The 72,089-nt window shown below is 37.5% G+C and overlaps 2 non-coding genes across 2 annotated transcripts; both read left to right on the forward strand.

Moving 5' to 3' along the window:
* The first annotated feature begins 6,561 nt into the window (after positions 1-6,561).
* On the forward strand, positions 6,562-6,668 carry LOC141683084 (small nucleolar RNA R71). The gene has a single exon (XR_012560108.1). It is a non-coding gene; the product is annotated as a small nucleolar RNA R71 (small nucleolar RNA).
* A 30,275-nt stretch (positions 6,669-36,943) lies between these two features.
* On the forward strand, positions 36,944-37,050 carry LOC141679710 (small nucleolar RNA R71). Its single transcript, XR_012558166.1, has one exon. It is a non-coding gene; the product is annotated as a small nucleolar RNA R71 (small nucleolar RNA).
* The last annotated feature ends 35,039 nt before the right edge of the window (positions 37,051-72,089 follow it).

Genomic DNA, 72,089 nt, shown 5'->3' on the forward strand with positions numbered 1-72,089 from the left:
AACTACTACCCCCAAACTTAAAATATTCACTGTCCTCAGTGAAGGTAATAGCAAGGAATCAGGCATACCTACTCAGAATCAGAATCATCACCCTCAACGGGTGGAGTGTTAGGTGTGTCCGGAGGTGGATACACGGAATCCTTACCAAAGACTGGCCACTGGATGTCAACTCCCGTAGCTCCAAATGCAATCCCAAGTGCCTGGGTGAGATCGCGTGCAAATTGATTGTGGATGTCATGCATCGCATCCATCCTCCGTGCAAGACGCCTATACTGCGTCCAACTCAAACCAGCTCCCATATCTGCTCCTGCTGCTGCTACTGCTGCGATGGTCCCCCTTCATCTCCTAACTGAGATCTCCATGCAGTCCTGCTCACCTGACCAGCAGCTGGCCTCCCACCAGGTAGGTGGTCAAAAGAATATCCAAGCCTCTTCAGATCGGGCATGCCTCCATCCCATTCCTGTATCGTTGCCAAAGTGGTGTTATCGATCGGAGCACTCAGAATCTATAACTGCTCATGTGCGGGCCAATGCACACCAACTGCCACACATAACTTCATCACCATAGACGCATACAGAATAGACCCCGTAGTGCTTCCCCTCAAAAGCCTCAAAATACCATGTAGATAACCATCCCCAAATCAATGTAATCTCCCTGCAGAATGCCCCACAACAGCCGTGCACGCTCAACAGTAACCTCATGCACATGTGAAGATGGCATGATATTAGCGCATATTAAAGTTTTCCAGGAACGGGCAAACCTGTTCATACCGGATTCTGGAAACATAGAATACTCGGCGGTTGTGCCCCTCTTGATCTTCCAGTGTGTGTCGCTGGCACCGAGTAGTAACAATGAGATCCAGATCAAAGTCCTCTGGAGTCTTATCATTTCAGGTATCCTGCCCCACCTTCCTCGCAGGCTGCTCAATCACTGTCCTTATAGCCTCAGCACTATACTCAACAGTCCTCCCTCTCACCACCGTAAAACCATTCTTCTCCTCCTTGGCATTAGCGTAGAACTCCCGCACAACACTCATGGGCACAGCCACGGGAGCCTCACAAAAAGGAACCCAGCCCATCTCCAAAATCATCTCCAACAACTTACCATCGTTCCCAGATGGCAGAAAACCTCTCTCCTTAGCAATTGGCTTCGCGAGAAGCCTCGTATACTTCTCCCCAGTCTCAGGAGTAGAAAACCTGGGCCTCACACCACTCGCAAGTAGAAGAATCGGTGGTGTTGCTTCCAACTTGAGTTCTCTGTCTTTTGGGTGTCATAGGGATTGAATAAAAGTGAGTAAAAGCTTAAGTGTTTAGAGCGAATATGTGTTTGAGAGTTTGTGAATTGGTGGAGAAGATGTATGTAAGTGTATGTATTTATAGGTGGGGAGGGGTGTGAATTTGATAAGGAATAGAAGTGGGATTGATTATGGGAATCGTGGGAATAATGGGATTGATTGGGAGAGGGAATTATGGGATGTGGTAGAGTAAAAATCGGGTTAAATTGATTTTGGAATTAAAATCCCGATTTTCTCTAATAAAACTGCTGTATTTTTTTTAACAGGGGTTGGCGCGGCCGCGCGCTGAGACGGCGCGGCCGCGCTTAACTTCTGGAAAACCGGCACGGCCGCGCGCTTGAACAGCGCGACCGCACATGGCTACGGGGAAAACGGCGCGGCCGCGCCCAACTTCTGTAGTTGGCCCTGAAATATTTTCTTTTTCTGATTTTTTTGTGATTTTTTTCTTTCTTCTTGCTTCCTCTACATACTAATGTATAATATACTTGGGTTGCCTCCCAAGAAGTGCTTCTTTTACGTCGCTAGCTCGACGTAGAATCTCGAGATCAAGTGGAAAATAAAACGGCACTAACCACCTCGCGGTTTGTCATATCACCATAATAATGCTTCAACCGTTGACCATTTACCTTGAATGCTTGGCGGGGATCATTCTCAAAAATTCCCACCGCTCCATGTGGAAACACAGTTTTGACAATAAAAGGACCTGACCATCTTGACTTCAACTTTCCAGGAAAAAGACGGAGACGAGAGTTGAATAAAAGCACTTATTGCCCTGACACAAATTTCTTGAGCACTAGACCCCGATCATGCCATATTTTAACTTTCTCCTTGTACATTTTGTTGTTCTCGTAAGCTTGAAGTCGAAATTCGTCAAGTTCGTTCAATTGAAGCATCTTTTTCTTTCCAGCTGCATCCAAGTCCAGATTCAATTTCTTCAAAGCCCAATAAGCTTTATGCTCGAGCTCCACCGGCAAATGACACCCCTTACCATAAACCAACTGAAATGGCGACATTCCCAATGGAGTTTTATATGATGTTCTATATGCCCAAACAGCTTCATCAAGCTTCAAAGACCAATCATTCTTTGATGGACATACCACTTTCTCTAAAATACGCTTTATCTCTCTGTTAGATACCTCCGCTTGACCATTCGTCTGAGGATGATAAGCCATAGAGTGTGATGATTCATATTATACCTTTTCATCATAGCAGTAAACTTGCGATTGCAAAAATGCGACCCCTCATCACTGATTATGACTCTTGGAGTTCCAAACCTTGTGAATATCTGCTTGTAAAGAAAATTAAGCACCACTTTCGCATCGTTCATTGGCAACGCCTTAACTTCAACCCATTTTGACACATAATCAACCGCCAACAGGATATACTGATTGTTGCAAGATGAGATAAATGGCCCCATGAAGTCAATTCCCCAAACATCGAAGACCTCAACCTCGAGAAGCACATTAAGAGGCATCTCATCCTTCTTAGACATATTACCCACTCATTGACATCGATCACATTTCAAAACGAACTGATGAGCATCTTTAAATAATGTTGGCCAAAAGAAACTTGCTTGAAGAACCCGAGCTGCTGTCTTTTCTCCACCATAGTGTCCTCCATAAGCCGTTGAGTGGCAATCTCACAAGATCCCCCCCCCCCGTTTCGCTGTAAGGAATACATCTTCTGATGATTTGGTCAGCTCCTTATCTAAAAAGAAATGGCTCATCCCACATATACCACTTCACTTCATGTAGAAACTTCTTCCTTTGAGCATAATATAGGTCGGGAGGCATGATGTTACTAACAAGGTAGTTCACAATGTCTGCAAACCACGAATCTTCTTCTTGTACTCCAAACAGCTGCTCGTCGGGAAAAGACTCATTTATCAATATCTTATCCAATGAAGTAGCATTAGAATTCTCTAAACGCGAGAGATGACCAGCAACTTGATTTTCAGTTCCCTTTCTGTCCTTGATCTGTAGTTTAAATTCTTGGAGGAAAAGAACCCATCGAATCAATCTAGGCTTAGAGTCCTTCTTCGAGACAAGATATCAAATGGCAGCGTGATCCGTGAAAACTATCACCTTAGTTCTAAGTAGATAAGATTGAAATTTTTCAAAACCATAGACAATAGCTAAAAGCTCTTTCTCCTTAGTAGTGTAATTCAGTTGAGCACCATTGAGAGTCTTACTAGCATAGTAGACCACATGAAATATGTTGTTCTTCCTCTGCCCAAGAACTGCTTCAACTGGATAATCACTTGCATCGCACATCATCTCAAAAGGCTCATTCCAATCAGGTGTGGCTATGACAGGTGCCGTGATTAGACTCTTTTTAAATGTCTCAACTGCTGCAAGGCACTCGTCATCAAATTTGAAAGGGACATCTTTCTCTGGTAAACTACACAATGGCTTTGAAATTTTTGAGAAGTCCTTGATGAAACGCCTGTAGAAACCCGCGTGACCAAGAAAACTGTGAATTCCCTTGACAGAAATAGGTGGGGGAAAATTCTCAATGACCCCTACCTTGGACTTATCCACCTCAAGACCCTTACTAGAAACTTTGTGCCCAAGAATGATACCCTGACGCTTCATGAAGTGACATTTCTCCCAATTGAGAACCAGATTGGTCTCAACACACCTCTTGAGGACGTGTCCGAGATTTTACAAGCATTCATCAAAAGAATCGCTGAAGACTGAGAAGTCGTCCATGAACACTTCCACATTCTGGCCAATCATGTCAGAAAAGATGGCGATCATCCATCGTTGAAATGTGGTCGGTGCATCACACAGACCAAAAGAAACTGGTCTGAAGGCGAAAGTACCAAATGGATAAGTGAAAGTGGTTTTCTCTTGATCTTCTGGAGCGATACAAATCTGATTATAACCCAAATACCCATCCAGAAGACAATAGTACTCATGACCAGCCAACCCGTCAAACATCTGATCAATGAAGGGTAAGGGAAAGTGATCCTTCCTAGTGGCCTTGTTTAGCTTCCTATTGTCCATACAGACTCTCCACCCCGTGACTATTCTTGTAGGAATAAGCTCATTCTTCTCATTTTCTACCACAGTAATACCACCTTTCTTTGGTACACATTGAACCGGGCTTACCCATGAACTGTCAGAGATAGTATAAATGATCCCTGCATCTAGCCACTTCAGAATTTCCTTCTTTACTACTTCCTTCATGATTGGATTAAGTCTTCTTTGCTGCTCAACTGTAGGCTTGCTACCTTCTTCTAGCAGAATTTTATGCATTCAGTAAGAAGGGCTGATTCCCTTGATATCTTCTATAGTCCATCCAATTGCCGATTTGAACTCTCTCAGAATTCTCAAAAGCTTTTCCTCGTCATTACCTGAAAAGTCAGATGCAATAATGATAGGCAGAGTAGATGCATCTCCTAAAAAAGCATACCTCAAATGTTCAGGTAAAGGCTTAAGCTCAAGAGTAGGAGCTTCCTCAATAGAAGGCTTGAGGCGTTTAGGAGCTTTGCTCAATTCTTCCATTCCAAGAGATTCAAAAGGCATATAGATCTTTCTCTTCCAGGGAAAAGCATTCAAATATTGCAATTGCTCATCATCTTCGTCATCTTCGCTATTCGAATTTCGCAACAAGGCTTTTTCTAAGGCATCAGACCTTAGCAATTGATCAATTTCCGATGTGACCACCGAATCGACCAACTCGACTTTTAAGCACTCCTCATTATCAGTAGGAAATTTCATAGCATTGAACACATTGAAAGTTACATCAAGATCCAAGACTCGCATTTTAAGCTCACCCTTCTGCACATCAATCAAGGTTCGGCCAGTTGCCAAGAAAGGCCTTCCCAAGATTATGGGAATCTTTTTATCCTTCTCGAAATCAAGAATGACGAAATCAGCAGGGAAGGTGAGTTTATCCACCTTGACCAAGACATCCTACACAATACCTCTCAGATATGTAATAGAACGGTCGGCCAATTGCGAGGTCATGTAAGTTGGTTTGGGATCAGGTAAGTCCAATTGCTTGAAGATTGACAAAGGCATCAAATTGATGCTAGCTCCCAAGTCACATAAGCATCTGTCAAAAGAAAATTTCCCAATAGTACATGAAATAGTAAAGCTTTCTGGATCCTTAAGCTTCGGAGGCAACTTCTGCTGCAACACAACACTGCATTCCTCCGTGAGAGCGACAGTCTCTAAATCATCTAGCTTCACTTTCCGAGAGAGAATACATTTCATAAACTTTGCATAACTAGGCATCTGCTCGAGAGCCTCAATGAAAGGTATGTTGATATGAAGTTTCTTGAACACCTCCAGAAACTTCTCGAATTGCTTGTCCAGCTTTTTCTTCTACAGCCCCTTAGGAAAATACGGTGGAGGATAGATATGTTTCTCCCCTGTATTACCCTCAGGCAGAGTATGCTCAACAGTAGTCTTCCTTGGTTCCACTTCTTCATCCTGTTGCTCTACTTCTTTCTCAGCTCCAGCTTTTTCAGCCAACTCTTGAGTTTGTTCGGGATTAGCAACCTTTCCAGACCTCAAAGTGATTGCCTTTACCTGCTCCTTAGCTTCCTTCTTTCCTGGCACTTCAGTATCACTAGGTAGTGTACCAGGCTGATGATTTAGCAAGGCATTGGCAATTTGCCCAATTTGATTTTCCAAGGTCTTGTTGGAAACCACTTGGCTCGTGTACATAAGCTTCAACTCCTCTAATTCAGATTTTTCATTAGCTGGTTGCAGCTGGAGTTGTTGTTTTGGTGCATACTATGGTTGCTGAAAACCAGGGGGGTTCTACTGCTTAGCTGATGATAAGGCTGTTGAACCACATTCTGAGCATTGCTCCAACTGAAATTAGGATGATTGCGGTTATTTGGATGATAGGTGGCTGGCACAGGTTGCTGCGATCGCTGGAAGTTGCTCACGAACTGAGCTGATTTATTCAAAATTACGCACTGATCAGTCTTATGGGCACCGGCACAAAGCTCACAGACACTAGTGATTTGATTAACTCAATAATTAGCCAAAGTGTCCACCTTCATTGTCAAAGCCTTAAGTTGGGCAGCGATAGCAGTTGCTGCGTCCAACTTTAGAATTCCTGTAACTTGTCCCTGAGTCAGACTCTGGGAAGGATTCTGGTACTTATTAGCAGGCATCAGTTCAATAAGTTCATAAGCTTCATCATAGCTCTTAGCCCACAAGGCTCCTCCTGATGCTGCATCAAGCATGGGCCTAGAAGTAGGTCCCAATCCATTGTAGAAATAGTTGATAATCATCCAATCAGGCATGCCATGATGTGGGCACTTCCTTAGCATCTCCTTATATCGATCCCAAGCCTCACACAGAGATTCTCCAGTTTGCTGCACAAACTGGGTAAGAGCATTCATTATTGCTGCAGTCTTTGCCATGGGAAAAAAATTAGTGAGAAACTTTTGAGCAAGATCTTCCCAAGTTGTGATAGACCCTGCCGGTAGAGAGTATAACCAGCACTTAGATTTGTCCCTCAAAGAGAATGGGAAGAGTCGCAGCTTGATAACATCTTCAGCCACACCATTGAACTTGAAAGTGTCGCAGATCTCGATGAAATCCCTGATGTGCATGTTGGGGTCTTCGGTAGGAGAACCCCCAAACTGAACTGAGTTCTGTATCATCTGGATCGTGCTTGACTTGATCTCAAAAATGTTATCCGTGATGGCTGGTCTAATGATGCTAGACTGAATGTCATTAATCTTAGGCTTATAGTAGTCCATCAAAACCTTCGGATTTTCTGCTTGATCACCCATAGCTACTACAATTGGCTCTTCAACTTTCTCTTCTTCTTCCCTACGAACTATCACAAGTTCTTCCTCGACTTTATCCAGTGTTCTCTTACGAGTACGCGAACGCGTATGTATACACCCTCGCTAGATCACCTGAAATAAAACAAGGAAATAATTAAGTAACAATGTCCGGGTCAATGAACTTTAACGACCACTGATGGAAAGCACATAAACTAGTAATTAACACTGCAGTCCCCGGCAGCGGTGCCAAAAACTTGTTAGTCGCTAAACAGGTGCTAATATTACACGCAAGTATACAAGTTCGCAAGTAGTATAAGATATAAATCAGATTTGATCCCATAGAGACTGTATTGGTTAACTATCTAAATTACGCACCTAAGCAATAATGTATGGTTATTATTCAATGCTAAGACGATAACAAAGTGAGAATGTTTATAACTAAGAATTACGCTAACTATTATAACTATGAGAATAAAATAGACTGAGTTAATATTTATGACAGACATGGGATTCTAACTTCATTAAGTACTCTATTCAATAGTCTTATTATTCTCAACCTTAGCATGCAATGGTGATGACACTAATCAGACAACACGAAACTGATAAACGTCAACTTTTGTTGTATGAGTACCATTCTACCAGACATCCACAAAAGAGATAGAAGCTGAATAGGCACCAATTATATTGAGACCCTATATGTCTATAGAATTTGACAACATAATGGTTTACGCACAAGTTATCTATCTTGATTACATAGGGCAAGTAAGATGGATAAAATTACCGACAAATCATGCATAACAATACATGAACCTATGCTAGCATGGCAAGTTCTAAATCCTTAAATTCACTTTCGCTTCATTAAGAATTAATACACTATCTTATAAGTTCGCGACGCTCATAAGATGAATAAGCACAACCATAACTAGGATATCATACAATCACCACACACTAAGGCATCAAATAAATTAACTAAAGAAATCCATAAATAAATCCGCTAAAACCCCACGATAATGATTAGCCCATAATCGAACTTATCGCCAACGTGGGTTCCAATGAAAACATGATATAGCAAACGTAGACTTTATACCAATAAATAAACTAAAGTACACACAAGAATATAGGTTCAAACAAACAAGAAACAAGCATCCAAATTACAACTCAAAAGAAAGATTCATAGAAATAAACTAGATCGTCTTCGCCTTTGTTGAATTGTGCCAAAAGATCTCTTGTCATCTTCTCCCTCCTTGATGTCTTCAAAACTCTGAATTATGAATATATCTTGAAAAATGACCTCAGTTATGTTTATATAGCAGTCCATGCACCCCAGGAGTCCAGAATTCGAATTGCACAAGAATCAGGATTTTTAACTCCCGACCCAGCGCGGCCGCGCGCTTCACCAGCGCGGGCGCGCTGAATTTCTGTTCCCTGGCGTGGCCGCTCGCAACATCAGCGCGGGCACGCTGACCTTCTGCCAAAAAACTTTATTTTTTCCTTCTTTATTCCTTGCAGCTTCGAGCCAATCTTTCAAGCTTTTATTCCAACACATCCTAAATATCATATTAGCATCAAAACAATGCTAATTCACTTGATTCTCAAAATAATGCCTGAAATGCAAAAACACTTGAAAACACGTTAAAACAAAAATAACTTGATTACAAATACACCAACTCAAAGCTTATTAGAGCATAAATAAGTGTCATGAATGCCACTTAACAGTCACAGATTTAGTGTTATAGAGAAGTTATTCGAGAACTCCAGAATGACTTATAGAGAACTCAGAAAAGCTACTAGAGAACTCAGAGATATCGACAAGCCAATTTGAAGACATGAAGATTGGACATATCGATAAGTCATTTTTTCACTAGAGAACTCAGAGTTATCGACAAGTCAACATTCATTAGAGAACTATGAGTTATCGATAAGTCAAATTCCACTAGAGAACTCAGAGATATCGATAAGCCAAAATTCACTAGAGAAGTCTGAGTTATCGACAAGTCAAATTTGACTAGAGAACTCTGAGTTATCGACAAGTCAATAAGCCACTAGATAACTCAGACATATCGATAAGTCAAAGTAAAGATATGAAGACTAGAGATCTCGACAAGCCAAATTCTCTTATTGAGAACTCAAAGACCTCTACAAGTCAAATTAACTATGGAGTATTAGAGATCTCGATAAGCCATCATACTTATCGAGATGTCAAGTTCTCTATAGATCAAACTGGAGATCTCGAGGTAAAATCTCAAAGTACAAAATTGCAAACGAGTTCAATATCCAAGATTTACAATCAACAAATAATCCAGCCGGCTGGATTGACAAGTCTATAAAAAGCAGCTTGAAGAGTGTGCAAGATTAAGGGTAAAGATTTACTGACAAAGGAAGATCAAGATTAACATAGTATGCAAAGATATGCTAAGCCCGAAATGGAAGATATACTTTTCCTAAAATGGAAATGATTAGTGACAGTTTACTAAAGTGAATAGCATCTCGTATTGTACACTGTATAAACCAGCAGTTAACTAAAATATAAAGTTAACATTGGTCCTTTATTAGAGATAACAATTTAGATCAGGAACTCTTGTATTCTCTCAAGAAATAAGCTAAGCTCTTTACCAACAAAGAGCCTAAAAATTTTGTAGCAAAACATTCTTAATTTTAATATAAAATTAAGTGAGTTTTGAAAGATCTGTGTTCTTCTTGATTGCATGTTTAATTTTGCATTAACACATTTCACTACAAGATTTGATTTACTTTGTTCACAACCATAAACACTTCAAGAAAAGCATAAAACCACAAAAACACATGGATAGTGGCTTGCAACTGATATTGATAAAGTCACTTGACAATGTAATGTACAAAAACATTGTCAACTGTGACACTGCCAAGAAAATCTGGGAAAATATTGAAATACTCTGTGAGAGAACTGAGGAAGTTAGATCTAATCAAAGAAGGATACTGATTTCACAATATGAGGGTTTCATGGCCAAGCCAAAAGAAAGTATCACTGATGTGTTTGAAATGTTTAATAAGCTGATAAATAACTTGCAGCTCCATGACAAATACTATGAAGCTGAAGAAGTGAATCTGAAATTTTTGCTCACACTTCCTAACCATTTGGAACAGAAAATTTCTGCAATCAGAGAAGGGAGAGATCTAAGCAGGATAACACTGGAAGTTCTGTATGGAATCTTAAAAACATATGAATTAGAAATGATTCAAAGAAAATCATTAAGATCTGGTCAAGGGCATGTTGTAGATGGTTCAAGTGCTCTAGTTGTCAATGAAAGCCAGACCTCTAATGTTGAGCCAAGATCCCAGACATTAGTTACCTTAACAAGTGAGCAAAGAACCAATGATTTACAGGAGCAAGTTATTCTAGAATTGGAAGAAAATGAGTTCTACACCCTAGATGAACTTGATGAGCTTGATCAATCATTGGCCTATCTGGCAAGAAAGTTCTCTAACATTAGAGTAAAGAAGCCAAGATTCTTCAAGGGTAAAGGACAATCATTCAATAAAGACAACAACTGGAAAGGAAAAGGGAAGTACACATCTGGTAGTAAAAATAGTTACAAAACTGGATATGTTGACAGATCAAAGATAAGGTGCTTCAACTATGATGAACTAGGCCATTTTGCTACAGAATGAGGGAAACCCAAGAAAGCAAAGAAAGACAAAGCTTATCTTGAATTGGAAGCAAAGTATGAAGCTCTTCTGAAGAAACAGCAAAGCTTATATTGCAGAGGGAAAAAGTTAGGATGATTCTGATAATGATGAAGATGAAGAAGTTGGAAATTATGCATTAATGTCCTTGGAACAAGGAGAGTCATCCTCATCAAAATCATAGGTACCAACTCTCACCACCATTGATTTAAATGTGAGTCAATATAAGGAAACTGTAGAGAAGATGAGCACAAAAATGTTTCACATACATACAAGTATGGTTGCTGCCAATGAAGAAGTTAGCAGACTGACAAAGATAAATGAGAAGCTTGAAAGTGAGAAACAATAATCTGAATTGTTGCCGGTAGAACTTGAAGCTGTAAGACAAGAAAATGCATATCTGAAGAACAAGCTCAAATGTGCAAGTAAAATTGAAGCAGTGTTAAGGGAAAAGCTGGAAAATAATGAGGTGAAGTTAAAGTCCTTCATGAATGCATCTGAATTGGTTGGACAATAGCATGAGAAAAACAAGCCATGTGTAAATATTGTTATTGGTCTTGATTATGATTCCCTGATCAGCAAGAAGAAAAATATAGGTGACAAGGGAAAAACAACTGTGAATGAAAATGTTCCAACAATCCTTAAAAATGTTGACTCACCTATGTTCAAGACATGTGAAGTTAACTTCAGTGAAGAAGAGTTGATTATTAAGTAAGAAATTATTGATGAAGATAATGAGAAGAAAAATGCAGAACCAACTCAATCTTTCAAAGCTGAAGAAAAGCTCATGGACATCCAAGGTTCCAAGACACCTGTCAAATAAACTAAAATTGAAGATGCAAGAAAGAAAAGAAAAATAGAAATGGGAAAATTGGGATAAACAAAAGCAATAATTTTTCTTATGTTGCAGATGCTCCAAGAAAGAAATGTGAAAAATGTGACTCTGTGAATCACCTAACTCACCTTTGTAAAAAGGTTGTTAGCAAGCCAACTGAAGGAGCCTGTAAATACAATGAAGCAGATGCAAATGATCCATACTCATTCTGTGACAAGTTTGATTGCATCATTGCAACTTGAAAATGATGAAAAGTAGTCACAAACTGAGTGTAGACCTCAAAGAAACAAAAATTGGGTCTACAGCGGATAGGGAAAATGCACAACAGTCATTAAATTCTATTTTATCTGAAACAACTCATTCTACTTCTGCTAAATCAGTTAACAAGAAGAAAGTACCCAACACTACTTGGGTTGCTAAACATACTTAAAACTTATTGTGTGTAGGGCAAAATGAAGAAGGTCATATGGATCATTGACAGTGGATGTTCCAGATATATGACAGGTGATAAGGCCTTGTTATCACAGTTTAAGAAGAAGGTTGGCCCTTTGGTGACCTTTGGAGACAACATCAAGGGATTCACAATGGGATATTACAAGATTATTTCTGGAAATATTGTCATCGATGATGTAGTACTGGTAGCTGGTCTTGAAGTGAATCTTCTTAGTGTTGGTCAATTTATAGACAAAGGTTTGGAAGTTTTATTCAACAAAGAAGAATGCACTTTTATCAGCAAGAAAACTGGTGAAGCTGCTCTGAAAGAAGCAAGAAAAGGGAGCTTGTTTGTTGCAGACTTGGACTCAATAAATAAGTATGATATTTGTTGCTTCTACACCAAGGCATCAGAAGAACAAAGTAAGCTATGGCATAAAAAGTTATCTCTTTTGAATTTCAAGCCAATTAACACCTTGGTCAAAAAGGAGTTAGTAAGAGACATGTCTAATCTGGAGGTTGCTCAAATTGAAGTTTGTGAAGCTTGTTAGAAAGGAAAAATGAAAAGATCAAGTCACAAGTCAAAAACTGTGAATTTTATAAGTGCACCATTGTAACTTATTCACATGGACTTATTTGGGCCAGTAAATGTCTTATCAATTTCAAGAAATAAATATGCACTTGTGATGGTGGATGATTTCTCAAGATATACTTGGGTAGAGTTCATGTACTCTAAAGATGAGACTCCATATATCATAATTAAGCACATCAAGAAGATAGAGAAACAGGCTGAAGATCATAATTGTGTAAAAAGATTGAGAAGTGTTAATGGAATAGAATTCAAAAATGCAACATTAAGTGAATTCTACAAAAGCAAAGGCATTGTTCAAGAATTCTAAGCAGCTAAAACACCTCAATAATATGGAGTTGTTGAAAAAAAGAACAGAACATTAGTTTAAGCTGCTAGAACAATGCTGCAAGATGCCAGGTTACCAACAAGTTTCTGGGAAGAGGCTGTTAACAGTGCAGGCTACACTCAAAACAGATATCTCATTAACAAAGTTTATGGCAAATCACCTTACCCAATCATGTCTAAAAGAAAGCCTATTGTAAAGCATCTTCATGTGTTTGGAAGCAAGTATTACACTCTAAAAGACAACTCTGAATATGTGGGAAAATTTGACTCATAGGTTTTTGAAGCAATTTTTCTGGGATATTCATTGGAGAGGACTACCTACAAAGTCTATGTGATTGATTAAAAGAATATTATAGAAAGCACAAATGTGACTTTTGATGATGAAAAGTGTCCATACTTGGAACGTCTTGATGAAAATGAAGTTGAGGCCCTTGCATTTGAAACCTCAATATTGATAGTGATTCTGATGGTGATGATGAAGTCAATATACAATAGATTTCGAAAAAAGAGAGTAGTGAACAGGAAACTCATGGGAATAGAAGCTCATCTCATACATCTGAATTTGATAGCACAAACTCAGGGGGAGAAAGAGAAGAAGGATCTAGCAGTCATAACAATAATGAAGAAAATGATGAAGGCACAAGTCAACAAACTCATACAAGGAAGTGGGATAGAAGTCACACTAGAGAAGCAATCATTGGTGATCCTACTGTTGGTGTGAGGACTAGAAGTGCAACTGTTAATGAGTACCTACATGCATGTTTTTTTGTCTCAAATAGAGCCCAAGAAAACTGAAGAAGCTCTATTGGATCCTGATTGGATATCTGCAATGTAAGAGGAGCTTAATCAGTTTGAAAAAAACAAAGTTGGGGAGTTAGTTCCTGCACCAAAGAATAGAAGCATTATTGGAACAAAATGGGTATTCAGAAACAAGATGGATGAAAATGGTATAGTTACCAGAAACAAGGCAAGGTTGGTTGCAAAAGGCTACTCACAAGAAGAAGGAATTGGTTATGATGAAACTTTTGCTCCAGTTGCAAGACTTGAAGCAATAAGGATTTTTCTAGCATTTGTTGCACATTCAAATTTTAAAGTGTATCAAATGGATGTCAAGAGTGCCTTCCTAAATGGTGAGTTAGAAGAAGAGGTTTATGTGCAACAGCCACCTGGCTTTGAAGATCCAGAATTTCCAAATTTTGTGTACAAGTTACTCAAGGCTCTATATGGACTAAAGCAGGCACCTAGAGCTTGGTATGATACATTATCAGAATTCCTGCTTAAACATGGTTTTACTAGAGGTACTATAGACAAGACTTTCTTCTATAAGAAATATGATGAAGATATGATCCTAGTTCAGATCTATGTGGATGATATCATCTTTGGTTCTATAAATGAAAAGCTTTGCCAAAAAATTTCTAAGCTTATGCAAAGGGAAGATAAAATGAGTATGCTGGGGAAATTAAGTTACTTTATTGGACTTCAAGTCAGTCAAAGAAGTGATGGAATCTTCATCAGCCAAACTAAGTATATTAAAGATTTATTGAAAAAGTTTGGCATGGTTGATTGTTCACCTGCATCTACACCTATGTCTACTGCAACAAAGTTGGATGAAGATAGAAAGGGCAAAAGTGTAGACATTTCAAGCTATAGAGGGATGATTGGATCATTGATTTACTTAACTGCAAGTAGACCAGACATCATATTTACAACATGTCTATGTACAAGATTTCAAGCCAATGCAAAAGAATCACATTTTATGTAAAGAGGATTTTGAGATACTTGAAGGGGACTCCAAACTTGGGATTATGGTATCCTAAGGGAACTGGTTTTGAAGCTTTTGGCTACACAAATACAGATTTTGCTGGATGCAGGGTTGACAGGAAGAGTACTCATGGAAGATGTCAATTTCTTGGACAAAGACTTGTATCCTGGTATAGCAAGAAACAACAATTTGTATCAACTTCTACAATATAGGCTGAATACATAGCTACAGGAAGTTGTTGTGCTCAAGTGCTTTGGATTAGAAATCAACTAATGAATTATGACCTAGTGTTACATAAAATTCCTATCATGTGTGACAATACTAGTGCTATATCTATAGTAGCTAATCTAGTTAATCATTTTAGAACAAAGCACATTGATGTAAGGTACATTATATTAGAGAACATGCTACTAATGGTACGATTGAGCTCATTTTGTTCCAACAAAAAAAATAATTAGCTGACATTTTTACTAAACCTTTGGATGAAGCAACTTTTACTAGACTTGTAGGTGAAATTGGAATGCTTAATTCTTCATCCTAAGGCAAGAACTCAGCTAATGTTTTACAGCAGATTAATTTCTAATAAATCAACTTTTATTTGATTTAATTGGATATTAACTGAAATATGAATTATAAATATTTCAAAAATCTCTGCATATTTATTTTTCAAAATTCAAAATTTAACTTGGAAGTTTTTTTAAAATTCTAAGTAAACTGCTCAGTTGTTAATTTACATCTTCAAATATGTAAAATTAACACAAGGCAGAATTACAGTGATCAAAAGTATATAGAGAACTGAGTTCTCGATAAGTCTAATTGACTTATCGACAAGTCATTTTAAGACTTCTCGAATGAGTTCTCGATAAGTCAAATTACTGGCTTCTCGAGTGACTTCTCGATAAGCTTAATCATGACTTACCAATAAGTCACTGTAGAGTTCTCTACAAGTGTTAACTTACAGAGTTCTCTACAAGAGTTATTTTTAGACTTATCAATAACTCAAAACTGGAATAATTTAATCTGATAAATTATTTTGGTAAAATACTTTTGGAAAAATTATTCTGATTTTATTTTGATTTATTCAAATAAAAGTTGGAATTAATTCAGTACATTTCTGGACAAACTGGGTATTTATTTGACATCTCGATTAGTCATTTTTTAGTTCTCTATAAGAGTAATCTAAAATGACTTATCGATATGTTTTTCATTTCTTAAAATGACTTCTCGATAGACTAATTCCAAACGTCTATTTTTGAGTTCTCGACAAGTCATTTGCTTTTACTATAAATACCCAGACATCTCGATACATATACATACTTACAACTTTCGAGATCTCAAGCGACCTAGCTTTCAATCCAAAACCGATTTCTCTCTCGTTTTCACTCATTTCTCACAAATTTTTCTTACTCATTCATACTCACTAAACAACAATGGCACAAAACAATGTTAGAGCAACTATCCCAGAGAAAGGAACAAACTACCTAGCTTTTACTGATGCTAACCAAGCCCCTGGTAGTTTCAAGGGGTTTGTAAAATTTATGTCTGAATCTTACCTTGCAAGAGCTTTAACTGCTAAACCAGTGTTGTACTTAGATGTGCTGTATGAGTTTTGGACTATAGTCGTGGTAAGGATTGTGATCAATGATAACTCTGTATCTCTGGTGGTAACTTGCTCAGTTGGAGGATAATAAATTGAGTTTAATGAGCAAGATGTGAATATAGCCTTGGGACTGCCAACTGCAATCTTGGTGGAGGTACCAACTCCTGATGAACTGACTAAGTTTATGGACTTCATCAATGATGGTGGAAGAATCAACTTGTCAAGCTTGAATAGGACTAACTTAAGGAAATCTAGGATGGTCTACTGATCCTGGAAGAACTTGTAACCAGGATGACCATGCCCTTGTCTGCTATAGGTAAGGAAATCTTCTTTCCCAGATTCATTATGTCCACTTTAAATCATAAAGTAGGAGACATACATTTGTTGAATGGTATAGATAGCACTAAAATAGGCAATTGTAAACAAGTGTCTAAAATAATATTTGGTCCACTTACTACAAAGAACAAGGTAAATTTAAGTCTGAAAATCACTCCATTCATGTTAGATAGGTTTAGGACTTACCCTTACCCAATGCCTGACATGAGATCTAATGCACAATCTAGCACAGCTATGGTTCCTGAACCTGTGGAACTATAAACACAGGAACACCCACAGGGACCTTCCCAAGCTGAAACCACTTCTTCAAACCAACCATTGGTAGCTAGGAAACCAACCACCTCATCTTCTCAAAAGGATGAGGTGAGTAAAAGGAAGAGAAAGGAGGTAACCTTAACAGTTATAACTGAGAGTGGTGAGGATCAAATAGAAACTGAGTCACCCTTGGTCAAGAGATCAAAAAAGAGTAAGAAATATGAGCTGACCACTCAAACCACCTCTGTATCCTCCCAAAAGGATACAGTTGTAACAATGGGGACTAAACAGACTCTAGATTCATCCTCTCAATAGGGTGTGTCTATTGAAAAGAGCATTCGCCCCAATGCACCTTGTACATAGTCTGCACAGCCTGCACCTGAAGAAATTCAAGTGTATGGTAGGAGAAATAAGGATGGCACACGCAGTGAGGACCCATCTTTTGAAGCTCCCTTATCCATTCAGGGGGAGCTTCCAACACTCACTTCTGAGCAATAACTTCTAATTTCCAATATTTCTTCTCTACTTATAGCACTTGAATCCAATTCTCGAGTGCAAGCTAAATCAAGTGACCTGGTTCAAGAAACCTTGCTCACCACCCAGACACTACATTCAGATGGTGAGATTCTACTAGCTGGGGTAGACCTTGATGACACCATTAAAAATATAGGGGATTCATCAGTTTTTACTGAACATCCCATGGATGTCACAAATGCACCTTCATGTGCAAATCAGCCTTCACGGGCTGTTAGGTTTGAGGGTAGTACTCCTAAGGGGGGCTATCTAAATCCTCTCCAATTCTATTGGAGGTTCCTCATGTAGGAATAACTCCCCTCACAACCCTAGCAGAAATTGCATTAGCAGTTGATGCTAGGCATACAATTGCCAATGATCCTGCTATGGGGGAGGCAAGTTTATCACATTCAAGTGACAGTGCTCTGCAAGAAGTACAAGGGTTTGAGACTGGTGAACATGGCAGTAACCCGGTCAAATCCCCTCCAATTTAATTGGAGGTTCCCACTTTATGTGAGGAACAACAACTTGTCAAAACCATAGAGCAATATGTCAGTAAAACTGTGACTTCAGTCACAGGTGGTTCTGATTCACAACCTTCTACATCTCGATCTCACCTCATCTCCTAATGGATCCAAGACACTGAAAATCAACCTTCAACAATTGAAGATCTTAGAGTTGATCAACTTGGAGGCCTTGCTCAAATCTCACAACAGCTACTCACATTCAACATGTCAAATCAGGACTACCAAGCTATCATGCTTTCCTACCAGGCTGATGTTGAAGATAATCAAGAAAAAATTGTTGATGAAGCTGGTCAGGATGCTAACTGTGATGCTTGGTTGGACAAAGACTTCACCATTGAAATGGATGTTGTGTTAGCTAACTTCAGGGAGGAATACATCACAATTCTGGGAAGCAATGCCAGATCTCTCACTCCACAAGAGGTGTATGATGCCATCAATGAGGACTACAAAGCTCAAATTAAGGCTTTTCATAACTTTGGAAAAGTACTAGAAATTACATTGAATGGACATCAAGACAAAGTCATGAAAATGGTCAGGGAAAAGATGGACCAAATCATCCCCTCTAAAACTGAGATAAAAAACCAATTCAAAATCTTCTCAAAACAAATGTCAAGGTATGATCTCAGTGGGATTGATAAGAGTACAAATCAACTCAAAGAATCCTTTATAGCCTTGCATAAAGTAGTTCAAGATCACATCACTAAATCCAATGATACACGGTTGAAGTTGGATCAAATGCACACTACAAGATACATTCTTTCACCTTTGGTCGTGGATGAAATTCAGAAATTTGTGCAGTCTACTTTTGGACAATCTAATCCTCTTTCTACTACAGGCTCCTCTTCATAAGACATTCAAGCACTCAAGAATCAAGTAGCTTCTCTGGAAACCTCCAATGCATCTCTCAATGCTCAAGTTCAGGCTTTGATGTTAGGTCACACAACACTGTAGAAGGGGGTTGAATACAGTGTTTATACAATCAAATTGATTTAACACAAGTTTGTAACAAAGATCAAGTATATTAAATAAACTCTGTTACAATAAGAACTGTTGTTCTCTCTCAGTGATGAACAAATATCACTAAGAGATGTTAGGTTACAATGTATAATCTTCTTGATAATAATAACACATAGAGTGTAAACCCTAAGTCTGTGTTTATATAGTACACAGTTACAAGATAACTTCTAATTGATATGGAATATAATTTTGTCTCCTAAAATGTATCAATCAGATATCTTCTATAAGTCTTCTAGTCCTCTAACTCTTTTCATGCATATCTTCTTTTTATTTTAGTCTCGATCTTCTACTATAAATCAGCTTCCTTCCTTATATGAAAGTCTTCCCGCACTTAAGTTCTGATATGACCTTAAGTTCTGATATTAAATTCTGACTTCCGGTAAGTCCTGATTTCAGTAAGTCCTGATATGTCATGTTTATTAAGATCTGAAAACTAAACATGAATCATATTAGATATGACATCTCAAATATATCTAACAATCTCCCCCAACTTGTAAATTATGCAAAATATACAAGTTAATAGATTTGATGATGTCAAAAACATTTAAGTACAAATGTAAATAAGAGTTTAACTAGATAACTAACTACAACTTACAGTCCTTGTAGCTTTTACCAATCTTACTTAGTCAATCTGAATCCATAATGATTCTTGACAAAGCTTGATATCAGTTTTTCTTCTTTAATCCTCGGGACTTGAGATAGTGTAGTCTTGATTGGCTTCATCTCTTCATTCTGACTTCCAATCTGGTAGATTGCAGTCCTTAAAGCAGAGATATGGTTTCTTTCTAAAGTTAGTCTTATTACCCTAGGATGAGAAGAATCTTCATTGTAGCATAGACATTTCCCTTTCAGAATCACTTCAAGCTTAGCAGAATTCTTCTTTATTGGAATCTCACTTCCATCATCTTCAACAATACTAGGAATGAATTTTGTAACTCTTGAACCAAAAATTCTTGCTTTATCTTTGATGGTCTTCAATATGAAATTTGACCATCTCCTGGTAATATTAGACTTTACCTCTAAAAGGTAATGAAAGAATTGAAGTTCTTTCAGTGATTTTTTTAGCACATCTGATTCCGACATCTGATATGTCCTTCCATCTTCAAGAAATAAAATCAGATTTTCCTTGACATTGTACTTGTCATGAGCATCCAGTACCACTTGAACAGAGATAACCTTAACTTTATCAAGGTGTTTCCATGTAACATCTTCAAGAGGTTGGTCAGTTAAAAGAAATGGATCTCTAGTAAGTACTTCAACTCCTGTTTTGATCTTAGCTTCATCAGAACCTAGTCCAACTTTGTCTCTTGCTTCTCTGGCTTTCAATCCAACATTCATAAAATCAGATAACAATTGGCTTTTTTTTGGATCTGATGGCTTGACATTTTTCCATAGGAGTTTCTTTTTGTCAGCTAGATTCATCTTGTCCAAATCAACTTGAGCACTATCAGAGGTTGATGTTTTGATGACTTTATCAAAACTTGTTGTTTCTGTTGTAGCTTGAAGTTCTTCACTCTGAACAACTTGAGCCTTGTCAGAGGTTTTCTTTGATTCTTCAGAAATCTTCCTTCTTTTCAGAGTTTGAACATCTTCATCTTCAACAAGAGTGTCATCAGTAACTTGAACCATTTTGCACACTGGTTTCATCAGAATTTGAGGAATTTTCATCTCCAGTGGCTTGGTTGGTTCATCAACTTTTCCTTTCCCTTTTTCTTTGAGATCAATCTCAATCTGTGATCTAGATTTGGGCTTTGATGCCTCAGTATTTGACTTCTCCTTGATCACAATGCCTTTTACCTTAGGCCTTGGAGGTTTCTTTGCAACATAAGCTTTTGGCTTTAGATTTTTCTTTCCAGCTTTAAATCTAGCTTCTTCCTCCTTGAGATTTTCTAAATCCATTCCTGGATTATGCTTCAGAAATAATCTTCTAGAAATTTCCTCATCAAGTGTCTGAATCTTGGGATCTTTATAGTAGACTGTTGTCTACTTTCCCTTGAGCTTCAGAGTTTGCATAAACTTTTGAGAGTCTTGACTTCCACCTTGTATCAGAACATCAGGCTTTGACATCCGACTTTGCTCATCAGAACTTGATATCAGATTTTGAGTTTTAGTACATGCTATCAGATTTTGAGTTTGAGCAGCTTCAGAACTTGTCTTCTTTTGAGTAGAAGATTTTCTTGCTTCAGTAATTAGTTTCCTTGAAGAAACCTTGCTGCTCTGCCCTTTACTTTGAACTTGACCTCTACCCTTGCTAGGGTTTTCCTGGTCATCAGCTTCATCATCTTTCTTCTTCAGTATTTGATCATTAGAGCATTTGGACTTAACTATCTTCTCCCCCTTTTTGGCATCATCTGATAGTAGGAGTGAGAGAAGAAGTTCAACTGAAGATTAGATTTCATCCAATTGAGCCTGTTGAGAAGCTTGATTAGCCAGGACCTCAGAGATTTGGGCATGTTGCTTCTCTTGAGCTTTCTCAATTGCTTCTACTTTCTCAAATGTAGGTCTGATAATCCTTGTCTTGTCAAGCTTGATTTGCATATCTAGCTTGTTGAATGATTCTTGTAGTGTATCAGCCTTTACTTGAGTTTAATAGTGAAGACCTTGAAGGTTCTTGGTAGATAGAGCAGTGATCTTAAGTTGTGTCTTTATATCAGAATTTAACACAAGCTCATCAGCTTTAGCAATGTGATCTGTCAGAACTTTAGAACTTGGAATGAAATCAGAATCATTCCACTTCTTGGTCCACTCTACTCCTCTATGAGTTTCATCCCAAGGTACAGGAGCATCCTGTTCAACAAATTTCTTGACCAATGCTTCCTTTCCAAGTACAGGAGCTGGAGTATGAATAGAAACACTGTCTTCAGAACTTGAAGAAGACTCGGTATGTTTTGACAGCACTAGAGTATGTGAAGCAACTGGAGATTCAGGAATGACTTCATCTGGATTCTGAGCATCAGAATTTATCTTTAGAATATGTGGTGTTGGAGTAGATGGTATCTCAGCATCAGCATTTAAAATTGGAGAATGAGTTGGAGTTATCTGAGCTGCTGTAGGAGCTTCCAAATACAGAATAGTAGGAGTGTGCAGCATGTTGATGTCAATTTCAGGACTTAAGCCTGAATCTTCAACTGTAACATCTTCATGAAGAGGAGAAACAGGAGGTGTAACCACTGTATCCTGAACAGTGTCTTTGTCTTTAGCTGGAGGTGGCAGAGATTTAATGATAATTGGCTCTTTTGATATCAGAGATTCTTGATCTCCTTCCTCAGCTTCTTCAGTATCTTCTGATGGAGGCTTATCCAAATGCCTCTTAGCCTTCATTTTCTTCAATCTCCTTGCCAATGAAGGATTTTCTTTATCATCAGAGTTTAAAATTCTTTTCCTCTTCAAGGTATCAGAACTTTCAGCTGCAGTTGCTTTCTGAGAATCCACAGTTTCAGCTTCAACTGTCACAGGTTCTGATGCATGAACCTGTGCTTCCTCCTCACTATCAGATTCATCCCTGAAAATCATCTTTCTTCTATTTTTTGGATGTTGAGTAACATACTTTGCCCTCTTAGGTTTGGAAGATGAAGGTCTGATGGTATGTGCTGATGGTTGCTGTTGTGAGGATTGAACTGATGGTTGGAAGTAAGTTCTGATTGTGGGTTGAGTTGATTGAGGTTGAGAAGGTTTGAGGTGTTTGTGTAGTGGTGGTAGGTGCTGATGGAGGTTGGGTTGGTTGTACATCAGTATATATGGAGGTGTAGGTGTTTGGGTCAGAGTTTACCAAAAATTGTTTGACAGATGTAGGAATTTGGAGGGGTCTCAAAACAGTTTTCTTATTATTAGTAGATAATAAGTCAGTAAATGCTCTCTTAGCAAGTTTAAAAGATGAAATTAACTCACTTGCAAGTTGTGGTGCATCAGAGCAACAAAAACTGTATAATAGCTGACAGAATCTAGCAAAATAGACTGTATTTCTATCTTTTGACATCCTATTACCAATAAAACCTAGTACAGCACTAGCATAATCAAAATGAGATTGAGTAATTAAAGCATACCCAATTTGCTGACTTAGGATAGGAATTGCATCAAAATTTGAACACTTATTTGCAAAAGTCCCGGTGATGCAGTTAAAGAAGAAACTCCATTCCCTCCTTATGTTGGGTCTCTTCAACTGTCCCAGCTTAGCCAGAGTTTTCTCGTAGCCCAGATTGACCATTAGTTGTTGAAGAGCTGGCTCTTCAACTGTTGAATATGTGCAGTTTTCTGGCAGGTGGAGTGTTTGTCGAACTGTGGCCAAAGTCACCACATGGGCATCATCCCCTATTATAAATACAATACTTGAAGACCCATTGGCACCACCATCATCATAAACTCCTGACCTCCAGAACTCCAGCACTTGAGTCCATAAGATTGTGTTTGGTTGAGTCAGTGCATAACCTATTTCACTTCGAGATAAAAAGTCTTGGATGAAGTGAAGTTCTGATGGAGCTTCATCCTTAAAGAGAATAGCTGAGTAGTTGTTAGGAACAAACTTAGCTCCATTGAACATAACATCTTTTGGTGCCATTTCTGTTAAAAATCAAGTGAGAAAAAGAGTGTTTTCAAGGTGTTTGATAAAATGCTTGTATGAAAAAGAGCTTCGGAGAATATTAGTGGGTGAGAGAAAATAAGAGAGATAAGAGAATGAGAGAAGTAGGTAAAAGATTGTAAAATATTTTAACTTTCGTATTTATACAGCCCACGTGAAGTATGGAAGACAGTTTACACCTGGCAATATGTGAACAGTAAATAGTTAAAGCAAGAGTTAGTGGGCACGGGAAATAAGTAATAATTACTGTGAACATGCAGTTTTTCAAGACAAACATGTTTACCACTAACCCAAATGATTATGACTGTTTTTATCTCACCTAATTATATTCTGATTAAATATGACTGTTACAGTATTTACAACAAATAAGTCAAGTAAAAAATAATGCCATGTAAGCATCAGAGTTTCCATCAGAATTTAATATCAGAAATTGACTATTATCAGATTTTAACAGTCATCAGAACATGGCTTCTGTACTCAAAAAGTGAATGTTTGTTTCTGTGATTCTTCATACAAATACTGACTTGTTTCTTCAGAGTTTAATCATCAGAACTTCCATCAGAACTTGTCCTCAGAATTTATGCATATGACACTTAACTGTGTATCTGAAACAACTTGATCATCATAGTAATTTTTATCATTCATATGGAGTGAGAATGTGTGCATTCGCAAAATATCAGATAAAGATTAAAGTCTGATATACTTCAGTACATCTTAGAAATAAGGCATAACTAAGAAAAGTGCTTTAAATCTGTCATTAATAATGAAGTCTACTATAGGATAAATTTGTGCATTAGTCCACCTCAACTGTTTGTGCTCATTTTATGCATCTTTTAGAATTCTTTTTTACAGTGGCTTCTCAGTATAAATGAGTAGGGGTGAGTATTCGGTTATTCGGTAACCGAACCGAAATATAATTCGGTTACCGAATACCGAATAAGGGTAAAAATCAGAACCGAATAGTGAACCGAAATAATTTCGGTTATTTACCGAACCGAAATAATTATTTCGGTTAAAACCGAAAACCGAATTAAAAAACCGAATTAGGAATTTTTTTTAAAATTTTAATAATAAAATATTTAATAAATTACAACAAAGATTAATGATCGTACAACAGTTAACTTATACTCTTAGCTCCACTTTCATGCACCTGAATATTATGGTGTGGTGTCCTGATTACAATAAAAGTACTTCTAATTAGTTAGTTTATTTTTTTATTTTAACAACTAAATTGAAGATCATGAAAACTAAATACATTAAAATCTAAATTAGGCAAATAACAATTAAATATAACAAATAAAAAGAGAGAAAAAGTGAAGTTGGGAACGGAGAATTGATAATTCAAGTGAAAAAAAAGAAAGGAGCTAGGTAAAAATAAGTAATTTATAAATAAATATATTTATGTATATATTAATATATGTATATATATATATATATATTTTTATTATATTTCGGTAATTTCGGTAATTCGGGTATTTCGGTAAAAAAACCGAAAAAACCGAAATACCGAATAACATAAAAAATCAGAACCGAATTAAAAACCGAATTATTTCGGTTCGGTAACCGAACCGAATTATTTCGGTTATTTCGGTTCGGTATTCGGTTAACCGAACCGAATGCTCACCCCTATAAATGAGTCACAACTGCTATCAGAATTTATGATATTATCAGAGTATTTCTCCAGTAATCAGAGAATGTGAAAAGTCACCAAGAAAGATTTATTTGCTTTTCTAATGCATATTACTTAATACCAGCAATGCACTTGGGTCTTCCCTTCCACATATTTACTCTAGATCTCAAAGGAGTACCTGACTTTAATTTATTTTATTTTCTTTTCTTCAGATAAGAGAGGCTTATCAGCATTTAGGTTATCCTTAAGATTTACTGACATCAGAATTTGATAGATAAGAAGCAAGAATCTAGTTTGTGACTTAGTAATAAGATACACAAAGTAAGTTTGACTAAGCTCAAAATCAGAATTTGCTTGTGTTAATGAATTTTCACATAAACAACTAATTCAGACATGGGATTTCTAGTATGTTAAAGACTACTAGGTCAGCATCTAGCACAGTAATCCTCATTGGATTGAATAGTCACAGAACATTCAAATTACTATCAGAGTATATAGATCCATATCAGATAACAATCAACATTTAATGTATTTTAATTTAAGCACAGATTACATTAAGATAAGATAATATGTAAACAATGATCATAAGTCTGATGCATGAGAACAAAAAACTAAGTAGATTTAGAGAAAGAACCTGAAACCATTCCAAGTTCATTTACCAGTCTTGTAAAAGTAGCTTCACATAGTGGTTTTGTGAAGATATCTGCTAGTTGTTGATCTGTTGGAACAAAATACAATTCCACTGTACCTCCCATCACATGTTCCCTTACGAAATGGTACTTAATGCTGATGTGCTTTGTCATTGAGTGTTGAACTTGATTACATGTCATAGCAATAGCACTTTGATTATCACAGTAAATAGGTATTTTAGAAAATTCTAACCCATAATCCAGTAACTGATTCTTCATCCAAGAATCTGTGCACAACAGCTTCCTGCAGCAATATATTCTGCTTCTGCAGTTGATGTGTAAATTGATTTCTGTTTCTTGCTAAACCAAGAAACCAATCTGCCTCCATGAAATTGGAAGCTTCCACTTGTGCTTTTCCTGTCTATTTTGCATCCTGCAAAATCTGCATCTGAGTAACCTATTAGCTTAAAATCTGATACTCTAGGATACCATAATCCTAGATCAGTTGTACCCTTGAGGTACTTGAAAATTCTTTTCACAGCTATTAGATGAGGTTCTCTTGGATCAGCCTGAAATCTTGCACAAAGACAGGTAGCATACATGATATCAGGTCTACATGCAGTAAAATAAAGTAATGAGCCAATCATACCTCTGTAGTTAGTAATATCTACTGATGAACCAGTATCTTTATCTAACTTGGTTGCAGTGGCCATGGGAGTGGATGCAGTTGAACAGTCTTGCATTCCAAATTTTTTCAGTAAATTTCTGGTGTACTTGGATTGATTGATAAAAGTACCTTCTTCATTTTGCTTGACTTGAAGTCCTAGAAACTAGCTAAGTTCTCCCATCATACTCATTTGATATCTTAACTGCATTACCTTTGCAAATCTTTCACAGAGCTTGGCATTTGTAGAACCAAATATCATATCATCAATATATATTCGTACCAAAAGTAAGTCCTTTCCATGGTTGAGGTAAAACAGAGTTTTATCAATTGTACCTCTGTAAAATCCACTTTCCAAAAGGAATTGAGCAAAGTCTCATACCATGCTCTTGGAGCTTGCTTAAGGCCATAAAGTGCTTTGTCTAATCTGTAGACATGATTTAGATTTTTTTGATCTTCAAATCCTGGAGGTTGTTCAACATATACCTCTTCTTCCAATTCTCCATTGATAAAAGCACTTTTCACATCCATTTGAAAGACTTTAAACTTTTTGTGAGCAGCATAAGCCAAAAAGATTCTTATGGCTTCCAATCTAGCAACTGGTGTAAATGTTTCATCATAATCAATACCCTCATGTTGAGAGTAACCCTTAGCAACCAGCCTTGCTTTGTTCCTTGTAATTATGCCATCACTGTCAGTTTTATTTCTGAACACCCATTTTGTGCCAATAATGGATCTGTTCTTTGGTCTTGGCACTAGGGTCCAGACTTTATTTCTTTTAAATTCATTTAACTCTTCCTGCATTGCTTGCACCCAATCAGCTTCTTGAAGAGCTTCTTCCACTTTCTTTGGTTCAGTCTGAAATAGAAAAGAATGATAAAGACATTCATTTAATGTTGCAGTTCTAGTTCTGACACATGCTTCAGGATCTCTTATTATCAAGTCAGGTGTATGTGATTTAGTCCATTTCCTTGCATATGGAAGTTGTTCTCTAGAACTGGATCCTCCCCAATGATCCATACTGTCTCCATCAGCATTTTCTGATGCTCCCCCTGTAGTTATGCTCTCTGAGACTTCAGAATTTGAGTTAGATTCTTCAGGATTTGAAGAATCAGAGTTTCCAGAATTATCAGAATTTGGCTCATCATAACTTGATAAATCAGAACTTGAAGAGCCAGTGACAGGTTCTGATGCTTCTTGAGAGTCTAGAGTTGTTACCACAGTTTCAATGACATCAGAACTTAACCCGTCAGAACTTACAGGATCAGAGTTTAAGTCATCGGAATTTACAGTATCAGAGTTTAAATCTTCATTTTCAAATCTCAGCTGATCATGATCATTGAAATCTTCAAGTCCAGTAATCTTCTTATCATCAAAAGATACATTGATAGATTCCATGACAACCCTTGTTCTTAAATTGTAGACTCTAAAGGCTTTTGTGGAAAGTGGATATCCAACAAAAATTCCTTTATCAGCTTTTAGATGAAATTTTGACAGCTGTTCAGGATGAGTCTTAAGAATAAAACACTTACAACCAAATACATGAAAGTATTTCAGATTTGGCTTATTTTTCTTCACCATTGTTAGGGCGAAAACACGCGCTAATATTCACGCAAGTATACGCGTTCGCAAGTAATATAGAATACTTTCTAGTTCGTTCCCTCAGAGACTCAGACTAAATTATTGTCTAATTAAACTCACTCACCAATGTATGATTACTTCTCAATGTTAAGATAATAACACTTAAGATTGTTGATTAAATATTAACTATAATTAACTACTTAATTAACCACTTAACTAACACTTCAATTTATCAATAATAAAACACTCATGAGATCACAACTTCATTATTACTTCCTTCTATAGCCATTGTTATTACCTTTAGCATGTGACAGTGATAATATTAATCGAATAACACGAAACTGATAAAAGCCAACTTTCATTGTACTAATACCATTCTACCAAGCATCCACAATTAAGATAGAAGTTGAATAGTCATCAATTATGTTGAGTTCCTATATGTCTACAGAAATTGATAACACAACGATTTAAGCTCAAGTTATTCCTTTTTGATTACATAGGGCAAATAAAACTGTTAGAGTTACCCACTAATCATGCTCAACGTACATGAACCTATGCTAGCATGGCAAGTTCTAAATCTCAAGATCCACCGTCGCTTCACAAGAGATTAACACCCTATCTTATATGTTCGCGACGCACATAAGACGAATACGCACAACCAATACTAGATATCATGCAATCATCACACACTAAAGTATTAAACAATTAACTAAAGAATTCCATAATAAATCCGTTGGAACCCCATGATCACGATTAGCCCATAATAGAACTTATCGCCATCATGGGTTCATATGAAATCATGACAAACAAACACAAGAAAATAATAACTAAACTAATTATATTAAAACAGAGTACGTCACAAGAGTAAATAAGTCGAAGCAAGAAAACTAGCATCCAACGTTACAATGAAACAAGAATCACAAGAAAATATGCTTCCTCTTCGTTGCGGTGTGCTAAATCGGTCTTCTTCCTTATCTCCTTCGCTTCTTGCGTAAAACACAATCTAAAACATAATCCCCTTAATATTCTCTGTAAAAACGTCTCAAATCTACCTATATAATAGTCCCATAAAACTTAGATTACATAGAAGTTGGAAGCCAAACAGAAGTAGAAGTCTAAAATAATTTATCTTTTTCCCCGACCCTGCGCGGCCGCTCAGCATAGCTGCGCGGGTGCGCAGGTTGCTGCGTGGCCGCTCAGCATTGCTGCGCGGGCGCGCAGGCCTCTACTGGAAAAAATCCAGGTTTGCTCCGTTTCTTCGCCGTAATCTGCCCATTCCTTTCCTCTCGCAATGGTGAACACATGCCAAGGCTTATTCTTGATGATTCCTCCCCCGAAATACAACTAATACCCTGAAATGCATAAACACTAGAAAAACGAATCAAATACACAAAATACTTGATTTCAAGACACCAATTTAAGCCATTTTAAGACGTTCTAAGTGGTATAAAATGCCACTTATCACACCCCCAAACTTAAATCGATGCTTGTCCTCAAGCGTCACAGACTCAAAAACAAATAAAAATATGCATGAATGCAATCTATATGAAAATGCAACGATCCCCCTTACTACAATTTACCAACCAAATTGTCACATCTCAACGAATGCAGTTAGACAACTAAAGATCAATAAACTCATGCAAACGGACATACAGCCAGAAACGTGGTGTGTGCAAATGCTTAACAGATATGCTTCGGAACTAGACCAATTACTATGACTAGACTATCCTCAAGGCAATCCTACGATTATACAAAGAATAAAAATTCTAGGCACAAAGTGATATACAACACTACAAGAACTCTGGAGCTTACTACGGAATCGTGCTTTTTATTTACAACTCAAATGCTTATTTGACCGTGCAATGAGTGAGGTCCACAAAAGACTTATACAATGGTATCCATGTAACGAGCGTTAGGTTAGCGGATCCCAGACTCTAAAAGCCTTAGGTCACTAGGCACAAAGTCCCCTAAGAACTTAATAACTCGAATACCAAAGAGCCCACTCTTGATCAAGTATGCAAATTTTTTTTTTTTTAATAACTTCTGAGCAAGTGCGTTTCGCTCCATCTTGCTCAACCCTAGACTACTCGCAACATATGCGAGCCGGCTACTAGCCATTTGACGCCTAGCCACAACTAGCAACAACTTCCATATTTTTTCTCCAAAATTTTTCTTTTTCATGTCTTTATCACTAAGAACCTATAATCGAATTCTAAGCATAATAAGTAGATTGACCTTGAAAACAACAAAATCATAACAACAATCTAGCTCTTACGCATTCTTTAAGACTTAGTGGACTTACAATTGTTTCTAGCATGCATATCAACCTACACAACTTAATATCACTTTAATGCTATCACTACACTCGCATCAATATCACAATTCAGTCGATAACTTATTGCAAAAGGGATCATGGTAAATGCATGAGCTACATGACATTCAAAAAAAAAAAACTAAATGGCATAAATTATGCAACTATATGAACTAAACTATCATGAATATGCAACTAAATGACACACACACACAATATTCCTTAACTACCACCCCCAAACTAAAAATCTTCACTGTCCTCAGTGAAAGTAGTAGAAAGGAACACAGGGTATACCTACTCGGAGTCATCATCATCATCACCCTCAGTGGGTGGAGTATCAGGCGGTGGGTATGCAGAGTCCTCACCAAAAACTGGCCACTGGATATCAGTTCCAAGGCCTCGAAAAGAAGTCCCTAACGCAAGGGTGAGCTCCTGAGCAAACCTGCTCTGCGTCTCATACATGGCATCCATCCGCCGTGAAAGCCTCCTATACTGGGCATCACCCATCCCAGCACCCTCCTGAGCTCTCGAAGAACCAGCCTCACCACGCCCTGGCCTAGCCATAGTAGCACCTCATGCTGGACGCCCTCCTGGAAGACGATAACCCAGCCCATGCTCCTCAGGCTCACCACCGGTCCACTCCTGCATCCCATTCAGAGTGCCAGAATCAATCGGAGCGGCTGGCAACTGCAACTGCTCATGAGCCGGCCAGTTCACTCCCACTGCTCGGCATAGCTTCGTAACCGTGGATGCATAAGGGATGTTCATATGCTTTGCTCCCCTCAAAAACTTCAGAATTCCTTGGTAGATAAACTCACCAAGGTCCACATAGTACTCCTCATTCAGAATTCCCCACAACAGCTGTGCTCTCTCAACTGTGACCTCGTGTGCATGCGAAGAAGGCAAAATATTAGCACAAATAAATGCATTCCATGCACGGGCATACCTATTCATGGCGATCGCCGGAAAGTGACGATACTCATTATTGCCTGGACTGCGGGTCCAAACTGTGCCCGGTCGACAGAGAGTCGCACAAATCAAATCCAAGTCAAAATCCTCAACAGTCTTTTCATTCCAGTTCTCCTCCTCGGGCTTTCTCTCTCGCTGTCCAATCACACGGCGAATCAACCCAGGATGATAATCAACCGTCAGCCCACGGACCACAGAAAACCCAATCCTTTTAGCCTTCGCGTTCGCGTAGAACTCGCGAACAACGCTCATTGGTACTGCTTCGGGTGACTCACTAAAAGCTATCCACCCATTCTCTGCAATCATGGGCAACAACTCACCATCCCTCCCTGATGGTAAAAACCCCCTCTCCTTCAGAATCGGCTTCCCCAACAGCCTAGTGTACTCCTCCTCCGCAGCTCTGTCAGTTAACCGAGGCCTTGCAGCAGTACCCCTCGATGAATCAGCAGTAGGAATTGTGCTGCTGCTGTCAATAGTGCGTGCTCTCTTGGGTGCCATTGATTCATGAATAAAAGTGTGTAAGAACTGATTTTTGATGTTTGTGAGAGGGTTTAAGTGTAGGAAGTTTTGTGGGAGATATGTAGGATAGGTGTATGTATATATAGGGTGTGGATTAGATTAGGGTTTGGGAATTAAGGGATAAAATGATGGGGTAGTGGGAACAATTCGTGGGTTTATGGGCTAAAACTGTTTTTGTGTTTTTGTTTTTTTTTTTTTTTCTGAACTGTAAAAAATTTTCTGGAACTCGACCCCTGCGCGGCCGCTCAGCATAGCTGCGCGGGCGCGCAGAGGGTCTCTGGAAAAAAAAAATTTCAGCCCCTGTTTTCTGATTTTTTTGTGTTTTTGGATAGGTTATTAACTTCTAAGGGTTCCTGTAACAACAATTCATGGGTTGCCTCCCACGCAGCGCTTCTTTTTCGTCATTAGCTTGATGTTCCGTACCTTTCTCAAGTAGTCAACAAAATGGCACTAACCACCTCTCGGTTTGCCATGTCCCCATAGTAGTGCTTCAACCGCTGACCGTTAACCTTGAATACTTGGTCCGAATCATTCTCAAAAATTTCCACCGCTCCATGTGGAAACACAGTTTTGACAATAAAAGGTCCAGACCACCTTGATTTCAACTTCCCAGGAAAAAGTCGGAGCCGAGAGTTGAATAAAAGAACTTGTTGCCCTGGCACAAATAACTTAGGATGTAGCTTCCTATCGTGCCACCTCTTCACCTTTTCCTTATACATTTTGTTATTCTCGTACGCTTGAAGTCGAAATTCATCAAGTTCATTAACCTGAAGCATTCTTTTCTTACCAGCTGCATCTAAATCCAGGTTCAATTTCTTCAATGCCCAGTAGGCCTTATGCTCAAGCTCCGCCGGTAGATGACATCCCTTACCGTACACCAACTAAAACGGTGACATCCCAAGTGGAGTTTTGTATGCTGTTCTGTAAGCCCAAACAGCTTCATCGAGCTTTAAAGACCAATCCTTCCTTGACGGACAAACAACCTTCTCTAGAATACGCTTTATCTCTCTGTTAGACACTTCCGCTTGACCATTTGTTTGCGGATGATAGGCAGTAGCTACTCGATGATTCACATTATAACGCTGCATCATAGAAGTGAACTTACGGTTGCAAAAATGCGATCCTTCATCACTTATGATTACCCGAGGTGTTCCAAACCTTGTGAAAATTTGCTTATGAAGAAAATTTAGCACTGCCTTTGTATCATTTGTCGGTAAAGCTTTAACTTCGACCCATTTTGAGACATAATCGACTGCCAGCAAGATGTACTGATTATTGCAAGACGCGATAAAAGGCCCCATGAAATCGATTCCCCACACATCAAAGACCTCGACTTCAAGCATCACATTTAATGGCATCTCATCCTTCCTTGACAAATTTCCCACTCTTTGGCAACGATCACACCTTAAAACAAACTGATGAGCATCCTTGAACAAAGTAGGCCAGAAAAACCTGCTTGCAGAATACGAGCTGCCGTCTTCTCACCTCCATAGTGTCCCCCATAAACCGTGGAATGGCAGTCTCGTAATATCCCCTCCGTCTCACAGAACGGGATACATCTCCTGATGATCTGGTCAGCTCCCTGTCTAAACAAATATGGTTCATCCCACATATACCACTTCACCTCATGCAGAAACTTCTTCTTTTGAGCGGATGTCAAATTAAGAGGCATTATATTGCTGACGAGATAGTTTACAATATCTGCAAACCATGGTTCTTCCTCCTGAATTGCAAACAACTGCTCATCCGGAAAAGATTCATTGATTACCGTCCTATCTTGTGAAGTAGAATCGGGATTCTCCAACCTAGAGAGATGGTCAGCTACTTGATTCTCAGTACCTTTTCTATCTTTGATCTCTAACTTAAATTCCTGAAGTAAAAGCACCCAACGAATGAGTCTCGGCTTCGAATCCTTCTTAGAAACCAGATAGCGAATAGCTGCATGATCAGTGAATACTGTTACTTTTGTACCAAGCAGATAAGATCGAAATTTCTCAAAGCTAAAGACTATAGCCAAAAGCTCCTTCTCAGTAGTGGTGTAGTTCAATTGGGCACCATTTAAAGTCTTACTCGCATAGTTGACCACATGGAAGAGATTTTTCTTGCGCTGTCCCAGAACTGCACCTACCGCATAATCACTCGCATCACACATCATCTCAAACGGTTCTGTCCAATCTGGTGCTGTAATAACTGGTGCAGTGATCAAACTCTTCTTGAGAGTCTCGAATGCTGCCAAACATTCATCATCAAATTTGAACAGCACATCTTTCTCAAGTAAATTGCACAACGGCTTAGATATCTTTGAAAAGTCCTTGATGAATCGCCGATAAAAACCCGCATGACCAAGAAAACTACGGATTCCTTTCACAGAATTAGGTGGGGGAAGATTTTCAATGACTCCCACCTTGGCCTTGTCCACCTCCAGACCCTTGCTAGAGACCTTATGCCCAAGGATAATGCCTTCACGCACCATAAAATGACATTTCTCCCAATTAAGCACCAAATTAGTTTCCACGCATCTTTTGAGTACGGAGCGCAGATTATTCAAACATTCATCATATGAGTGTCCAAAGACGGAGAAGTCATCCATGAACACTTCGACGTTATTTCCAATCATGTCAGAGAATATAGCCATCATACATCTCTGAAAAGTGGCCGGGGTGCCACATAACCCAAACGAAACTCTGCGAAAAGCAAATGTGCCAAATGGACAAGTGAAGGTAGTCTTTTCCTGATCCTCCGGTGCATTACAAATCTGATTATACCCGGAATAACCATCCAGAAGACAAAAATACTCATGACCCGCCAATCTGTCAAGCATTTGATCAATAAATGGAAGGGGGAAGTGATCCTTCCTTGTGGCTTTGTTCAATTTTCTATAATCCATGCATACTCTCCATCCTGTAACTGTTCGAGTAGGGATGAGCTCATTCTTTTCATTTGCGACCACAGTGATACCTCCCTTCTTAGGTACACATTGTACGGGGCTCACCCACGAGCTGTCAGAAATGATGCCTGCATCTAGCCATTTCAGAATTTCTTTCTTCACCACCTCCTTCATGATGGGATTCAGTCTTCGCTGCTGTTCCACAGTTGGCTTACTACCTTCCTCTAGCAGAATTTTATGCATACAATATGAAGGTCTTATCCCCTTGATGTCTGCTATGGTCCATCTTATAGCCGATTTGAATTCTCTCAAAATCCTTAAGAGCTTGTCTTCCTCACTACATGAAAGGTCAGATGAAATAATAACAGGTAACGTAGATGAATCACCTAAAAAAGTATACCTCAAGTGTTCAGGTAATGGTTTGAGCTCCAAGGTAGGTGCTTCCTCTATTGATGGTTTGAGCTTCCCTTCAGCATTCTTAAGGTCAGAAGTACCAAGAGATTCAAATGGTATGTCCAGCTTTCGCTTCCATGGAGAAGCGTTCAGATATTGTAATTGCTCGTTGCTATCCTCATCATCGCTGTCAAAATCCCCCACTAAGGCCTTTTCCAATGCATCAGACGTTAGCATGTGATCGAGTTCCGAAGTAACCGCAGTATCAATCACATCCACTTTTAAGCACTCCTCATCTTCTGTAGGGAATTTCATTGCCTTGAATACATTGAAGGTCACATCCTGATCTTGGACCCGCATAGTAAGTTCACCTTTTTGCACATCTATCAAGGTACGGCCAGTAGCCAAGAAAGGCCTTCCCAAGATTATGGGAATCTTCTTATCTTCCTCAAAATCCAGAATAACAAAATCTGCTGGAAAGAAGAGCTTATCCACCTTGACGAGCACATCCTCAACTATGCCCCTTGGGTAAGTTATGGAACGGTCAGCCAATTGTAGCGACATGTATGTGGGTTTTGGATCAGGCAGATCCAGCTTTTTAAAGATCGACAACGGCATCAGATTAATGCTTGCTCCTAAATCACAAAGGCACTTGTCAAAAGTTAGATTGCCAATGGTGCAAGGAATGGTGAAGCTTCCTGGATCTTTCAGTTTTGGTGGTAACTTTTGTTGCAGAACAGCGCTGCATTCTTCCGTGAGAGCAACGGTTTCAAGGTCATCCAGTTTTACCTTCTTTGCAAGAATAGTCTTCATAAACTTCGCATAACTAGGCATTTGTTCCAGAGCCTCAGCGAAAGGTATATTGATGTGAAGTTTCTTGAACACCTCCAGAAACTTCCCGAACTGTCTATCCAGCTTTTGTTGCTGCAATCTCTTAGGAAAAGGTGGTGGAGGATAGAGCTGTTTCTCCCCTATATTAGCCTCAGGCAGAGTGTGTTCAACAGTAGTCTTCCTTGGTTCCGCCGCTTTCTCTTTTTGCTTAGATTCTTCATCTCTAACTTCAGCTTCGACTTCCTTTGCCTTTTCAGCATCAGCCACTTTTCCAGACCTTAAGGTAATAGCATTGACTTGCTCTTTAGCTTCCTTCCTGCCTGGTACTTCCATGTCACTGGGAAGAGTGCCAGGTTGACGATTGAGCACTGCATTGGCTAATTGACCGATTTGATTTTCCAAGGTCTTGATAGAAACCGCCTGACTCTTGCACAACAGCTTAAGTTCCTCAAAATCAGCACTAGTGGGTGCAGCTGTACTTCCCTGTTGAGGATATGATTGCCTTGTAGCATACTGCTGTGGTTGCTGGAATCCAGGTGGGTTAAACTGTTTACTCACTCCTTGCTGATACGGTGGCTGAATAGCATTCTGATTATTCCCCCAGCTGAAATTTGGATGATTTCTGTTATTAGGATGATAGGTCGCTGGCACAGGCTGTTGTTGTCGCTAATAATTATTCACATACTGAACAGATTCGTTGATAAGAGAACACTGATCTGTAGCATGAGAACCTGCACAAAGCTCACAAACCATAGCTATTTGATTCACTCCATACGTAGCCAGAGAATCAACCTTCATTGATAGCGCTTGGAGCTGGGCTGCAATAGCGGTGGCTGCATCAACTTCCAGAATACCTGCTACCTTGCCTGACGTCATCCTCTGAGTTGGGTTTTGATGCTCATTTGCAGCCATCGTCTCTATAAGATTATACGCCTCAGTATAGCTTTTAGCCCATAAGGCTCCTCCAGCTGCTGCATCGAGCATGGGCCGAGATTGGGCCCCCAAACCATTATAGAAACCAGTGATCACCATCCAATCCGGCATTCCATGATGTGGACATTTTCTCAACATTTCCTTGTAGCGTTCCCAAGCCTCGCACATAGATTCTGTAGGTTGCTGCGCAAACTGAGTAAGAGCACTCCTCATAGCAGCAGTCTTTGCCATTGGATAAAACTTCACCAGAAACTTTTGCGCAAGATCTTGCCACGTAGTGATGGACCCAGCTGGTTCAGAATGTAATCAGTCTTTAGCCTTATCCCTCAGTGAGAATGGGAAAAGCCTCAACTTGATAGCCTCATCAGTCACGCCATTATACTTAAAAGTGCTGCAGATCTCGACAAAATTCCTTATGTGCATGTTGGGGTCTTCAGTTGCCGCTCCTCCAAAAGAAACAGAATTCTGCACCATCTGAATAGTGCCCGGCTTGATTTCAAAGGTGTTAGCTTGAATAGCCGGATGAAGGATGCTTGACTGAATGTCATCAATTTTAGGCCGAGAAAAATCCATAAGAGCTGGATCAGCTTGAACAATACGATCTCCCATGTTTACTGGTTCTTTCTGCTCAGTTCCTGAATCCGAATCCTCAAAATCTAACTTCTCCGGAATATCAAGAACTTCGTCTGTCTCCTCAGCTGTATCTAAAGTCCTCTTGCGAGCACGAGAACGAGTTTGCATAAACGCTTGCTAAAGTACCTGAAACACAACCGAAAAGAGTAAGTAACTACTACGTCCTAATCACTGAGTCCTAATGACCAATGATGGTAAGTACATAAACTAAACAAATACGCCGAGTCCCCGGCAGCGGCGCCAAAAACTTGTTAGGGCGAAAACACGCGCTAATATTCACGCAAGTATACGCGTTCGCAAGTAATATAGAATACTTTCTAGTTCGTTCCCTCAGAGACTCAGACTAAATTATTGTCTAATTAAACTCACTCACCAATGTATGATTACTTCTCAATGTTAAGATAATAACACTTAAGATTGTTGATTAAATATTAACTATAATTAACTACTTAATTAACCACTTAACTAACACTTCAATTTATCAATAATAAAATACTCATGAGATCACAACTTCATTATTACTTCCTTCTATAGCCATTGTTATTACCTTTAGCATGTGACAGTGATGATATTAATCGAATAACACGAAACTGATAAAAGCCAACTTTCATTGTACTAATACCATTCTACCAAGCATCCACAATTAAGATAGAAGTTGAATAGTCATCAATTATGTTGAGTTCCTATATGTCTACAGAAATTGACAACACAACGATTTAAGCTCAAGTTATTCCTTTTTTATTACATAGGGCAAATAAAATTGTTAGAGTTACCCACTAATCATGCTCAACGTACATGAACCTATGCTAGCATGGCAAGTTCTAAATCTCAAGATCCACCGTCGCTTCACAAGAGATTAACACCCTATCTTATATGTTCGCGACGCACATAAGACGAATACGCACAACCAATACTAGATATCATGCAATCATCACACACTAAAGTATTAAACAATTAACTAAAGAATTCCATAATAAATCCGTTGCAACCCCATGATCACGATTAGCCCATAATAGAACTTATCGCCATCATGGGTTCATATGAAATCATGACAAACAAACACAAGAAAATAATAACTAAACTAATTATATTAAAACAGAGTACGTCACAAGAGTAAATAAGTCGAAGCAAGAAAACTAGCATCCAACGTTACAACGAAACAAGAATCACAAGAAAATATGCTTCCTCTTTGTTGCGGTGTGCTAAATCGGTCTTCTTCCTTATCTCCTTCGCTTCTTGCGTAAAACACAATCTAAAACATAATCCCCTTAATACTCTCTGTGAAAACGTCTCAAATCTACCTATATAATAGTCCTATAAAACTCAGATTACATAGAAGTTGGAAGCCAAACAGAAGTAGAAGTCTAAAATAATTTATCTTTTTCCCCGACCCTGCGCGGCCGCTCAGCATAGCTGCGCGGGCGCGCAGGTTGCTGCGCGGCCGCTCAGCATTGCTGCGCGGGCGCGCAGGCCTCTACTGGAAAAAATCTAGGTTTGCTCCGTTTCTTCGCCGTAATCTGCCCATTCCTTTCCTCTCGCAATGGTGAACACATGCCAAGGCTTATTCTTGATGATTCCTCCCCCGAAATGCAACTAATACCCTGAAATGCATAAACACTAGAAAAACGCATCAAATACACAAAATACTTGATTTCAAGACACCAATTTAAGCCATTTTAAGACGTTCTAAGTGGTATAAAATGCCACTAATCAACCATCTCATATGATATTTTCCCATGCTTGTTTATTAGTGTAGCATTCTGTGTAAAATAAGCAGTCTGCACAGCTTTAGCCCAAAAATAGGTTGGTAGCTTTGCTTCATCAAGCATAGTTCGTGCAACTTCAATGAGAGTCATGTATTTCTTTCTACAACTCCATTTTGCCGTAGAGTTCCAGGTACAGAAAATTCCTATTTGATTCCATGCTCTTTGCAGAACTCATCAATGATTGAATTCTTGAACTCAGTGTCATTATCACTTCTTATAATTTTAACATAATCTTTGACCAACTTATATAGCTGTTTGACATAATCAGTTAGAGACGTAGATACAATTTCATTCTTCTTGTGCAAGAAATACACCCAAGTGTACCTTGTGAACTCATCCACTATAACCATAACATATTTCTTCTTTGCAATAGACATGACATTGACTGGACCAAATAGATCAACATGCAGTAGGTGATAAGGCTCAAGAATTGAAGATTCAGTTTTGCTCTTGAAAGAAGATTTTTTTGTTTTGCCTTTTGACATGAATCACAAAGGCCATCAGGAGCAAATACTGATTTTGGCAGTCCTCTCACAAGATCTTTCTTTATAAGCTCATTTATGTTGTTAAAATTTAAATGAGAGAGTCTTTTGTGGCAATTCCAGCTTTCTTCAGTTGATGCTCTACTTAACAGACAGATTACAGAACCATCAGAACTTGTTGAAAGTCTAGCTTCATAAATGTTACCATGCCTGTAACATTTCAGAACCACTTTGCCTGTAGAATTGCTGACAACTTCACAGTGTTCTTCAAAGAAATCCAAATGATAACCTCTGTCACAGATTTGACTCACACTTAGCAGATTGTGTTTAAGTCTTGAGACAAGAGCTACTGTTTCAATAATGACATTCCCAAGATTGATATTGCCATATCCCAGAGTTTTTCCCATGTTGCCATCTCCATAAGAAACTCCTGGGCCAGCTTTCTCCACAAAGTCTGATAGCATGGCTTTATTTCCAGTCATATGTCCTGAACATCCACTGTCCAGCACTAGGATATCTTTCCTGTTGCCCTGCAATCACAAAGACCACTATTGGTTAGTTTTAAGGACCCAGACTTGCTTGGATCCTTTGGTCTTTTTAAGTTTGTTAGCATTTGCAGCGGATTTAATTTCAGAGTTTATACTAACTTGCTGTTTATCAGAGTTTATATCAGACTTTGCATCAGACTTTACACTAGAAGGAATTACAGTAACTTTCTTCAAAGAAGGTTTTATTTGATAATAATCATAATATAAACTATTAAATTCCTTACAAGTATAAATGGAATTCCATAAACTACCACAATGAAAATAAGGATTTTGTGGCTTAAACCTAACAGACTGACTCTTAACTCCTGATCTAGAAGGTAAAGAGTTTATATCTTTATTTTTCCTGCAAAAAGAAGCAAGATGGTTAGAGTTTCCACAATTATAACATTTCTTTCTAGGAGCATTAGGAACAGGCATATAATTATTGCTTTTATTCTCACCTTTCTTTCCATTCCTATTTTTCCTAGCTTCCCTTACCTTATTGACATTTCTAATCTCTTTCAGCTTATGCTTAAGCTGCTTCTTTGTCATTAAGCCTATGTTGACTTCAGCTGGTTTATCCTGTTTTAATTTGTCAGAAGTTGACTTATCTTTGACTTCTGACATAAACTCTTTCATCTTTTCAGAATCAGACTTTACAGTTTTTGCTACAAACTTAATAGGATTTACCTTTGGATTAGCAGTCTGTTTAACAATAATTGGCTCAATTTGTTCAGTTCCTTTCTCACTTTTATCATCTCCATAACCTAATCCCTCTTTCCAGTTTCCACTACTTAATAAATTCTGAGTTGTTCTGCCTGAGTTAGTCCAAGTTCTGATAATCTCTCTTTCCTTTTCTAAGTCAGCTTTTAGAGATTCATTCAATTTTAACACTTCATCTCTAACATATAAAGCATCATCTTTTTCTTTCTTAGTTTGATAAAGAAAAACTAACTCCTTTTCAAAATAATCATTTCTCTTTTTATAAGCAAGATTTTCATATGTTAATCTTTCACATGTTAAAGTCTGATCTCTATAACTAATGAACATGGTTTTAAGATATAATCTCAACTCAGTAATATCATCAGTATGAAAGGCATAAGTTGTTTGAGGTACCTTCAATTCAGCTATTTCAGGGCTGCTGTCAGCATTTGCCATGAGGGCATAATTCACCTCATGTTCAGAATCTGAAGTGTATATCCAGCTTTTTTTCTTTGTGACAAGTGCCTTCCCTTTTTCACTTTTTCCTTTCTTGCCGTCAGGATAGATGTGGCCTCTTTCACCACAATTCTAGCATTTGACATTTGAGTTGTCTCCTCTGTCAGACTTTCCTCCTTTGCCTTCAGACTTTCTGAAACTTTTCTTATCAGAACTTCCACTTTTCCTGGAAAACTTCTTGCCTTTTCTGAATTTCCTGTAGGTTATCTTTGTGATACCCTTTACCATAAGAGCACACAATTTCATCATTTCTTCATCAACATCTATTTCAGGTAAATTTCAGTTTCTGAATCATCATCATCAGAATATGATGACTCTGAATCAGACTTTATGATGAGAGCCTTTCCTTTGCCCCTTTTTGAGGCAACCATTTTAGGCGATTCCACATCAGCCTTAAGAGCAACTGTCCTTGACTTTCTTCCATTCCTCTTGCTCCTTTGATCCATCTCAAGTTCGTAAGTCTTGAGCATACAATATATTTCATCAAGAGTAGTTTCAGTAAGGTCATAGTTGTCTCTTATGGTAGTAGACTTTAAATCCCAATTTTCAGGAAGAGCTAAAAGGAATTTTAGATTTGAATCTTCAAGATCATATTCCTTATCCACCAGTGACATATCATTCAAGAGTTTGAAAAACCTGTCATATAAGTCTGTTAAAGACTCATCAACTTTTGAGTCAAAGTGTTCATACTCTTGAGTGAGTATAGTCCTCCTGTTTTTCTTGATTGCATCAGTTCCCTGACATCTTGTCTCCAAAGCATCCCATATCTCCTTTGCAGTTCTGCAATTAATTACCCTGTTTGACATGACATTATCAATGGCACTATGCATCAAATGCCTTACCCTTGCATCCTTGGCAATAGATGAGATATCTTCAGCTATGTACTCACCTTTCTCCTTTGGTATGGTCCTTGCTGGTTGATCAGCAACTACAACAGAGAGCTTGGTAGGCTAATGTGGTCCTTCATTAATTCTGTCAAGGTATTCTGGATCTATAGCTTCCAGAAACATAGCCATCTTCACTTTCCATATGGTATACTCAGAAGGTCTCAGTATGGGAACCTTAATAGTCTCATATCGACCGTGGGTTTGAATCTTTTGAGTTTCTTCAGTTTTGGTGGGCTTGGTTGGAGTTTGTGCTTCTTCAGACATGATTGTTTGGATCTTTACTGTATGTTTGTTAACAGAAGAGCTCTGATACCAATTGTTAGGTCACACAACACTGTAGAAGGGGGTTGAATACAGTGTTTATACAATTAAATCGATTTAACACAAGTATGTAACAAAGATCAAGTATATTGAATAAACTTTGTTATAATAAGAACTGTTGTTCTCTCTCAGTGATGAACAAATATCACTAAGTGTTGTTAGGTTATAATGTATAATGTAAACCCTAAGTCTGTGTTTATATAGTACACAGTTACAAGATAACTTCTAATTGATATGGAATATAATTCTGTCTCCTAAAATATATCAATCAGATATCTTCTACAAGTCTTCTAGTCCTCTAACTCTTTCCATGCATATCTTCTTTTATTTTAGTCTCGATCTTCTACTGTAAATCAGCTTCCTTCCTTATATGAAAGTCTTCCCGCACTTAAGCTCTGATATGACCTTAAGTTCTGATATCAAGTCCTGACTTCCAGTAAGTCCTAATTTCAGTAAGTCCTGATATGTCCCGTTTGTTAAGATCTGAAAACTAAACATGAATCATATCAGACATGACATCTCAAATATATCTAACATTTGACTTCACTAGTCAAAAGTCAATAGAAAGATATCAAGACCCTGGTGGACTCTCATAAGCATCTCCAGATGTAAAACTTAGCTGCTTTGGGAACCATCATGGGGAAGCTCAACATCCCTCTACCATCACTTCCTGAACAGATTAGGCCTGAAATTCCTACTCCCCTTCTCATGCCTGTCAACAAGACTAAGGGGGAGATAGAAGCTAGGCTAGCAAAATCAAGATCATCTACTAAACATGTCCAAGGTGTTGAAAAGAGATTAAATCAAGAAGTAGATATTGGTATAGAGAGGTTCATTAGGGAATTTGATGAATTGCTCAAGGCTCTAAGGGCTTCTCTCAACAATAATCATTTCACCTACAAAAAGGCCTTGGACAGGACAATAAATTCATTAAGGGTGATTTTGGTAACTAAAGACAACTTTCAGGAGAAGAGGATAGTAGTCAATATAAATTACTCTGGGGTAGATAGGTGTATGCAGGTGTCCCTCAATTATCTTATCTCAAGGAGCGCATCTGAGTTGGATATTCTGATAAACAAAGTCAAAGTTGTGATTCATGAAGACACTCAATTGCTAGCTGAATTGAAGAATGCTCAAAAGGCTGCTTTTCCAAAAGCATACCTACAGTCAATCAAGGGAGTAGCATACATCTGTCCTACTACCAAACAATTCAAACACTTCCAAATTCCTAAACAGTGTGTCATGGCCAACAAGAAGCTAATCATGATCCTGAAAACTGATTTAAAGGGAAAGAAGAGTAAGTTTGTTGAAGATGTAGAGATGATTAAGCTATTGGGGAGATATCTAAGGGATGCTGAAGCCAACTTGCCTAAAACTCAAATCAACAAGGATAATTTGGACAATGATGAGCAAAAGAAAGATGATCAAAAATCTTTTGGCTCAAATCCAAGTCAATCCAGTAAGGCAGCTGGTAGCAAGGGTGGAGAAAAGAAGAATGATGAGAAGAAGAGAGGAAGTTAGAGGAGAAGTAAAAAAGAATCATGATGGCTCAGAACCATACCAAACCCTAAAAATCCAAACACAACTAGCTCAATTTTCAGCTCAACCTTCAAAGTCAACAACCTCAATCATCAAACCTTCTCTAACCTCTAAGCCAAAGTTTCTGAACAAACAAACTGTAAACACCTTTCTTAAAACACCAATCACCTCAAACCAAACCTGTCTCAAGGAAATCACTACCTTACCTTTAGACAAGCCTTCACTCAAAATCAATTTCAAGTCTGTTGGGAAGAAACCTAGAAAAGTCAAGCCTACAAAAAAAGTAGAAGTCACTGAAAGGGCTCTCTGGAATTGTTTCAAGCAAAATGACTTTTTACCCTTGAATTGGTGCATCTTAGATGAAGATTATTTTCAAAAATTAGCTGAAGAAATAGTTAGAGTCTGGGTTGTATCCTTAAAGGAAGTCAGAATTTATTATGAAGATGGGTCCTTCACTTTCCTTGGATGTACTTTGATGGATTCTCTCTCTCCCACAGAAATCAATAGAGTGATAAACTTGCTAAAAGACAAGGATACTGATACAAGAGCATAAAGATTAGTTTTGGCTGAGTGGTTGACTGAAAGGGAAGAAACAAGAAAAATAAATGAGGCTGAATATGAGGAAAGAAAAAGGAAATATGATGAAGAGATTGAAATATTTATGAAAAGATCAGAAGAGCTCAAGGCTAAAGAAATGAGCAGAATTTCAAAAGATGGAAAGTTTTTGAACATCAAAGCTGGCAAATTCTCAAGATTTAATATTGATTTAATAGATAGTGGTTATCCAAAAGCAGACATGATCAAATTAGTTGAAGCTCTAAGTGGGACACCTATTATAGAAGAACTTGAAATTCTTGTTCAGTTCAAGGATATCCTTAGAGAAGAAACAGAAGCAAAAATAGTCTTTACCTGATGCTTGTAACTACTTTAACTTTGTAAATCTTCTAATGTATAAAAGTTTTAATTGTGTCAATTTTCATGTAACTACTTTATTTTCCATCATAGCTTGGGGTTAGTTTTGTTAACAGACATGAATTTGTGTTAAGCAATCTTCTCACAAATTGGGGGAGATTGGTGTGCAAGACATGCCTGGACAATAACAAGACTAAGTCAAATTGACAACCCTAAGTAAGTTGTATTATAATCTTAGTTTGCATTTTGTATTTGTAATATTTAAAGTCTATAAAAATGTTAAAGAACAGACTGGAGTCTTTTTTCTTTTAAACAGTATCAAGCCTAAGAATTCTATCTGGAAGAAGATCAAGAAGATCATGCCTCAGAAGAATTATATAGAAGCTTGGAGTTGAATAAATCTGTTTTGGGAAAAATGTTCTAAGTCAAGATCTCTACAAGTCACAGATTTATTGTTATAGAGAAGTCATTCGAGAACTCCAGAATGAATTATAGAGAACTCAGAAAAGCTACTAGAGAACTCAGAGATATCGACAAGCCAAATTGAAGACATGAAGATTGGAGATATCGATAAGTAATTTCTTCACTAGAGAACTGAGAGTTATCGACAAGTCAACATTCATTAGAGAACTCTGAGTTATCAATAAGTCAAATTCCACTAGATAACTCAGAGATATCGATAAGCTAAAATTCACTAGAGAACTCTGAGTTATCGACAAGTCAAATTTGACTAGAGAACTCTGAGTTATCGACAAGTCAATAAGCCACTAGAGAACTCAAAGGTATCGATAAGTCAAAGTGAAGATATGAAGACTAGAGATCTCGACAAGCCAAATTCTCTTATAGAGAACTCAAAGACCTCTACAAGTTAAATTAACTATGGAGTAGATAAGCCATCATACTTATCGAGATGTCAAGTTCTCTATAGATCAAACTGGAAATCTCGAGGTAAAATCTCAAAGTACAAAATTATAGACCAGTTCAATATCCAAGATTTACAATCAACAAATAATCCAATCGACTGGATTGACAAGTCTACAAAAAGCAGCTTGAAGGGTGTGCAAGATTAAGGGTGAAGATTAACTGACAAAGGAAGATAAAGATTAACATAGTATACAAAGATATGCTAAGCCAGAATTGGAAGATATATTTTTCCTAAAATGGAAATGATTAGTGACTGTTTAGTAAAGTGAATAGTATCTCTTATTGTACACTGCGTAAACCGGCAGTTAACTAAAATATAAAGTTAACACTGGTCCTTTGTTAGAGATAATAATTTAGATCAGGAACTCTTGTATTCTCTCAAGAAAGAAGCTATGCTATTTGCCAACAAAGAGCCTAGAAATTTTGTAGCAAAACATTCTTAATTTTAATATAAAATTAAGTGAGTTCTGTGTTCTTTATGATTGCATGTTTAATTTCTGCATTAACACATTTCACTACAAGATTTGATTTACTTTGTTCACAATGTGTTCTTTATGATTGCATGTTTAATTTCTGCATTAACACATTTCACTACAAGATTTGATTTACTTTGTTCACAACCATAAACACTTCAAGAAAAGCATAAAAACACAAAAACACATTCACCCCCTCTGTGTGTAATTCATTACCTAACACAAGATACCTACTTTTGACATATCTAACTACACATTATGGAAAAAGAAAATGGTGATGTTCATAAGGATGGCCAACCCATTATATGTTCAGATTCTCAAGAATGGCCCTTTCACCCCCATGGAAAGAGTTGAGGAACTTACAGATGGATACATGGTCATTCCAGCATCTTATACTCCTAAAGATCCTTCACAATATACTAAACCTGAAAAGGAAAAAGTCTCTCTGGATAGTGGCTTGCAACTGATTTTAATAGAGTCACTTGACAATGTGATGTACAATAACATTGTCAACTGTGACACAGCAAAACAGATCTGGGAGAAGATAGAAATTCTATGTAAAGGAACAGAGGAATTTAGGTCAAACCAAAGAAGGATTTTGGTATCTCAGTATGAGGGTTTTATGGCTAAACCAAAGGAAGGAATTACTGAAGTTTTTGAAAGGTTCAATAAATTGATAAATGACTTGCAGCTACATGATAAATATTATGAAGCTGAGGAGGTTAACCTAAAGTTCCTGCTAGCTCTTCCTGACCATCTTGAACAGAAAACTTCAGCCATTAGAGAAGGAAGAGATTTAAGCAGAATGACCTTGGAAATTCTATATGGAATCTTGAAAATTTATGAACTTGAGATGCTACAGAGAAAGTCATTGAAAGTACACCATGGACATATTGTTTATGGTTCTAGTGCTTTGATTGTACATGACAAAGAAGAAAGTGAAGATGAGCAGGATAATCAAGTTCCAGTTATACAAGCTATAGAACAAAAGAATAAAGGACCTCAGAATCAAGTTATGTTGGAGCTGGAGGAAGATGAATACTACACCCTGGATGAGCTAGATGAAATGGACCAATCCATGGCTTACTTGGCTAGGAAATATTCCAACATAAGAATCAAAAAGCCAAGGTTTTTCAAAAGCAAGGGACAATCTTCCAACAACAATAATTGGAAACCAAAAGCTCAGTATAATTCAGCTAGCAAAGGTGGCTACAAAACAGGATATGTAGACAGATCAAAGATAAGGTACTTCAATTGTGATGAGTTGGGTCACTTTTCTACTGAATGCAGAAAGCCCAAAAAGGTGAAGAAGGATAAAACTTACTTGGAACTGGAAACAAAGTATGAAGCTCTCTTGAAGAAACAGTCTGGAAAAGCCTATATTGCAAAAGGGAAAAGTTAGGATGACACTGATAATGATGATGAGGATGAAGAAGTTGGAAACTATGCACTAATGACTTTTGAGCATGGATAAGCATCCACTTCAAAATCAGAGGTACCAACTTTAACCACTATTGATTTAAATGCTAATCAATATAAGGATACTGTGGAAAAGATGAGTGTGGAGATGTTTCATATACACACTAGCATGGTAGTAGCTACTGAGGAGGTCAGTAGGCTAACAAAAGCTAATGAGAATCTTGAGAGTGAGAAGCAAAAACTTGATTTGCTTCTTGTGAAGCTTGACACAGTCAAGCAAGAAAATGAATATCTGAAAAACAAGCTAAAGTGTGCTGGTGAAATTGAAGCTGTGTTGAGGGAAAAGCTGGAAAAGAATGAAGTAAGGTTGATGTCTTTCAGGAATGCATATGAGTTGGTTGGTCAGTACCATGAGAATAACAAGCCATGTGCTAACATAACTATTGGTATTGATTATGATGCTTTGAATAGCAACAAGAAAGCTGTAGGTGATAAAGGAAAAATAACTAAAAATGAAGATGTTCCAGCTATGCTGAGAAAGATTGGTTCACCTATGTTCAAAGCATATGAAGTAGACTTCAGTGAAGAAGAGTTGATCATAAAGCAAGAAATTGCTGATGAAGATAATAAAAAGAAAAATGCAGAAAGAACTCCAACTTCCAAAGTTGAAAAGAAGCCCATAGTCAACCAAGATTCCAAGACACCTATCAAGGAAGTAAAACTGAAGATCCAAGAAATAAGAAAAAGAATAGAAATGGGAAGATTGGGATAAACAAATTCAACAACTTTGCATTTGTTGCAGATGCTACAAGGAAACAATGTCAAAAATGTGGCTCAGTGAATCATCTAACTCACCTTTGTAAAAAGGTTATTAGCAAGCCAGTAGAGGGAGCCTGCAAGTATAATGAAGCAAATAAAAATGATCCATACTCATTCTGTGACAAGTTTGACTGTATTTCTAGCAACTTGAAAGTGATGAAGAGTTGCCATAAGCTGAGAGTATACCTCAAAAAAGTGAATATCGGGTCTGTATCAAAAAGGGAGAATGCACAATAGTCCACAAACATTATTCTTTCTGAATCAACTCACTCTAATTCTGCACATTCTGTAAATAAGAAGAAAGTACCCAACACTGCTTGGGTTGCTAAACACACTTAATCCTTATTATGTGTAGGGCAAAAGGAAGAAAGTCATACAGATCATAGACAATGGATGCTCAAGACATATGACAGGTGATATGGCCCTGCTATCACAATTTGAGGAGAAGGCTGACCCATTAGTGACTGTTGGAGACAACGACAAAGGTTTCATAATGGGATATGATAAATTAATTTATGGAAATATTGTCATTGAAGATGTAGCACTGGTAGCTGGTCTTGAAGTGAATCTTCTTAGTGTTAGTAAATTTGCAGACAAAGGATTCAAGGTCTCATTTGACAAAGGAGAATGCACTTTTATCATAAAAAAGAATGGTGAAGTTACTCTGAAAGGAGCAAGGAAGGGAAGCTTATTTGTTGCAGACTTGGAATCAGTAAATAAAGACGTAATTTATTACTTCTACACCAAGGCACCTGTAGAGCAAAGCAAGATGTGGAATAAGAAACTGTCTCACTTGAATTTTAAGGAAATCAACACTCTAGTAAAAAAGGAGTTGGTGAGAGACATGCCTAATCTGAAGTTTGCTCAGAATGAAGTTTGCGAAGCTTGTCAAAAGGGAAAAATGAAAAAATCAAGTCATAAAAGTAAAATTGTGAATTCTATAAGTGCGCCTTTGCAACTTATTTACATGGACTTATTTGGACCAGTTAATGTCCTGTCAATTTCAAGAAAGAGATATGCACTTGTGATGGTGGATGACTACTCACGATATACATGGTAGAATTTATGCATTCTAAAGAAGAAACTCCACACATCATAATTGAACACATCAAGAAGATTGAGAAGCAGGCTGAAGATCAGAAATGTGTGAAGATTGAGGAGTGATAATGGAACAGAATTCAGGAATGCAATCTTAACTAAATTCTGCAAAGACAAGTGTATTGTTCAAGAATTCTGAGATGCTAGAACACCTCAACAAAATGAGGTAGTTGAGAGAAAGAACAGAACACTAGTAGAGGCTGCTAGAACAATGTTGCAAGATGCAAAATTGCCAACAAGTTTTTTGGGACGAAACTGTGAACACTGCATGCTATACTCAAAATAGATATCTCATTAACAAGAATCTTTGCAAATCACCTTACTCAATTTTGTCTAAAAGGAAACCTATTGTGAAGCATCTTCATGTGTTTGGAAGCAAGTGTTATATTTTGAAGGACAACTCTAAATATGTGAGAAAAATTGACTCTAGAGTTTTAGAGGCAATTTTTCTGGGATATTCATTCGAGAAAATGCATATAAAGTTTATATGATTGAACAGAAGAAAATTATGGAAAGCACAGATGTTACTTTTGATGATGACAAATGTCCAGGCTTGGAATGCCTTAGTGAAAATGAAGCTGAGACCCTACAATTTGAAAATCTTAAAATTCATAGTGATTCTGAGGATGATGCTGAAGTCAACACAAATCACAGAATAGATGAAGAGACAACTAAAAAAGTGAATCATAAGAATGAAAGCTCATCTCAAACACCTGAATTTAATAGCACAAACTCATATGGAGAAATTAGAGAAATTTCTGGAAGTCATGCCAATGATGAAGAATAAGCAGAAAACACAAGTCAACAAACTCACACAAGGAAATGGGATAGAATCATAATGCAGATGCAATTATTAATGATCCCAATGTTGGAGTGAGGACTAGAAGTGCAACTGTAAATGAATGTCTTTATGCATGTTTTATTTCATAATTTGAGCCAAAGAAAACTGAAGAAGCTCTACTTGATCCTGATTGGATATCTGCTATGCAAGAGGAGCTAAATAAGTTTGAAAGGAACAACGTTTGGGAATTGGTTCCTGCACCAAAGAACAGAAGTGTAAATGGAATAAAATGGGTGTACATGAACAAGATAGATGAAAATGGAATTGTCACCAGAAACAAAGAAAGGTTGGTTACAAAAGGCTACTCACAGGAGGAAGAAATTGACTATGATGAAACTTTTACTCCAGTTGCAAGATTTGAAGCAATGAGGATCTTTCTTGCATTTGCTGCACACTCAAACTTTAAAGTGTAACAAATGGATGTCAGGAGTACTTTTCTTAATGGTGAGTTGGAAGAAGAAGTTTATGTGCAACAGCCACCTGGCTTTGAAAATCCAGAATTTCCAAATTTTGTATACAAGTTACTCAAGGCTCTCTATGGACTAAAACAAGAATCTAGAGCTTGGAATGACACACTGTCAGAATTTTTGATTAAACATGGATTCACTAGAGGTACTATTGATAAAACTCTCTTCTACAAGAAGCATGGTGATGATATGATCCTAGTTCAGATCTTTGGATTAGTAAGAAACAACAATATGTGTCAATCTTTGGATTAGCAAAAGACATGTGTGTACCATAACAAGACTGAGTCAAATTGACAGCGCTAAGTAAGTTGTATGATAATCTAAGTTTGCATTTTATATTGTATTACTTGAGTCTGTAAAAGTGTCAATAGATTAGACTGGAGTATTTTCTGTAAACAGTCTCAACCCTAAAAATAAACTCTGGAAGAAGATCATGCTTAAGAGACAGTGTGAAGAAGCTTGGAGTTGAATAAATTTATTTTGAGAAAAACATTCTAAGTCAAGAAATCTACAAGTCACAGATCAAGTCATATAGAGAAGTCATTCGAGAACTCCAGAATGACTTATCGACAAGTCAAAAATAGCTTATAGAGAAGTCTCAGAGATATCGACAAGTCAAATGAAGATATGAAGATTGGAGATATCGACAAGTCATTTCTGCAATAGAGAATTCAGAGATATCGACAAGTCAAATTAAATATGTGAAGGTTGGAGATATCGACAAGTCTTTTCTACATGCAAAAATTCAGAGATCTCGACAAGCCAATTCTCTTATAGAGAACTCAGAGACTTCGATAAGTCAAAAACAACTATAGAGAAATAAGAGATCTCGATAAGCCATTATACTTATCGAGATATCGAGTTCTGTATATAACAAACTGGAGATCTCGATATAAACCTCAAGTACAAAATGCAGACTAGTTAAAGATCCAAGATTATCAATCAACAAACAAATCAATCATTGATTTGAAAAGCCTAAAAAAGCAGATTGAAGAGTACAAGATCAAAGGCAAAGATTAATTAACAAAGGAAAATAACAGACATGCACGATTTGCAAAGATATACTAAGCCAGAAATAGAAAGATTTAGATAACTTAAATTAGGGTTTAGTAAATGCTATTGCATGTTATGTAAAACATGTGTTTACTGGTCTATAAATTAAACGCTGATGCTTTGTTTTAAAGTGTAAAAAACATATATAGAACTTCTGGTAACTCTCTCAATATAGAAGCTGAGTTCTTTATCAACAAAGAACCCATAAATTTGTAGCAAGACATAATTGATTTTAATATACAATTAAGTGAGTTTTGAAGATAATGTGTTTATGTGCATGTTTTGTCATTTTGTTTAAACACTATATCTCTACAAGTTAAACTGCTTTGTTCACCATATCCAAAATAGTTTAAAAAGCCTTAAAAATAACCAAAACACATTCACCCTCCTCTGTTTTGTATTCATTACCTAACATAAGGCTAAAGAGATTATATTGCATTGTACATTATTCACGAAAGGTTTAATCGAATCACCAATTATTATTATTACTTGGGTAGGAATGATGTATTACTAGATGCCACTCATTGTTTATAATTTTATTATTGGAAGATAAAATTATTGCCAACGTAACAATAACCTAAAGGGTGACACACAAAGAACGTTTAAACAGAGTGTTATTTAAATTATGAATTTAAATATTTTTATTATTATTAATTCAAATTTAATTATTAAATTAATTAAGTTAAACTCGATTAATTATGTATTAGAATTCGAATTTAATAGTAATAAAAACTTGAAATCGGAATGGGTTTTTCGAAGCCCATTAGGTTTAGGATTAAGCCTTAATATCTCTCTCCCCTATATATAAATTATGATGTATAGTTTTAGGGTTACTGGTTATATTTTCGTTTTCAAGAAAAAACCCTAGCAGCTCTACGTTTTAGAGAGGTTAGAGAAAGAGAGAGAAAGAAAGCCACAATCTATTCGGCTAGTACCGACTCCGGTGATCGTTGGACGATCGTACGTTCGTGTGGATATCTTTGGAGAACAGATCTTTGCAAGGAGGGCTGCTATGATTTATCAAGCTCAGGACTTCCATTACTATCATACAGAAAGTTTTATTAAGGTACATGATCTTATTATCCAATCATTATACATAGATCTTACGGTAGAGATTCATTTTTTTTTGCTTTACGGAGCTTTTTCGTTGCGTTTTGTGCCCGAATCCCTAACAAATATGACGTAACAAAATAGAGTAGGCACATCAATCACATACAATGATTATATAATTTTGGAAAATATCCAAAATATACATAAAACAAATTTAAAAGACCTTAAAATGTGCTATCAACAATGCGGTTTTCCCAGGTTTACAAGTGGTTAGGCTGTGTACCAGTTCTATAACCATAAATGTGATTATCTAATTATATTATTCAGTTAACGTTGTTGTATCATTTTTACAGGGTGGTCCTCATAACCACAAAATTTACCATGAAGGTTATTACAGTTTTGTTGACAGTATTCACTAGGTACCCACCAAATCATTGCATCCTAATCCATTACTGATAGCTCCACCAGTTGTTATCTGCGAAAGCCACCCAAATTCCTCCACTACAACTCTAAAATATCTTTACTATGATACAGCCAAGCCTTTATGCCTAATAAATCTATATATATAACAAGCTCCTTATGTTCACTACATAGAAACAAGTATTTAACAAACAGAATAATGACATTCTATTCAGGTTGTTTATGAAAACAAAAACCTTACTCCCTTTTGTTACATTACTAAAAAAATCGAGGGTACTAAAAAGACACATACTATACGGATGAAGCAGTAGACTCGATGATAGAATGCAATACAAGAATCTCAGTAAAAAATGAAGATAGAACTATGATTTATGTGGAGCTCAAGCTAATACAATAGCACTCTCCTCTCCCGAACAAGGCCGTTTCTTGTTAAATATATATCTAAAAACTGAAAGATGTTAACATGCACAAATTTAGAACATTCAGATTTATGTCCATACATACATCTATGAATTGATCATAAACTTCCACTGGGCTACTAACAAATAGATTAAAGGTTGGACATCAAAACATACTTAACTTGACTACTAAAGAGATCAAAGGTTCTACATCAACAAACAATTAATGCATATTTCCCAGACAATTGTGAAACTAACAGGCAACTAGCAGAAACACCTTATTGCTGAAAGAGAGGAAAGGCACTGCAAGTAAATAGGCAGATTAACAAAACACCCTTAGAGAAGAAAGGCTGTCAGCACATTCCATCACCTTCCTTTGAAATCACTATTAACACAAACATCAACTTTGTCTCGCACTTTATATTCCCAAACACCTAAGCATTAAATGTAATAACCCCAAAATTTTTGAACTTTTTGTAACCCTTATGAATAGTGTTTTTGGTGATTATGCTGAATAAGAAAACGTTTCATGCCATACTATGTATCAGATCTTTTATTGATATTCTGAGATCTTATTAGCACTCTATATGGTATATAAGTGTATGTAAAAATCGTCAGAATCCAAATTCGAACACTTTGATTTTTCCCGAAAATCCACCAGATACAGAAAGAATTGAGTATAAGGTAACATGATTAAAAGGATCTTAATTCAAGGATTATAAGAGAGGATCATAAAAGGAATATAATGTATTGAGAAAGGTTAAGGGAACCTAAGTAATAAGATCCGGGGTATGATCCCTCAAACGATAAACGAGAACGAAAGTTCAGCGAACCGTATAACAGATCAGCGGTCATTAGGCAAGTAATTAGGAGTTAATCAAGGAGGTTAGGGATGATGATGTCATCAAACCAACAAGAAGAGGACAAGTGTGGGAAGATGACACAAGAATGATGACCTAAGCATGACAAAAAGAAGTGTGTTATTGGTTGATTGTGAACCACACAAAATGTACCATGGTAACAATCTAATTAACAAACAAAGTGGATCAACCAAGCCAAAAACAAATCATAACATCAAAAACACAAAACACTTCCATTTTTCAAGAAGAGCTCTCGGCTTCTTCCTTTTTTCAAAGAAGAAAATTCAAAATCCAAGATCCAAGCATTGTTAAATTACAAGGTAATTATCCAAGGTTCCTTATGATTAGTTATGGCTATCCTAGGAGTTTAAGCTCCAAATTCCTTCACAATCTCTTTCAATAAATCATTTAAGAAGAGAGTGAATAATGTTTTCAAGAAATTTAAATTGTTTGATCATGTGTTTTTGGTTAGATTAAGCTTTGGTAAGGACTTTCAAGGGTGATTCCAAGCTCCTTAGTTACTTTTACTCACCAAGGAAGGTATAATCTCATACCCTAGCCCTACTTTTGTATATTTAGAGTTTTTGTGTTTGGTATGGTTCATGAGAAGCATGATTCTTGTAGACTTAGAGTGTGGTTGGTTTTGTAATGAGTTTGGAGTTGTAAATCTTGGATTATTGGTTAATGAACTTAAGAATAGTTTTAGTTCATGTTTGAGAATAATATAAATTGGAGAACTTGAGGTGTTGGGGCTGTTTTAGTATTGTATGCATGGAGTTTGGTTGTATTAATGATTGTGGATTGATTGTGGATTGATTTGGAGTAGGATAAAATTTGGTAATCGCGTAAATATAGCCGTCGTAATGCCCGATTTACTTTAGACTGTTTTTGTTCTTAACATCAGGACCCGAGAACTCACTGTTAGGTTTTGACCATTGCCATGATTAGATAGTTCATGTTACGAGATTCGTTTTGATATGTGGTTCGCTTGAATCCGATGTACGGTTTAGGAGAAACAACCGTTTTAAGTAACGGTGTTTCGCGAACGAACCATTACCCCTCGCCTTACCTTGAAACATTGGTTAAGGACCTTAAATGACTAATTGGATTATGAAACAATTATGTAAAGTGGATTAGGAAGTTGGTAAGGTACTCGCGAAAGAATCGCCTTAAAACTCTTAATGGTTAATTTATTAAAAATGGTGGAGCCGAGGGTACTCGAGCGACTTAAGTGAATCGTTAAGCGCAAAAGCAAACGTTAGGGTCTAATTGGTTAAAGTATAGATTCTTAAGCGACTTTCGTTTAATTCCAACTTATATGACGTTTATAGGTTACCATACTCATCCCAGGACTTTTACCACCCCCAGTCGCTCAGACAAGTTTTCTACCCGTTACACTGTTGTTGTGATGTATATATGTATATGCATTATCTTGTGATAGATGCATGATGGTTAATTAGCAAATCTTGCGATATATTTGAGCATGGTGATATGGGATATATGCATGTCTGTTTCATAATCTTGATATCTATATGTTGATTCCAATGCTTATAGTTGCATAATATCTATGCTAGAGATAAGCAGTAGTTGCGTATACCCTTAGTATAGGGGACCCAAAGGTGGATATTTTCTAAAACCGGGAGTCGATGTTCCCGAGTATATTATATCTATTTATATATATATATATAGATATAGTTTTCAAAACTATTAATCGAATAAGGTTTATTCGATAACTTTATTTTATTTAATGAATATTTTTTTGAATATTCATTCGAGGACTTATGACTCCGTTTATTTTATTTAATGAATATTACTTTGAATATTCATTCGATGACTTATGACTCCGTTTATTTTATTTAATGAATATTATTTTGAATATTCAATCGAGGACTTACGACTCTTTTTATTCTATTTAATGAATATTATTTTGAATATTCATTCGAGGACTTATGACTCCGCTTATTTACTAAATAATATTCTTTATTTTATTAAAGAATAATGTTTCGATAATTAAACTTATTTTCGATTATTCAAATAAAGATCATACTTTCGTATAAGTATATCTTTGGTTATTTAATATTCATTTCAAGTATGAGTTTTAAAACTTCTACTTCAATTATTTTTATAAAGATTATTTTTTATGGGAATATTATTTAAATAATAATATTCAGATATTTTCTAAATATATTGGGACTGATTTATTTTATTAAATCAGCATTGCTCCAAACATTCTTAAAAATGTTTTCGAGTCTTCAAAATGATTTTTAAAAGTTAGGGCGGATCCCAAAACTCATTTTTTATATTTAAGATCCTCCTTTTGAAGGAGATTTAAATACTAGCTCAAAACCTCAGGGATCCGGCTCTGTGGTGTATTTTATATTCATAACGAGGTTGTTGTTTTGAAAAATGAATTGATTACTTACCCAACGTTTGGGAAGTAAGCCCATATAATTGAGTCGGCATAAGCGACAGGCCGGGGTACGGTCTATCAAAGTATAAGTGGCTGGGTGGTAGTCCATCAACGCGTAAGAGGTCGGGTGGCGGTCCAGTACAAGGTCCTAATGAGGCCAGGGTGATGACCGGTGGGGGATTCATCCATCTACTAGTAGAAAAGGTTACTTATTGGTGTCTTTGCCTAATCAGCAAGATATCGGGTTTATGCCAAAATTCTTTTCTTTCCAAAATTCATTGGATATTACAAACTCTGTTCATACTTTACATAACAGAGGTTTCCAGGAAATGTATAAGAGATATATATGTGGATATATATATCGGGACTTAATGAAGTACCTCGTAACTTCATTTCATTCAATAATATTTCAAAGATTTAATCTATTCAAGTCTTAACTTGTGGTCTCATCTATGGGATGAACTTTTGAAACCTATTATACTTTGAACAATGGTAGTTCAAGTAGTTTTCTAAAATGGTATAAATATAGCGAAGTAATTGGTAAATTCATCTTCCTTTAAACTTATATCCAGTAAGTAATTACCTTACACTTGATAAAGGGTTCTAGTAAGTTATCCATTTAGATACTTGCATTATCGTTTACACTATATATTATCTTGCGAGCTGTAATGCTCACTCTTGCTTCATTTCTTCATCACACAACAACAGTTAGGAAAGATGGTCAGACTCAAGCATACCCAGCGCAAGCGCGTGGGAAGCGTCCCGTGTCTTCCCGTTGATATCGTAGCTGCTATAGCTGCAGAGGTAGATCTATTTGTAGATCAGGCATTCTACTTTTGGGAATCAATTATGTATAATTATAACTTGTGGCAGATAATGGCAATTAACTGTAAACTTATCAAGTAATCATTTTGGGTTGTAATAACTTTTAAATTATGGATTCAAGGACTTGTACTTATTTCAATTTCATCTCTGAGACTATAACGTGTTGTGGTGTGTGTTAGTGTGGGGTCACAGCATGAGCTTATTTATTATTAATTAAGTTAAGTGATATTGTGGAAAGAAAGACCGTGACGACCCGGATCCCCGACCCCGGATCTGGGGGTGTTACAGAAATGGTATCAGAGCTAAGCGTTATAAACCTCAGAGATGATGCGACGATATGATAATAAACACACAAAGATAAAAAGAACTCTTTCCAAGTTTATAGTCGGACTACTTAAAGTAGCACTGACAGTTAAAACCCTTACGGGAACCCTTATAAGTATCAGGATAGTAACTTAGCTCGTTTAATGTGTAGGCACATGAGATAGAGGACCCAGAGATGTTCGAGCGTGAACATGATGCGGCATTGCTAGATGCCGAGGATCAGGAGGAGCCTGAGATGGAGGAGGATGAGGAGGACCCCTCAGAGGAGTTAGAGACAGAGGTCATTACTATTTCAGATGAGGAGGACCCGTATGAGGTCCTAGTGGCTGAGGAGCATGTCGGAGCTATGGTAGAGTACACTGGTACCCCTTTACCCTCACTCCCGGTGGTCAGAGCTCCTACCCCTCCACCACTATCTTGGAGACCCTATGATCACAGCTCAGAGACCCATACTCCCGAGCCTAGGCAGACCGAGGAGGCACCCCCAGCGGCTCCAGATTCACCACCTCTCGACCCTGCCCATAGGCAGTCTTTGTTAGCTCACGGATATGTTCAGGATGTACTGAGGACCCGAGTGGCTGTTGCTGAGGCCCGGCTGGATGAGGTCAGGAGGGAGTTGGATGCGGAGAGGGCGGGTAGGCGTGCCCGAGCTTATGAGACTAGGGCTACTATACCCCGATCCTTGAGGAGGGAGCTGACGGGGATAGAGCTCACGGCTCGTGCGAGACTCCGATCGCTCCAGGGGGACAGGCACGACAGGATCTCTAGGAGGCAGGCTGACTACATCTTCCGTCGTGCGATGGAAAGGGTGTGGGAGCTGATCCGCTCCGGTGTGTGATTCAGGACCGGTGATGGGGTAGTCTAGTCATCTAGTTAGTCAAAGCCATAGTAAGAGCCAATTTTCCGGGATAGTTGACTTGTATATAGTATCCCTTTCTCTGACTAGATAGTTAGACTCTTGTGTATTACTTTTGGGCAGATGGCTGTATAACAGTTGTACTTTTGACCAGATCAAACTATGTATTTCCCGTATTATGTATATATTTGTTTCCTTTCAGTTCAGTTCCTTAGTGACGAGATCACTGTTTTTATCGTTATTATTACTGCACTTATTAGAACTGTCATAATGTAATAGAATTGCGAGACACATTCTCCCCATTATAGAACTGTGCAAGGCACAATTTTGTGTATGATTGTGACCTAACGTTGAATTTCCCAAAAAATTATCAGTATCATACCGCCAAGAAAGATTGGAACTAGGGCGAACCCTGGATCTGAGGACCAGGGAAGCCATAACCAGGACGGTAGGAACCAAGAACACAGTGAAGATGAAGACGAAGATTATGTTGAACAGGATGACTCCCTGTATGAAGAGGAGGAGGAAACATATGATGTTGAAGGATTTGAGATAGAGGCTAAAGAAGGAGAAACTGAGGTTGAGCAACCAGTACAAAACCCAGGCATGGATCCCATGGGACAGTTCATGCAACTGCTAAGGCAGAACTTGGAACGTCAACCCAACCCACCCCCTCAAGGAAATAACAATGTTGTGACAAACTCTTTCAGGGCTTTCAAGTCCCTTAAGCCCCCTGAGTTCCACGGATCAGCCGACCCAGTTGAGGCAAGGGCATGGCTAAAGGAAATGGAGAAATCCTTTGAGATTCTGAGTACCGATGAGGCACAGAAGACTGTATTTGCTACCTACCTTCTGAAAGGAGAGGCTAACTACTGGTGGGAGGCCAAGAAAAACATGGAGAAAGATGCTATTATAACCTGGGAGAGATTCAGTCATTTGTTTTTGGGAAAGTATTTCCCGAGGTTTATGGAGAAGCAGATGGAGCTCAAGTTCTTAGAGCTAAAGTAGAATAACTTATTTGTAGCAGAGTATGAAGAAAAATTTACTGAATTATCAAGGTTTGTGCCGGAGTTTGTGAGCATAGAGGAAAAGAAAGCTAGGAGGTTTTAGCAAGGACTGAAATCGTGGATTCAGAATAGGGTGGCAATCCTTGAGCTTACTAATTATGTCACTCTGGTGCAAAAGGCAACAATTGTAGAAGCCGGAAGTGGACAGATGTAGAAGGAAAGAGAGAAGAGGGGAATAAAGAGGAAAAGTATGAGCATGGGTGGAGGTTCCGCAGGAAGGAGCTTTCCAACTAGATTTAATCGAGGAGCAGTATCCCTACCGGGAAGAAACACTGGGTTTAAGCGGCCAATGAGTATGAATGTGAGCCAGAGCGGCCAGAAGTCAAGAATGCCCTATTCCAACCAGTCTCGACCCCCATTGCCAGCCTGTAACACTTGTGGAAGAATGCATTCTAGGGAGTGTAAAGGAAAGCCGGTAATCTGCTTCAAGTTTGGTCGAGAAGGTCACTATTCGGACAAGTGCACTTCGCCAACCCCCATTACCCACCCAACCACCACTTGTCATCAGTGTGGACGCCCGGGTCATTGAAAGAGGGAATGCCCAATGAACAAACCAGCAGCTTCAGGAGCAAGCAGAGCTGCTTCCAATAAGCCACCTACTGCGAGGACTTTCAACATGACAGTCCAAGATGCTATGAAAGACTCAGATATGATAGCAGGTACCCTTTCTCTAAATTCAATCAGTGCAAATGTTTTATTTAATTCTGGAGCAACTAAATCTTTTATATCAAAGGACTTTGCGCATAAATTAAGACTTAAGACCGAACCCTTGATAGAACCCTTACAAGTGAAAATAGCCAACCATGAAATTATTCTTATTAACCAGATTCACCCCGCCTGTGAGTTAGGCATAAGGGAACAATCTTTTAGTGTTGATCTGATTCCTTTTAAATTAGGGAAATTTGATGTAATTTTGGGAATGGACTGGCTATCTAGCAATGATGCTCAGATAGACTGTAAAGAGAAGAAAGTTAAGTTGAATATCCCAGGGAAGAAAGAAGTCATATTTAGAGGAAAGAGGCAGACGCAGAAATTTTTGACCATGGCCCAGACCAATAAGATGCTACGAAAAGGAAATGAGGCTTACCTAGCCTATGTGGTGGACACACAAAAGAGGTGCCCAACTTGCAAGATATTCCGGTAGTTAACGAATTTGAAGATGTATTCCCCCAAGACCTTCCGGGATTACCACCCGATAGAGTGTTTGAATTTGCTATTGAGTTGACCCCAAGGACGGCGCCAGTTTCAAAGGCACCTTACCAGTTAGCCCCATTAGAAATGAAAGAATTAGCTACCCAATTGCAGGAACTTTTGGATAAGGGTATGATAAGACCTAGTGTGTCTCTGTGGGGAGCACCAGTATTATTTGTTAAGAAGAAAGATGGGAGCATGAGGTTGTGCATCGACTACCGAGAGTTGAACAAGCTAACCATAAAGAACAGGTACCCGTTACCTAGAATAGACGATCTGTTCGACCAGCTAAAGGATGCTGTTTATTTTTCCAAGATTGACTGGATATCACCAACTAAAGATTAAACCCGAAGATATTCCCAAGACCGCGTTCCGTACCAGGTATGGGCACTATGAGTTCTTGGTAATGTCATTTGGATTAACCAACGCCCCAACGGCTTTCATGGATTTAATGAACAGAGTATTCAAGAAGTACTTGGATAAGTGTGTGATAGTTTTTACCGATGATATTTTAATCTACTCAAGGACCGAGGTAGAACATGCAGAGTATTTGAGGATAGCTCTAGGAATACTCAAAGAGGAACAGTTATTTGCCAAATTCTCGAAGTGTGAATTCTGGCGGAATGAAGTACAGTTTTTAGGACATGTGATCAATAAAGAAGGAGTATTGGTCGACCCCTCCAAGATAGAGGCGGTCTCAAATTGAGAAAGGACAACCACACCCACAGAGGTAAGGAGTTTCATAGGATTGGCCGGCTACTATCGTAGATTTGTACAGGACTTTGCGAAGATCGCAGCCCCTTTGACATGACTTACTCGTAAGACAGAGAAGTTTGAATGGACGGAAAAATGCGAGAACAGTTTTCAAGAATTAAAGAAAAGGTTGGTAACGGCCCCGGTGTTGGCATTGCCAGACGGAAAAGGAGATTTTATGATATATAGTGACGCGTCGCACAAAGGATTAGGGTGTGTGCTTATGCAGCACGGTAAGGTTATTGCGTATGCGTCGAGACAACTGAAGGAATACGAGATTAGATATCCTACTCATGACCTTGAGCTCGCGACAATAATTTTTGCCTTAAAGATTTGGAGGCGCTACTTGTATGGAGAGAAGTGCGAGATTTTCACAGACCATAAGAGCCTCAAGTACATATTTACGCAGAAAGAGCTCAACATGCGCCAGAGGAGATGGTTAGAACTAATCAAGGACTATGATTGTGAGATTCTCTATCATCCAGGGAAAGCCAATGTGGTGGCTGACGCCCTTAGCAGGAAGGAAAGACTCAAAATGATAATGACTTCGGAGGAATTGATAAGGGATTTCGAGAGAATGGAAATAGAAGTAAAGGTAGCCGGAGCCGGAACTGAAAAGCTGTTTGAGATCTCGATGCAGCCAGAGTTATTGGAAAAGATTAGATTGTGCCAAGAGAAAGTAATGAATGAAGGCAGAGAGTCAATGACTGGAGAAGAGATCCATACTGAGAGAGATGATAAAGGGATAATGAGGTACTCCTACCAGATTTGGTTTCCGAATGTTCAGGAGCTTAAAGACGAGATTTTGTATGAAAGCCATAGTTCAAGGTATTCCATTCACCCGGGAAGCACCAAGATGTATAGGGATTTGAAGGAGTATTATTGGTGGCCCAACATGAAGAGGGACGTAGCAGAATGGGTAAGCAAATGTTTGACTTGCCAAAGAGTAAAGGCAGAGCACCAGAGACCTAGTGGACTTTTACGACCCCTGGAGATTCCCGAATGGAATGGGAACAGATAGCCATGGATTTTATTGTCGGCTTACCAAGGACGAAAGCCAATCATGATGCCATATGGGTAATTATAGACCGACTGACAAAGTCAGCTCATTTCATTCCTATCAATGAGAGATACATGGTCGATAGACTGGTGGACATTTACCTTAAGGAAATAGTGACGCGACATGGAGTCCCAGCGTCCATTGTCTCAGACCGAGACCCCAGGTTCAACTCCAGATTTTGGAGGAGCTTTCAAGAATGTGCGGGGACCAAGTTAAATATGAGTACCGCTTACCATCCCCAAACGGATGGGCGGAGTGAAAGGACCATCCAGACACTAGAGGATATGTTGAGAGTCTATGCAATAGACTTTAAAGAAAATTGGGATGATCACTTGCCGTTGATCGAGTTTTCTTATAACAATAGCTTTCATGTTAGCATCGGAATGCCGCCTTATGAGGCCCTGTACGGAAGAAGGTGTCGATCTCCCTTATACTGGGATGAAGTAGGAGAGCGGAAGATGCTTGGACCCGAAGTGGTCCAAAGGACTAAAGACATAGTGGATCTCATCAGAGGACGGCGGGTAGCAGCCCAAGACAGACAGAAAAAATATGCAGACCTAGCCCGAAAGGACAAGGAGTATGAAGTAGGGGACTTAGTACTGCTAAAAGTATCCCCTTGGAAGGGATTAATGAGGTTCGGAAGGAAAGGGAAACTAAGCCCAAGATACATTGGACCTTTTGAGATACTAAGACGGATTGGGAAGTTGGCTTACGAGCTAGCCTTACCCCCGAACCTACAACAAGTTCATAATGTGTTCCATGTGTCATTACTAAGGAAGTATCATCGGGATGCCAGACACATAGTGGAGTACGAGCATGTGGATATGCAACCAGATCTGACTTACGTGGAGAAACCAGTAAAGATTATGGATAAGAAGGAGCAGGTGCTTCGGAACAAAGTGATCAAGCTAGTCAGAGTGCTATGGCAAAATCATAATGTGGAAGAATCATCTTGGGAACTAGAGAGCGCAATGCTAGAAAAGTACCCCCATTTGTTTTCTATTTGATTCCGGGACGGAATCCTTTTAAGGAGGGGAGACTGTAATAACCCCAAAAATTTTGAACTTTTTGTAACCCTTATGAATAGTGTTTTTGCTGAATATGCTGAATAAGAAAATGTTTCATGCCACACTATGTAGCAGATCTTTTATTGATATTCTGAGATCTTATTAGCACTCTATATGGTATATAAGTGTATGTAAAGATCGTCAGAATCCAAATTCGAACACTTTGATTTTTCCCAAAAATCCACCAGATACAGAAAGAATTGAGTATAAGGTAACATGATTAAAAGTATCTTAATTCAAGGATTATAAAAGAGGATCATAAAAGGAATATAATGTATTGAGAAAGGTTAAGGGAACCTACGTAATAAGATCCCGGGTATGATCCCTCAAATGATAAATGAGAACGAAAGTTCAGCAAACCGTATAACAGATCAGCGGTCATTAGGCAAGTAATTAGGAGTTAATCAAGGAGGTTAGGGATGATGATGTCATCAAACCAACAAGAAGAGGACAAGTGTGGGAAGATGACACAAGAATGATGACCTAAGCATGACAAAAAGAAGTGTGTTGTTGGTTGATTGTGAACCACACAAAATTTACCATGGTAACAATCTAATTAACAAACAAAGTGGATCAACCAAGCCAAAAACAAATCATAACATTAAAAACACAAAACACTTCTATTTTTCAAGAAGAGCTCTCGGCTTCTTCCTTTTTTCAAAGAAGAAAATTCAAAATCCAAGATCCAAGCATTGTTAAATTGCAAGGTAATTATGCAAGGTTCCTTATGATTAGTTATGGCTATCCTAGAAGTTTAAGCTCCAAATTCCTTCACAATCTCTTTCAATAAATCATTTAAGAAGAGAGTGAATAGTGTTTTCAAGAAATTTAAATTGTTTGATCTTGTGTTTTTGGTTAGATTAAGCTTTGGTAAGGACTTTCAAGGGTGATTCCAAGCTCCTTAGTTACTTTTACTCACCAAGAAAGGTATAATCTCATACCCTAGCCCTACTTTTGTATATTTAGAGTTTTTGTGTTTGGTATGGTTCATGAGAAGCATGATTCTTGTAGACTTAGAGTGTGGTTGGTTTTGTAATGAGTTTGGAGTTGTAAATCTTGGATTATTGGTTAATGAACTTAAGAATAGTTTTAGTTCATGTTTGAGAATAATATAAATTGGAGAACTTGAGGTGTTGGGGTTGTTGTAGTATTGTATGGATGGAGTTTGGTTGTATTAATGATTGTGGATTGATTGTGGATTGATTTGGAGTAGGATAAAATTTGGTAATCGCGTAAACATAGCCGTCGTAATGCCCGATTTACTTTAGACTGTTTTTGTTCTTAACATCAGGACCCGAGAACTCACTGTTAGGTTTTGACCATTGCCATGATTAGATAGTTCATGTTACGAGCTTCGTTTTGATATGTGGTTCGCTTGAATCCGATGTACGGTTTAGGAGAAACAACCGTTTTAAGTAACGGCGTTTCACGAATGAACCATTAGACCTCGCCTTACCTTGAAATATTGGTTAAGGACCTTAAATGACTAATTGGATTATGAAACAATTATGTCAAGTGGATTAGGCAGTTGGTAAGGTACTCTCGAAAGAATCGCCTTAAAACTCTTAATGGTTAATTTATTAAAAATGGTGGAGTCGAGGGTACTCGAGCGACTAAAGTTAATCGTTAAGTGCAAAAGCGAACGTTAGGGTCTAATTGGTTAAAGTATAGATTCTTAAGCGACTTTGGTTTAATTCCAACTTATATGATGTTTATAGGTTACCAGACTCATCCCAAGACTTTTACCACCCCCAGTCGCTCAGGCAAGTTTTCTACCCGTTATACTGTTGTTGTGATGTATATATGTATATGCATTATCTTGTGATAGATGCATGATGGTTAATTAGCAAATCTTGCGATATATTGGAGCATGCTGATATGGGATATATGCATGTCTATTTCATAATCTTGATATCTATCTGTTGATTCCAATGCTTATAGTTGCATAATACCTATGCTAGAGATAAGCAGTAGTTGCGTATACCCTTAGTATAGGGGAACCAAAGGTGGATATTTTCTAAAACCGGGAGTCGATGTTCCCGAGTATATTATATCTATTTATATATATATATATATATAGTTTTCAAAACTATTAATCGAATAAGGTTTATTCGATAACTTTATTTTATTTAATGAATATTATTTTGAATATTCATTCGAGGACTTATGACTCTGTTTATTTTATTTAATGAATATTACTTGGAATATTCATTCGAGGACTTATGACTCCGTTTATTTTATTTAATGAATATTATTTTGAATATTCATTCGAGGACTTACGACTCTGTTTATTCTATTTAATGAATATTATTTTGAATATTCATTCGAGGACTTATGACTCCGCTTATTTACTAAATAATATTCTTTATTTTATTAAAAAATAATGTTTCGATAATCAAACTTATTTTCGATTATTCAAATAAAGATCATACTTTCGTACAAGTATATCTTTGGTTATTTAATATTCATTTCAAGTATGAGTTTTAAAACTTCTACTTCAATTATTTTTATAAAGATTATTTTTTATGGGAATATTATTTAAATAATAATATTCAGATATTTTCTAAATATATTGGGATTGATTTATTTTATTAAATCAGCATTGCTCCAAACATTCTTAAAAAGGTTTTCGAGTTTTCAAAATGATTTTTAAAAGTTAGGGGGGATCCCAAAACTCATTTTTTATATTTAAGATCCTCCTTTCGAAGGGGATTTAAATACTCGCTCAAAACCTGAGGGATCCGACTCTGTGGTACGACAGGCCACAGAGTCGGCATAAGCGACAGGCCGGGGTACGGTCTATCAAAGTGTAAGTGACTGGGTGGCAGTCCATCAACGCGTAAGAGGCCGGGTGGCGGTCCAGCACAAGGTCCTAATGAGGCCAGGGTGATGACCGGTGGGGGAATCATCCATCTACTAGTAGAAAAGGTTACTTATTGGTATCTTTGCCTGATCACCAAGATATCAGGTTTATGCCAAAATTCTTTTCTTTCCAAAATTCATTGGATATTACAAACTCTGTTCATACTTTACATAACAGAGGTTTCCAGGAAATGTATAAGAGATATATATGTGGATATATATATCGGGACTTAATGAAGTACCTCGTAACTTCATTTCATTCAATAATATTTCAAAGATTTAATATATTCAAGTCTTAACTTGTGGTCTCATCTATGGGATGAACTTTTGAAACCTATTATACTTTGAACAGTGGTAGTTCAAGTAGTTTTCTAAAATGGTATAAGTATAGCGAAGTAATTGGTAACTTCATCTTCCTTTAAGCTTATATCCAGTAAGTAATTACCTTACACTTGATAAAGGGTTCTACTAAGTTATCCATTTAGATACTTGCATTATCGTTTACACTATATATTATCTTGCGAGCTGTAATGCTCACTCTTGCTTCATTTCTTCATCACACAACAACAGTTAGGAAAGATGGCCAGACTCAAGCAGACCCAGCGCAAGCGCATGGGAAGCGTCCCGCGTCTTCCCGTTGATATCATAGCTACTATAGCTGCAGAGGTAGATCTATTTGTAGATCAGGCATTCTACTTTTGGGAATCAATTATGTATAATTATAACTTGTGGCAGATAATGGCAATTAACTGTAAAACTTATCAAGTAATCATTTTGGGTTGTAATAACTTTTAAATTATGGATTCAAGGACTTGTACTTATTTCAATTTCATCTCTGAGACTATAACGTGTTGTGGTGTGTGTTAGTATGGGGCCACAACATGAGGTTATTTATTATTAATTAAGTTAAGTGATATTGTGGAAAGAAAGACCGTGACGACCCGGATCCCCGATCCCGGATCTGGGGGTGTTACATTAAAATCAAAGATCTAATCATGCAATCTACCCATCATAATAAAATGATGTAGATCTATTTGTATTCAGCCTATACATAGAACTGTTAAGTCCTGAACTCTATCGATCGAGAAATGGGGTTAAAAATGTCAAACAATAATTTGCATATGGACCATTTTGAGAACTCAGTGGTTGTGAGAGAGGCTGGTTTCCAAGTCTAATCGAGTTCTTGCAATAATATATAGATAACAGAGTACATAAATCAGATATTTCATCAATAAATCACAGAAGAGGCCCTGTTAGGTCACACACACTGTAGAAGGGGGTTGAATACAGTGTATAGCACAATCAAATCGAATTCTAATAACACAAGTAACATAAAACAGACTTTATTCAAAGCAATAAACTCTGTTATAATATGAAACTGTCCTCTCTCAGTGATGAACAAATATCACGAGAGCTGTTAGGGTTACAATGAATAATATTCTCGATAATGATAACACTTATAGTGTAAACCCTATGTCTGTGTTTTTATACTACACAGTTACAAGATAATCGATAATTGATATAGAATATAATTCTGCTTCCTAAAATATATCAATCAGATATCTTTTCTTCCAAGTATTCTATTTTTCATAGAATTCCTTCTTCATGCATATCTCTTCTTACGTTTGTCTTGATCTTCTTTCCTTTTAATCAGCCATCTTCCTTATCTGAACGTTTCCTTTAAGTCTTGATATTATCTCCTGATAAATATCTCCTGAACCTTAAGTACTGATGACTTAAGTTTTGACTTCAGTATAAGTGCTGATTTCAGTTAAATACTGATTTGTCCTGTTTAAGTAAGATCTGAAAAGTAAACTGTTAGGTCACACACACACTGTAGAGGGGGTGAATACAGTGTAAAGTACAATCAAATCGAACTTTAATAACTCAAGTAACAGAAAACAAACTTTATTGAAACAATAAACTCTGTTACAGTATGGAACTGTTACCTCTCAGCGATGAACAAATATCACGAGAGCTGCTAGGGTTACAATGAATAATATTTTCGATAATGATAACACTTATAGTGTAAACCCTATATCTGTGTTTATATACTACACAGTTACAAGATAATCGCTAATTGATATGGAATATAATTCTGCTTCCTTAAATATATCAATCAGATATCTTTTCTTCCAAGTATTCTATTCTTCATAGAATTCCTTCTTCATGCATATCTCTTCTTATGTTTATCTCGATCTTCTTTTCTTTAATCAGCTGATGTCCTTATCTGAACGTCCTTCAGTACTTAAGTTCTGATATCCATCTTCTGATGATTATCTCCTGGTAATATAAGTACTGATATCCTTAAGTCCTGACTTCCAGTAAGTACTGATTTATCCTGTTTAAGTAAGATCTGAAAACTAAACATAAATAATATTAGCCATGACATTATCAAATATATCTAACATAAACATAAATCATATTGGTCATGACATTATCAAATATATCTAACAGGCCTTAAATCAATAACAATCAATAAAAAATCATTTGCGTATAACTCATTATCGACATAGTTCATCAAATGAAAAGCATAAACGAAATTAAACAAGACAATACATAAAACATAAAACTGAATTATAACTAAAGTTCCATGATTTTTTAGAATAAACCCTGATTTGTCTCACCAATTTGCAATAACTAGCAATACATTTTCTGATGATTATCTCCTGATAATATAAGTACTGATATCCTTAAGTCCTGACTTCCAGTAAGTACTGATTTATCCTGTTTAAGTAAGATCTGAAAACTAAACATAAATCATTTTAGCCATGACATTATCAAATATATCTAACAATCTCCCCCAACTTGTAAATTAGCATAATATACAAGTTTAATAGATATTTGATGATGTCAAAAACATTTAAGTACAAATGCATGAGAATTAGACTAGATAACTACAACTTACAGTCCTTAAAGCTTTACCAATCTTTAACTTCTGATAATAACTTCAGTCTGTACAAATATCAGAATTTAATCAGTTGTAGATCTTGACTTGGCTTCATCTTCTGATCTCTCTGATGTCAGGAGTTGTTCTGAGATAGTTCTTCAACAAACATCTCTCAGCATATCTAAGTTCATCAATCATCCTCCTTTTAGCATCTTTAAGCTCTGCAGTATCTTCACCAATTTGAAAGATTGCAGCCCTGAGATCATTAATCTTAGCTTTTCTTATATCATGATCCAGTCTGATCAAATAAGCTTTATCAGACTCAAGATTGAATTCCACAGCCCTATAACCCAGAAAGGTAGTTATAATCTTAGCAGTGTTGGGCTTCATTTCAACTATATCACCCTTGTGATCTCTATACTTTGGAACATATGTGCTGTCAGACTTAACAGAATAAAGCCTTTTCTGTCTTTGAATCTGATCCTTCAGTTTGCAGCACTTCCTGTCAATCTGTCATTCACTTGAAGTAAGAATAGTACATGCTCTAATTCTTCAAAATACTTCAATGGAATGGCATTTTGCCTTATATGATAAACCCTACCATCTGTCATGAAGTACAACAAGATGTGTTCTTTCAAGTAGGTATGGTAAACCATTTGTACAGATTCTAGTTGATTCAATCTCTCAGGAGTTGCTCCAATACCTGGTTCACTCAAGGAAGTTGGATCATTGGTAGTGTTCTATATTCTTCTTTCATCAGCACTTCCCAATCCAGTTTTATCTCTTGCTTCCTTTCCAGTAACTACTCATGCTTCAAAACCACTTGCAGCAGTCTTCAAAGGTTGAGTTTGTTTTGCTTTAGTGAATCCTGGTAGGAGTTTCTTTAATTTATCACTGATATCAAGTTAACTTGAGCTATGTCAGAGGTTACTTGCTTCTTCGAAATATCAGAACTTACTGTCTCTTGACTCTGAACAACTTGAGCTATGTCAGAGGTTGTCTTAAGAACTTTTCTTGAAGTCAGAGCAAGATCAGCATCTTCATCAGTAATTTCTTCATTCTCAGGAGGCACATAAACCTTGATAGGTTCACCAACCTTTTCTTTACCCTTGGATCTTGGATCTATCTGCGGTTGTGATTTAGCCAATGTTGCTTCAGTATTTGTTCTTTCTTTTATCACAATGCCTTTGAGTTTTGGAAGTGTCTTTTTACCAGAAGCTTCAGATTTAGATGTGACTTTTTCTGATTTAAGTCTGGCTTCTTCTTCCATTAAACTCTCCAAGTCCATTCCTGGATTTTTCTGAAGAAATAACTGTCTTGACATTTCTTCATCAAGATCTAAAAGTTCATCAGAACTTATCCTTTTACTAGTAGCAGAACTAATTTTTTGACCAGCATCAGAACTTGTCCTGTGACTTGTGATTTCAGCTTTTCTTGATGAGAAACCTCTACCTTGACTATGACCTCTACCCATTCCAGAGTTTCCTTGGTCATCCCTTTCATCATCCTTCCCCTTCAGTGTCTTATCAGTCTTGCATTTGGACTTAATTACTTTCTCCCCCTTTTTGGCATCAGCAGGTAAAAGAAGAGAGACAAACAATTCCACTGAGGCTTGGATTTCATCAAGTTGAGATTGCTGAGAAGATTGATTTTTCAGAATATCATCAATCTGAGCTTGTTGTTTCTCTTGAGTCTTCTCAATATAAGCAACTCTGTCAAAGGTAGGTTGGAAGAACTTTTTCTTGTCAATTTTCTGAATTTGTTCCTGTTTGATAAATTCTTCATGAATCTTGTGTAGCACTGCATGAGTAGTTGAATGGAGACCTTGTAGATGTTTAGTACT

Source organism: Apium graveolens, chromosome 1 (assembly GCF_009905375.1).
Source record: "Apium graveolens cultivar Ventura chromosome 1, ASM990537v1, whole genome shotgun sequence".
NCBI lineage: Eukaryota > Viridiplantae > Streptophyta > Magnoliopsida > Apiales > Apiaceae > Apium > Apium graveolens.